Source organism: Didymella exigua (genome assembly GCF_010094145.1).
Source record: "Didymella exigua CBS 183.55 unplaced genomic scaffold M421scaffold_53, whole genome shotgun sequence".
Classification (NCBI taxonomy): Eukaryota; Fungi; Ascomycota; class Dothideomycetes; order Pleosporales; family Didymellaceae; genus Didymella; species Didymella exigua.
The window spans coordinates 1-61,522 of record NW_022984827.1 but is presented as its reverse complement, the minus strand read 5'-3'; the positions used below and the strand labels follow the sequence as shown (position 1 = coordinate 61,522).

The following is a 61,522-nucleotide window of genomic DNA, read 5'->3' as shown; positions in this document are numbered from 1 at the left end:
CCGAAGTCCTTCGCGATATAGGGGACGTCGCGAATGGCGTCGCCGTGAGGAAGCAAGTCCCACCCGCGTGCGCCGTAGCGGTTGTAGTTGAGCCATGAGCCGAAGACGAGGTAGGCTGCGATACTAAGGAAAAGACTGGTAGTCGTTAGCACCTGCTCTCATTAGTCGTCGATATAGAGACTTACATGATGAAGAACCACCCGAAGAAGCCCCAGTGCGCGCTCGCAGGCTTCTCCGCGGGTGTGTCCGCGCACGCATACTTGGTGCGCCACTCCAACCTCAGTGTCCTTGCCATCTTGTCCTTCTCAAGGTTCTCGACCTTGTACCCGCAGAAGCGCAGACTAGCGTCGCTGTCCTCACACTGGTCTTTGCTACCCTCTTCTCTCCTGCTCATACGCTTCTCCTCTTTCTTATCGTCGTCCTTCTTATCATCGTCCTTCTTATCATCGTCCTTCTTGCCATCCTTATCATCATCTTTGCCGCTGCCTGATTTGCCGCCATCTGTCTCATCACCTTCGAGTCCTGTACGATCCTTGTCGCACACGAATTCGATGATTGCACGCTGATCGAGGCCGTTCTTCTTATCATCAAAAGGCAGTCGTCCTCCGTGCAGGATGGTTCTCAAACCTTCACGTCCTGAATCTGAGTTCGACTTCGAGTTTCGCAGCAGTTCGTACTTGGCATCGATGTTGCGCCCGTTGTATGAGGTGTATGTTCCAGCAATATCGATTGGTGTGATAGTCGAGTTTCCTTCCTGGGAGAGATCGATGTTCTCCCGCATGCCACAGACTCGTGCGCCGTTATGGCACTCTGACTTCAGAGCTTTGCAGAGGTCCATTGTGAAGTTGTATTTGAATTCCATGTCGTGCTCCACATCTTCTTCTTTCCAATGTACGACGTGTGGCCCGCCAAGCTTCTCGAAGTTGAAGTGGGTGCCTTGCGTCCCCATGTCTTTGCATTCGAAGGAGGCCCATGCTTGGAGAGGGAGTAATGAAGTGGCCGCGAGCAGCGAAAGGAGGGATGTGTGTGATCGTGAGTGTGCCATGTTTTTCGAAAGGCAAGGCCGAGGGATAGGTGAATACGGGGGAAGCTAGTGTTCGGCGGCTCTGGCGGAAGTCGAGGAGGTGTCTTTCGAGACGGAGAAGTGGAGAATCAGGGTGCGAAGATCTTGAGCAATACAACGAGAACGTAAGGCAGAAGAAGAGAACAAAAGAACGCACGACGTCGCAGTAGCACGGGAGCAGTGTTGTCGCGTGGGAGTGGTGATTGCGCAGCTGCATAAAGTTGGCCCGATGATGATCGTCATCAGCTGGCACGTGCGCGCTTATATAAGATCGGCCGCCTTCAACTGCATCCGTTGCTTCTGGCATGACATATCTCAGGAGCGCCTTTTCACCGAGTTTCTTGATTCCTATCTTCTACTATGTGCATTTTGGATTGGTCAAAATCTCTCGTGCTATTCGGAGAGCTGTACAGCCTATTTGTGCATAAATTCGCTCAACCTCAAACTGCCACCGCCAACCGTGTCTCAAAGATCAGGCATAAAGACTTCAGCATGCGCATGCGCTCTGTTGGAACGACGCTAAGTATTCATGGAGGACTTGGCTGGTAAGACGGCAGTAGCTGCAGCGATGCCGTCTACCGTCAGACCGGAGACATGCGCGGAGCCAAGGCCATAGAGCTATTCAGGGTCCGTCACTTAAAGTTATACAGTCAGAGCATCTCGAAGTCCTAGCAACTATCAGCTTCCCCTTCAGCACACCAGAATGCCGAAATCATGCCGTCTCGTCTCGATTAACGTCCAGAGTCCAGACTATCTCATGCACGGCGAGTCATGCATCGCATCACTAAGAATAGCCCCAACTATCTGGTGTGGAGATGTGGAGAGCCACTACCTACCGACACCATGTCCTCACATTCAAATTTAATATGATCATGTACGTCGACTAGCAAGGTAGAAGATTGGCATGTGTGTAAATCAATGTACAGCGGACTGATTGAACCGCCGATGAGGCAAGTAAAACAACTACGGAGTCACTCTTTTGTGAGATTCAGAGCGAAGTACAATTTGATGAGCAATGTTCTATGTTCAATGAGCGAGTGGCGTGTGCCGAAAGCAAGAACAATAATGGAAACGCTACTAATGGTGAAAAGCGAAAGTCGAGCCGAAAACACAAATATGCAAATGCAGCAAGCGACCAGTAAATGTGATCAGAAACCAAGAACAAATCAACAAAGCTCTAGAGCGAGTGCGTGCGTACAAACATTGCGCCATCTAAATGCAGCTCACACCACCAACAACTAGTCGAAACCGCCAGAGTGTACCGCGAAACGCCAGCAATACCGTGGAGGCAAGGACAATGTCACCTATTTGCCGTTACCAGAGCCTGATCCACGGGGATTGGCAGGCATCGGGTACGGGAACGGCGCATATGGGAGCTGCGTGTATCCGGATCCAGAGTTGGAACCAGCGGTGGAGGTGCTGCTGGATGTAGACGAGGACGAAGACATGGCTGTTGGATTGAGATTTTGCTGAGAAGGGGTAAGATATGTGATGGTGATTGCGGGAGCTGGAGCTGGAGAGATTGTCGCAGCTCCGTGTGCTGAGCGGTCCTGGGGCTCGATTGAAGATTCTCGCGTGGGGGAGGCGGTTGTTGGTTGTGTCGAAGGGGCTGGTGTGCTTCGAATGCTGGTTGATCTTGTTCCGTTCGCTGGAGAAGGTGTTCTCAAAGGTTGCTTGCGCAAAGTTGTATAATGTTGGGTGCTACTCGAAGGTGTAAGGGAGCCTTGTGATGTTGTTGTGGGAGTTGTTGATGCTGTTGTGCCTTTTTTTTCCTTCATTGAGCGTATCTTTATATCTTAATCGTTGAATTCTTAGCCCCCGGTTTTGAATTGAGGGGGGCCGCCTTCCTGCGACCGAGAATGTCGGGATAGATATCCAGTGGTCGACTACGTTGCCATAAGCAATGAGCTATTGTGACTGCAATACTGGCGTCTTGGTATGATGAAATGAAGGCCCAAGCTTGATCCCTCTCAGTGCAATGGATAAACCGAAGTCTTTTGTCGGGCGGTCTAATGCACGTGAGTACTGGGAGTGTGGAGTGACCGGGGTTGAGTGGAGTGAATTGCAGCCTCTTTAAGCAGTTGTGGTGTTCGGAAGACGTTCTAGTCGACAGAATCGGTCAGTAAAGCGGCGGTCTGTAAGCAGTGCGATAGCGATGCTGGCGTCAGATTCTTAATTGAGCCGCATGCGAGATGGCAACGTGGTGGTGACAGATCAGCAGAATGGGGCCAGAAGATGTTCAGCCTGGATTTGAGTGCAGTTTGAGAATGTCTGCAATTGACTTGGATCGTTTGCACGATGTGCGTTACTTATCTATCGACATGATGGAGTGACGCTTCTTGGTCTGGGACGTCGCCTTAGGTCCATGTGCATCGTGAAGTTGATAATTTGTCTGCATTCAGGTCAGCATTGACAACCACGGAACAGGCAGCAGAATGTGGGCGAAGCTTCCACATCTCTTGGTGTAGGATCCCGCCCATCGTAATTCAAGGTACACATCTCCACGCTGCTCTCAAAAAGGGCAAGTGCTAATGTCACATGTGCAAGTTGCATTCACGCGAAGCTTCCGACTGGCTGCTGTGTGAAATGGATGCAAATTACGCGTCAAAAGAGCCGCAATCCGAGTATGGACAAATGAGATGTCTGAATGTACATAATCTTAGCTGATCATAAACGAGGTGTGGTCCAAAGTGGAGGTTACTCAGCACTCGCTTAAGCGGACCCTGGCTCACGCAGGTAAATTCCACTCGTGCGAACGTATTACGATTGAGTCTGTCAAATGTCAGGAATGTCAAATCAATGAGATGCTGATGGCAAAGTAGCATTGCAAAGTGTTTGATAATTGCTGACAGAGGAGGAAGGGGTTAGTGGTTTTGCTGTTTGTCAGCGCGCAAAAGCCATTGCGGAAAGTTGGTGATGGATGACATAGCTTCAGCTGAAGGTGGTGGGCCAGCTCAGGAACAACAAGATGCTGCTGCGCAGCGGAAATGATCCGGCCTGGCGTCAAGTGCATCCAACGCACCACCCTCGATCCGTATCGCAGATTATAAATACGCAGGGCGACAACTTTGAGACTTTCTCTGCGGAGATGACGGAGGTCGCATCAAAGAGACCAACGTCCCCAAATTAGCTGCATTGGGTCGAAGCTGCTGCTAATTTACTCATCACGCCTCAACTTGTTCATTCCGCTTAGTTCATGCTTACACACCTCTCTGCAGGCATCCACCTCCCATGATCTGTTTTTGGATGGCAGACCACCTCTCATGATTCGCTTTTGAATGGCAGACGCGCTTACGAAAGTACGAAAGTATGCCAAATGACCAAACGCGGTTGCGGATCCAAGCACTACGCGCCCTGGAAGGAACAGCGTGCATTTTCAAGACACGGAGTCAGCAAGTAGCGCGTATCTTCGATGAAGCAGAGGAGATAGAAAAGGTGTAAGAGGACATGCCAGAGCAATGTGCTACGCAGTATGACATCTACCCACCGCGCCGCTGTCCTCCCAACACCTGGCCAACCATTGGCAATCAAAGACGTCGAAACGCCTCGACCAGGGCCCAACGAAGCTCTCATCCGGAACCATGCCATCGCCATCCAGCCCCTTGATGCCAAAATTCTCATCTCTAACTACGGTCCAGCGGCCTCCCTGAGCTTCCCAGCAACCCTCGGCAGCAGCGGCGCAGGTGTGATTGAGGAGGTGGGCTCAAGCGTGACCAACGTTCAAGTCGGTGACCGAGTTGTCTTCGACACAAAGGCCTACGTCGATCCCAAGGTCAACAAGCAGCAAGGCACATGGCAGCAGCTCGTCATCAGCTCAGCGGACACTATCGCAAAGGTATATTAACCAGGACCTACATTTTGCGAAAACGCTCACCTGCACATGTTCGTAAAAGGTTCCCTTCGAGCACACATTGACGAACCTCAGATTGACGATACCCCCTTCGAGCAAGCAGTCCTGACCTCCTTTCCGCTACAAACCGCAGTCGCAGCACTGCAAGTCTTCCTCGGCATGTCCCGCCCCTCGCCCCGTACGGCTCCCAATCAACCAGCCAGCGACGAAAAGGTTCTGATCTGGGGCGCAGGCGGCGCAGTAGGCCAACATGCCGTCCAATACGCCGCATCGGTACGTCTTCCCCACATCCTCACCTTCGCCCCGACCGCTCTGGAGATGGGATCAAGAATCTGCGCCTCGGCGGATCAAACCACCTCTTCGGTCTGCAGCCAGTATCTCAAGGCTCAAGCTTGTCATAACGCATGCTGCACGCACTCAGCCGTCTCATTAGGAAACACAACATCTGACCTCTTCAAGCTCGGCTACACCGTCACAGCCACAGCCTCGCCCCGCTCGCTCCCCTCTCTCACATCTCTCGGCGCCTCCATTGTCCTGGACTACCGCTCGCCCACCATCCTGGCCGAGATCCGTGCCCACGGACCCTTCGCCTACCTCTTCACCGCATCAGGAGACGCCTCGTCCCAGCGCGCTCTCATTGGCCTGCTTTCACCCACCGGCGGCCGATTCGCGTCGGTCCTACCATTGAGTGAAGAGGTGGAACTACCAGCGAATGTGGAGATAGTATATAAGTCTTTCTCGCAAGCCACACACAAACCCGAGTATGCCGAATGGCGGAATTGGTGGTACGGAATCTATTTACCCTCCGTGCTCTCGGCCAGGTTAGAATCACTCGTAGCATACCCGAAGATAGGAAACGGGCTATCAGCGCTGCAGAGAGCGAGCCAGGAGGTTTCCGATGGGAAAGTGAGGGGCAAAGTGATCGTTAATCCACAGGAATGAGAAACTCTTCATTAGGTGTATCAATACCTATTTGCTCAGCCACCGCTTCAGCCTCCCCAAAGCAACGCTCTCCCCTCTCCTACCTGCATGGTTCGTCATTGGAGGCGACGTGAAGCTGTTGACTGGACTTGCCATTCTAGGACAAGATATAAGATTTTCGAGCGGTGATGCGAACTCAATATGTTCGATGCCGTAGTTCAAGAGGCTGACTGGCTGCAATGGTTTCATTGGTCTTGGAGCATGCAGTTGGTGGAGGTCGTCCATCGAGCTGGAGCGAAATCGTCGGTGTTTCGAAGAAGGCGCATGGTGATTATCATCTTCCTCGTCGGCGCTGTACCCCGCCCCATCGAAGAATCGAGCCTTCTTGCCAAAAGTGAGTCTTTTCTTTTCTTTCTCTTTCTCCGTCTCCCTTCTTTTTTTCTTCCCAAGCATGGGCAATATTGGCTTCGTTGAGTATGACCTAAGATTCAGCGCATTCGTCGCTGTGTCTCTCTCAACAGCATTCCGGCTCCGCGAGCTTGGATCATCCGGGAGTCTCAAGTCTCGTGCCAGTCTTCTGATGTTCTTCACAGGATTCATCTCAGCTGCCTTCACCTCAAGTCGTTCTTTGGCTTGGCTCCTCATTTGCTCACTGACGACCGGTGGTGGAGTGAAGGCAGGAGGTACGGGTAATTCAGCCTCGAGGTCGATCCATGGTATGATCTCCTTGAGCTCACTGTGGCTAGACTTGATGCTACTGGCGAGTGAGCTAGAACCGGGGCTCATCAAACGGACGTGCGTCTCGCGTGAGGTTTCGGATGGGTCCGGCGAGCTGGGTCTGGTATTATCTCTCAGAGCAGGTATAGCTAGGTTGCCAGACTTCTTTGGCGCGAAGAAGGTACCCAGAAGGTCTGGAACGGTGATCGGAGATGCAACATCGTAAGAAAACGGTATGTCCGTCTTGACCTTGGGTACATCGAACGCAGGCTCCTGGCACGTTGTCTGACGGGAGATGCCCGGTACTGTCCGCAGTAAAGACTGTGGCGTGGTCGCCGGGGTAGCTGCGAATTGAGGCGACGGTATAGGAGGAGCAACCTTCAGGATCGGGTGTAGGATTGGTATTGGTCCAGAACCCTTGCGCCTCTGCTCACGGTACAAGTTTCGTAATCGCTTGTACTCGGTGTAATCATCCACTTCCATGTTGGTTGGTCGACAACTCACTTGTTCAATAAGTATTGGGTCCCTCCTCCGCAAAGTGACTTCGTAAAGAATATCACCTTCTTTCCATTCTCCACCCAAAGTGTCCTGCAGCCTGGCCTGACGAATGCACCAGCCTCTGACAGAGTACCTGGAGTCGTCAGCACGTATGCCAGGTAAGCAGTGTCGCATAGCTTACAGTCCCTCATACCGAATTCCCGCCTTTGGGCCCCAGATGCTGTTGATGCTATGGCTTCGAAGCACTCGTATAGGGTCGCGCGATGCAGGAGTCGCCGCGGTCAGTCGAAACTTGCCTTTGTCGCTAATGGGACCTCGGTACGTGAACTCGTCCTCGGATCTCGCATCGACCTCGCCCGTGTCCTTCAGCACGAGAGCGTATGCTCCGTTCTTGTCATAGGTGATGCCGCCGTTTACTGATTCAAGCCCAACTATGCCTGCATGGTGTGCAAAGAGAGGGTGAATCCACCAGCTGTGTGTTGTCAGCGCGGCTCGGAATTTCATCAATCGATACCCACTCTCCAGACTTGAAACCAAGATCACCAGATCTGTGGGATACACTGGGACGGATCTTTCCAGGACAGTACTCAGACCATCTCTTGATGAGCGCCTAGATCACTGTCAGTGCAGAGCGAGGACAGTAGGTGCAGAGATGCTACCTCACGAGTGTACTCAGATACGCTCGCAATGCCTTCCAGCCGTCCGCCTCGACCATACAGGAAAGGAGGAAGGTCTTCGAAACGCCCAAATTTGCTTGTCCAGATAGTTATGATCTTGTCGCAGTCGTCGCATAGCCGCCTAGGCCACCGCGTAGCGATGCCTGCGATATCTTTTACTGCCCTGTGGATACCTGTCGCGCGCAGGTCCAGAGCTGTGATGGTCGTCGAGTGGCGCAGGGCGACAAAAAGCTCGTGCAGAGTAAGAACGTCGTCTGGTCGAAGGATGTCAGGGCCTTCGCGAGCAACAAGAATGTCAAGGTCGTCGCGAATCCAGTGCGCAAACTCTTTGAGCTTTTGGCGGGAAATGTCCATGACTGGTGGTGTCACAGGCGGCAGAGGAGCTGCTAGGCGTGCGAGCGGCATGTTGGCGAAAATTATGTTGAGGTGAAAAGGTACACAGGGCGGAGAGCAACGATGTTGTGGTGGAGTGTGCCATGAGGAAGGCGGAACTAAAAGAAGGCGGTAAGGCTGTGTGGCAACAGTCACGCCCGCTGACCTCGGATGTGATTGTGTTGGATGCAACTTCCTGGATGTTCCTCCTCAGTTCTTGTGCTTGACTGTTGGCATGCACATGTCCGCTCAATCAAAGCTTGGAAGGGTAAGTACCAGTGTCACTTGAGTAAGCACAATGACTCGACTCTCAAATTGTGACTGAGCTGGTGAGATCAAAGTTGACGTTTCGATTGCCTTTGATTGTTCTGTGGCTATTGCTGCTGCACATGGTTTCTGATGCCGAATACTGTCCGGCTCGTTCGGCCATTTGACCACGCAAAGCCGGCCAATGTCTGGTATGATAGTCGTGGGTATCATGCAGAGCCTGTTCTGCTATCTCCTTCCTCGTCCTGCTATTTTTGACGGCTTGCTGCTGGCAGAGTACCACTTCCTTGGCCGAGTGCTACACGCCTACTGTGTTTTCAGCGTATGGGTTTCGATCGAGCTCATTCTTCTTCTTGAATGAACGGATTGGCGATCTCTTCGCTGCCATCGACGGGCGAGATGACGACCAGGAGTGTGCCGCGGGCAACAATGAGGCCGAGCTTGCGGTACCGTACGTTGCCTTCGTCGTCTTTGACACTGTTAGCCTGATTCTACGTTCATGCTCAATGACTGCCTACCTGTCATAGCCTCCTTGACCTCATCCAGCACAAGGTTCATCAGTTGGTCGTAGCCCTTGAGTGTACCAATGACTGCACAACGGTCAGTGTTCATTTACTTCGATTCACGTCCCGTCTGCAACTGCTGCTGGTTCCCGCCCCAACTAACAAGACTCACCCTCGCGCCCGCCGCTGAACTTGACGGTGATCTGCTTGTCCATGTACTTGCTCAGGTCCAAGATGTTCTCCTTCTTGGGCCGCTCGGTCTGCTGCTGCCCCGCTGCGTTTCCGCCCTGTGCGCCTCCTCTTGCACCGCCTCTGCCTCCACGGTGGTCACCGCGTCCGCCCCCTCGTCCCCGAAATGCGCCGCGTTCAGACATGGTGTGTGAAATGGACAAGAAGCGCGTGTTTGGGATGACAACAACGCGTGGTGACGTGCAGCTCAATATCGCGGTCTGTGCTCCGCGAAGGTGAGTTTGAGCTAGCTGGGCTGTGGCTCAAGTCGTTCACGTGATCGGGTAAGTGTTGAGCCACGTCGTCGAAGGGGGTGGGGGTGGAATGTGAGCTTCCGCCAGTGCCGTCCGCCTGCGGGCTGTGAGGGGTGGAACCTCAAAGTTCTGCGCGCCTGACGTGACGCGTGGTCGTGCCGCTGCGGCATTTTTTTCGAGAGTTCTGCGAGGGTTCTGGGCCTGGTGCGCTGCTGCTTTCTGCCTGGCGTCGTCCGCCATGCCGCCCTCGCTGACGCTGTCGTTGGCCCGTGAGATGAGAGGAGCACGCCGCCCGTCACGCAGACGCCGGCCGCCGGTGCCTCTGACCCTTCTCCCTGCGACGCTGCCGGCGATTCGCGCGGCCAGCAGCCACACGACACGACCACTGCTTGTTTGCTCCGTGGAGGCATGCGACAGGACAGGGCATATCTCTCGCGGCTTCATCAAGCAATGACAGCACCCTGTTATGCACACCTGCACAGCTGTACACTACCTACCGTATCAATGCCCTGCGCCTCGGAGCGTCGGCCTCTTCGGGCCCTCTGATATGAAGTGCCGGCGCTGATCAAAGCCCAGACCCAGTTGCTCACGCCGCGCCGCCCATTGGCTGCGGAGGCGTCTTACTCCCGCTCCTCACGGTCGACTGCTGCCGAGCGTCTACACAGGTCCACTCCGTGCTCTCCCTCTCCACTTGCACAGCTCTGCCCCGTTCCTGCCTCTGCCTGCCCGCGCGATGCTCTCCTCCCTGTAAGCACGCACGCAATGGGCCTGTAGAGCAAGACGTCTGCCGTCACCACCGTCACCGCCGTTACTGACTGCTGTGCTGTGAGCCCATCTCGCGTTCCGCCCTCGCGTTCCCGCCTGCCCTCTTCTCCGCGCGCGCTCCGCTCTGTTCTGCTGCGTCTCCGCTGCCCTCTGCGCGCAGCATGGCCGGCCTCGACTCGCACGCACTGGCCGACCTCAACATGACGCACCCTCACCACGTGCTGCCTTCGGCGACAGACCTGAAGCGCAAGCGAAGCAGCTCGCACGAGAACATGCACCCAGCCGCGCCTCACCCAAAAGCTGCCAAGACCCACAACCACCTCCAAATCAACTACCTCGTGCGCCACCTGGATGCGGACCTGCCGCTGATAACCAATGACGACACGCTGCCAAACATCCTGTCGCTGCTGAGCGACTACCAGGGAGTCCTCGATCGCCATGAGTCCATGGCCTGCAATCTGGGCGCAAGACCGCTGGGCCCCATCCTGATCAAGCGCTTCGAGAGACTGTTCGACGGGCCGCCACGCGTGCTCAAGAGCCACGGCAAGGATGGCACCACGGTCACGTGGCTCGACGTGGTCGAGTTCGCGCGCAACAAGCCGGAACAGTTCCAACTTGGGCAGATGAGCGAAGGCGTGCGCGTCTGTCAGTTCTACACGAAGCAGTGCCGAGTCCAGATCAGCGAGGAGGACTTTGTGCTCATCTCGTCCGGGATCCCTCAGAAGATGATCCCTCCGCAGCCCATTATTGAGGACGAGGAGAAGGAACTGGGGACGATTGAGATTCTGGAGAAGAACCTGGGCCAGATCTGCCAGCTGGCCGATCAGGGTGAGTCCAGGAGGACGCATTGCACGCTGAAGACACGCTAACGTTGCTAGTCGCTGCTCGCACACGACAGCTCAACCATAGGCTGAAAGGGCGCAGGCAGGCCATCCTCGACCGCAGGGTGACCGCGAGCCCGGCCCCGCCAATCCGCCCGTTGAGCCCCTCCAACGTAGCGCTGATGAAAGGCGGCTCCAGCCATGTAGCTCAGGCACCGACACCGCCACAGGCACAGGCACCGGCACCTCCACAGGCACCGGCACCGGTACCGGTACAGCCCTCGCATAAGTCGCCGGGCGGCTTTGTTGCCGTGAATGCTCGTCCTCATGAGTCAAACGGCCATGGACATGGCAACGGCAACGGCAGCAGCGCCTCTTCCACCACTCGTCACGACTTGTTGGCCAAATTCCACACCGTCAACGATCGAAGATCCTCTTCACATAACATCAGCACTGTGCCAGACGCAAGACGGCCCACCGTAGTACCTCACTCTCTGTCACACCCCTCCACGCCAACATCGAACACCCCGAGACCACTTCCACAACCTGCCGAGGCGCAACCGCCGCCACCGTCTTCCAAACATGCAAGACCGCCACAGCTCAACGAGGCCGAGCTTCAATCAATGATGAACTCGCCCGTCCCGATACCGAACACGCCATCTAACCTCCTACCAGCCGCGAGTCAGCGCGCCAGCCAGCCGGCAGAGAAGGATGATGGCGGTCCGTTCAAAACCGAGATGGTCCACAGGATGGAGAGTCTTGGAAAGGGAGAGCGTATTCTACCGCCTTGCGATAGGTGTCGCCGGCTGCACATGGACTGCTTAAAAAACCTCACAGCCTGCATGGGCTGCACCAAGAAGCACGCCAAATGCTCCTGGAAAGACGTACGGGAGGGCGAGTTGCAAGGCGCGTTTACGCATCCTCCGGGCTCAAACAGCAACATGCACACCGACACATCGGACCACGAGAGTCATGACCGAGCAAGCACAGCTAGTCCGCCGTCCATGCTGAGCCCTCGCCACGGGTACGCATCTAGCCACATAGCTAGCAGCAGCAACGGCCACTCAACGCCGCAGCCCCAGGTGACTGCGCATCCACCGCCACAGCAGCAGCAGCCTCACCAACCCCAGCAACAGCACCAGATGTCCCATCAGCACAGACCACACCCACAGCAAACACCACAGTACACACACCCTTACGAGTCGCGGATACCGTCAGGTAGAATCTCACCCCCTGAGCGAGACCGAGAGCGAGAACGGCATGTCGAGACACAACTGCAGGAAGCCGCAAAGTCTAGTCTGGCTCAACACGCGACCACCAAATCGCCTGAAGCGAAAGGACACGAGTACCAGACGGCGATCGCTCAGCAATAGGACGTAGATTCAGGTGTGCTTCGGACGAGTACCTCGTTCCTCGACGACGGCGAAAGAGCAGGGCTGGTCTAGGACCCGGCTGTTCCGCGCTCGATTTTTGCGGCGCACATGCATGAGGAAGAGGCGAAGAGTTGGCGGACTAGGGTCTGGTTGTTGGACGAAGAATAAGACTACAATGGATATGAAGAGTATGGCAAGGTTGCAGATGACAGCGTGCGCAGCGAGGTCGACTGGGAATTGATTTTTGGATATGGAGAAAAGTGAGCGTTCTAGCGGTCGTGCACCCGGACTGCAGCAGCTCGCGATGTGGTCTGATGATGCAGTTGGCGAGCGGGCTATTTTCTCTGTTGATAAGTTGTCAATGATACCATCTTGTTCCTTTGCACAGTCTTTCCTCTTACGGTGCTTGTGTTGGCCTAACATGTAGTCTTCTTCCAGGCAACAACGCGTGTTGAGTCACAACACATTGAATCCAAATTGCATTTTGCAGATGCTGTTCCACTGGAATCACCAACGGTAAACGACTCAACGATATGCCGCCACTGTGATGATTTTCCATGTGTTTGAAGGTGAACGTTGAATGTAAGAAACGTCCTGGGAGACCTCCACCAACACCAGAAACGATATGGGTTACAACAACGTCATATCTTCAGTCAACCGTGTGAACCCGTGAGCTTCAAGTCTTTTCCCAATTTATCAAATCACAACCTCGAAAGCCTCGAACCTGCGTCGTTGCAAAAGCGGCAGCCCCACACACTCCCGCGGCGAACCCTCCAACCACAAAAAAGTTCCCGCACCGACCTCACGCAAGCAATGTCGCTCTACTACGAGACGGCGACGATTCTTGAGAACCCCGACAAGGTCGGTGGGTCTTTCAAGGCGCGGATATTCAAGAAGAAAGACTTGAAGAGCAAGCCCGGTCAGATATACGCGCTGGTTGCTGAGGCTTCGAAGTGGAGCATAGTCCTGAAAGATGTCATTGAGACATGCGCAGTGCTGAAGGAGGAGAGGAAGGTACGTTTGCCACGCACAGCTTGGGAGCCTTTATTCTTCCTGCGCTCATCGCATCCCAATGGCCACCCTTAACATGTCCAATTGGCCCACATGCTGACCAGCACAGCTGACGCCCATCCTCGCGCTCCTCCTCACACACGATCTCCTGCTCTCTAAATCAGGCGTCGCAGCCCACAAAGACCACGTCCTGCGCCTTGCAATCGAACGCCACAAAGCGCGTCTGAGCGCCGAACTCACAAAGTCACGCATACGCCACAAGTTCCCCACGCTCGACGCCTTCCGTCTCGCCATCAACGCGGGCGATCTCGAGGCCGAGGATGACGAGGGAGAGAAGATACGGCATCCACGATGGGTGCGCGTGAACACTATCAAGTCGACGCTTTCGGCGCAACTGACCAGCACATTCGCGAGCTTCCACCAGGTCAACAGCATCGGCGACATACTGACCGCGAAGGGGAGCAAGAAGATTTATTTCCTCGATCCCAACATTCCCAACCTGCTCGCCCTTCCGCCGCGCATCGACTTCGCTAAAACCCCAGCGTACACGAAAGGCGAGATCATCTTCCAGGACAAGGCGTCCTGTTTCCCCGCGTACCTGCTCGACCTGCAAGAGACTGACGGCGATGTAATTGACGGCTGCGCGGCGCCGGGGAACAAGACGACGCACGCTGCTGCCATCGTTTCGTCTCAGAGCGCCGGTGGGGAGAGGAAGGTCATTGCGTTTGAGCGGGACAAAGGGCGCACGGAGATCTTGAAGAAGATGGTGAAGCTCGCAGGCGCAGATTGCGTAATGGTGAAGGGCGCCAGCGATTTCATTGCCGCGAAACCGAACTCACCAGACTACGAGAACGTGGGTGCGATTCTGCTGGATCCCTCGTGCTCAGGGACCGGCATTGTGGGCCGCGACGATGCGATCAAGCTCCACCTCCCCTCCGCTACCGCAGAGACGGTGAAACAGAGCGGGAGCGGCAAGAACAAGAAGCGCAAGCGCAACGAATCTTCCAAACCCACACCGGACGAGGAGAAGCAGCAAGTCACACTCGACCTCGACGACACGGCCCCCGAAGAAATACCTCTCGATGCCGCAGACAAACTCCAGGACCGCCTCACAGCACTAAGCACCTTTCAACTGCACATCCTCACCCACGCCATGCGCTTCCCCTCCGCCCGCAAGATAACGTACTCGACGTGCTCCATCCACTTCGAAGAGAACGAGGGCGTAGTTTTCCAGGCGCTTGCGACTTCTGTCGCCAAGGAAAGGGGGTGGAGAGTCTTGAGACGGGAAGAGCAGGTTGACGGACTGAGGAAGTGGGATCGGAGAGGGCAGTGGGAAGAGGGGAAGTTGAATGGCTCCATCGTTGAGGAAAGAAGCAAGCAGGATGCCCTCGATGGATGTATACGCTGTGACAAAGGCACGGAGCAGGGCACCATGGGGTTCTTCGTTGCTGCTTTCGTGCGGGAGGGTGAGGATGGCGAGGCCGAGGAAGATAATATGGATGCAGAGGAGGTGAGGAAGCCAGCTGCGCCGACGGTTGAGCAGGATGGCGATGACGAGGAGGAGTGGGATGGGTTCAGTGACGATGAGGGTGCTGCGGAACTCAAGGCGAAGGCCGAGGAGGTGGCGATGGAGAAAGAGAAGGAAGCAGCAGCGAACAAGAGGCAGAACAAAAAGAGGAAGACGGCAAAGCAATAGAAGCGTGAGAGGCACAGCGATGCATGATCTCTTCAGATTCAAACCTACTTCCTACGCACTTGCACATTTCAGGCTGAGGCAAGGCAGGAACGCTTACCTTCAATCCGCCAGTGGTGCTCTATCAACACACCAACCCACCGTCGTGCAACATTTCGCACTCGACCACCCACCCGCCGAACACCACAGCTCTAAAAAATGACACAACTCCGTCATTCCGCATATCGAAGACGCGCCACGAGACCGTTCCACGGAACCCACAGTCGTCGAGCCTTGGTCTCATAGCGGCTGAGATGCAGTACGCTTAAGCTTTGATGAGCGAACTAACCAAGTGGCACATATTTGGCATACACTCGCGCACCCCTCTTCAGTAATAGCATACCGGGGACCTCAGGACAGAGTCAGCACCGTGTCTGGTCATATCGAAGCATCTAGCAGGTACTTACACTGATCGGCTTGTTTTCGGAACTCCGATTTAAGCAAATGTTGCACAAATATACCTGAGCGACTTCTACAGCTGGCCCTGGGCGGAACGCCTGTGGACAGTTCGGGATTGTCTCGTGCGAAAAGTTAGTTTCTGGAGCGGACATGGCCTGTCAAGGCAGGGTTGTTCTGAAGACTCCATCTGGGCCACATGATCTATGCTATGATGTTGGGTTTGGTGAGTGCATCCTTTAGATCAAAGATCCGCTTCGACTACCGGTACAGGTCGACGAGTATCGATCAACGCCGCTCTAGCGTCACTACTGTCCGACACGCGTACTAAGCTACCCATATGGCAGACGCGCCCCGCAACTTGACGTCCCGAGCTACATTCCGCATCTCAGGCTTTGGGCCATGGTATCGAAGAGGCGCAGTCCCTTTCACGCTCCCAGATGCGAACCCGAGTTGTCTTCGTAAACACAGTCTAGTCTCCGTGGCCCACACGTGTCCAGAACAGAAGCACCTCCACCCTTGTACCCGTAACACACCGAGTGCAAACCGTGTATCGCTAAAGCACCGGACTGATCTCTGGCCTTCAACCGAATCACGCAGCAACCCCACACCGTCTTGCACTCCGCTCTCAAGTGCCATCCAACCAGACCGCGTTACGTTCTTAGCTGCAGATGCTGTGCGACTCACACACCCTCGCTGTAATCAACGCAGAATGGAAGTTACTGTATGGGGTAGTTTGGGAAGTCCTCTTTAACCCCCTTGGGCGAGTCGCTCTTAGAGCTGCAGATGCTGTGCAACCTCAATTATCCTCGCTGTACCATAGAATTGCACTGTAGTGAGCTAGTAGGGGCGACCCCAGCTTGCCGAGGTGCGCTTGTGAACATGGACTCACTCACGATTTCAACTGTCTCAACTGCATCAACAACAGCCACTATGTATCCAAATCCTCACCCCACCGGCAGTTGCAACTCACGACTTTCCAGGGGCGGCATCATCGAGGTGGCAGGCGAGTCATAATAGTTTCAATAATGCGATTACTTTTTAGGCAGTGTTGAGTAGGCAATTAGTAGATCTCTGATAAATAAGTTGCTAGCAATCTGGCTGCGGGACGTTCTGATATTGCGAAAATAGTGGGGCTCGGCAGCCCATCTGCGCCCTGACATTGGTTCGGATATTCGATACAGAATGAGAGTTACTGTATGTGGTAGGTTGACAAGGCCTCTCTAAGCCCCTTGGGCGGAGCTGCAGATACTGTGCAACATTGACCGCAGCCGTGATCAACAGAGAATAGAAGTTACTGCATGTGGCAATTTGAAAAGGTAGTCTTTTAGATGTTGTGCGACCTTGATCACGGTCCTCGCTGCCATCAACACGGAATGGAAGTTACTGCATGTGACGGTTTGAAAGGTCCTTACGACACCCTTGGGCGAACTGGGTGGGTGTTGTATGAAACAGTCTTGCGGTTGGTCGAACGAGCGCATCCAACACTTTGGAATGACCCGAGCAGCACCCACGTTACACACCCACTCTCTCACACCGGGAGTGAGTGTACTAGCACCCTTAGAAACGTCCCCGTAGGAAAGGGCTGCGGATTAACACTGCGTTCAACGCCTCTGCGAACCTGCCTCATGCAGCAGGTTCACACCCCACTCCGTGTCACCCTCGTGAACGCTACATTGGTGTCGCACAGCATTACGCGGTGTCCAGCCCGCATGCAACACCTCCGCAAACCTACAGCGACTAGCGTGTCCCGGCATGCTGTGTGACCACCCCAGATAATACCACTGTAATCCCACATCTTCAGCACCCGCCTGTAAAGCAGTAACAAATCCGCCTTGCATCCGCGCGCCCCCGCACTCCGTAGCTCTCACTTTCCTACATACTACCGTGCCGTCGCGTCGTCTCCACCCTCGTCGCAATCGCAGCTGCGGGTCGATGATTGACTCGCTGCCCCGCAGCCATGATTGGTTCGGCGCCGGGCCATTGCAATCCAGCGGCCGCAGCAGTCTTGCAGCGGGTTGAATCGGTCCTTCAGCGCCCGTCGTTCAACAATCTGCATCACGAACATGGTACGGCTGCGAGGGCCAGAGTGAGGCGACGCCGTTGAGGCTGATCGCGGCGTGGAGCATGCGAGTGGGCCCACACAGACGCGCGACGTAGCGAGGAGGAATGCTGGCCTTGCTAAAGGACGCTCGGATCCGTTGCTCCGAGCTGCGTGGGGTGGGCTATCTTGCCGGGCCGTGAGTGGTGGGGGAACAATACGCGGTGGTTGGAGTCGCGGTAATGGGACGACGACGTAATGAGCATCCCTTCCGCAAGAGGGAAGCCGGTCCGGTCGCTGTTGCGGGATGTCGAGGGCCAGGCTGCAGGACGGGCGCAAGTGGGCTGTGTCTGTAAGCAGGTTTGAAGGGTCTTGGACAACGTCAAAGATTGTGGATGGATTGCATGCTGCCGTGAGGGTGCTGTAGATGATCAAGGCCGGTGGGAATGCGCGTGATGACGATATAATATCATTGCGCGCTCTGTGGCTGCGCCTGCTAAATGTAATAGCTATGCCTCTCAAGGTTCTATTCTTGTGCCTCCCTTCTGGTAATCCAATGAGCCTATGCAAAGGTCTATGATTGCAGCCTCCCAATGTGCAAAACAGGATACGGCACGAGGCCTGTGAACTCCAAAATGAACAGATTGTACAACGCCTGGAAATGCAATGCGCGGACCAAACGCGCAAAATGGATGCAGTAATATGAACAAGCGAAGAAAAAGTGATGCGTGTGGTGCTTTGACTTAGTCCTTGCGGGCGAGAATCTTCATGATCTCGTCGCTGGGACAGGAGACAATGGGTTTGCGCTTCGGTGGCTCGACGGGCGGTGCAGCTGCAAGGGCAGGGACATCATCCTCCTCCTCATCAGGGGCATATGTCGAGCCGCGGCGGCCAGTCTGCGGGGTGTTCTCGTTGGAGACGAACACAGATTCGCGTCTCTGGAACATGGACGTGTCTTGCTCAAACTGGAGCGGGCCGATGTCTTTTGGTGGGAAGTACGAGGGTCCGCCCTTGGTGGGCGAGGAGACGAAGCTCCATCCTGGGAACATTCCAGGGCTCTCGGAATCCTGGTGAACAAAGATGGATCCGCCACGAGGACGCAGGTTGTCAAAGGGGCTCGCCTCGTCACCGTCGTCGTCAAGTGTCCCGTTTCCGCTCGGGTCGGACTGCTCGATGACTTGGAGTTTGTTGGCGTCGAGATGCGATTTTTGCAGCGCTAGTTCGAGGTCCTCGGGGGTGAATGGCTGCGAGTTCTGACGGGTGCGGTCCGAGGCCGTGCCTGGACGTGTGCTGCTGGGTCGCACCGAGTGGATTGAGCTCGAGCGCCGGGGGCCGGGGGCCGACTCTTTCCGCTCTTTCGTGTCGCGAGGGTCTTGTGTGGGATTGCGGGAGAGGCCGACTGTGGCAGGTTAGTCGAGCTGGCGACGAGACCACTTCAGATGCACGCACCATTAAGGACATCGCCCTCGTCGTCACTGGCCTCGCGGATGTTCGCAGGCCGCTCGCTGTCGGAGATGCTTGCGCCAATGCCGCTGTCGACCCACGTCTCGTCTTCGTCGTAGTCGCTGTGGAAGCTCGACCGGCGGCTGCGGTGCACGCTGCGGCTGCGGCTGCGCCTGCTGCGGAAGCTGCCCTTGCGGCTTGGTAGACGGCTGCCCATGGGCGAGTACAGGCTCTGGTGGCTGCGGCGGCGCCACGCCTTCTTCCAGGTAAAGGCCTCGAGCGTCTTCTTGTGCTCTGGGTCGACAGGGCGGCGGTACTTCAGCGGTGGCATCTTCTCGCCGGGCTTGTAGAAGTCGCTGTCGGGCTCTGTGGCCTCGTCCTTTTTGCCGCGCTTCATCTTGCCCGCAATGCCGCCCTCGCCCTCCTGGCCGGTGAGGACGCGGCGCAGGCGGCTTCGCAGTGCTCCCGGCATGGTGGGTGGCTGCGTCGAGGAATTGCGTCGGGCGAGCGGTGGAGCGAGGGGTCGAGTGGGCGGAGTGGTGGGCGGGAGTGGTGGAGTTACGGCAGGAGCGCGGTGTTGGAGGGAAGGTGCAGCCAGGCACGGTCAGAATGTCGGCGGAGAGGGATGGGCGCAGTGAGGCTGTTATGGGGAGCGGGTACCCGGCGCCCTAATCATGGACCTGACCACCAATAACTACGGTAGACTCGGGAGAGGGTGGGTCGGCGTCGTCGGCTGGAGACCTTACCCTGCAGGCGCGCTGGGCGTGATGTTGCAGTTTCCGAAACAGCACTGGGGCACTGGCGACGACAGGCGTCCGCGCTGGGGGCTTTAACGGCCGACGCTGCGCAGTGAGACGCTGCAGCACGTCCAGCCAGGACTAGAAGAAAACGCGGAGACGCCAAAGCTTGACCGTCGGGGTGCGACCGCTAGCCCAGCCTCGACGCGGAGGAACTGGCAGAGGAGCGCGGCTGATAGGCGACGGGCTCGCTGCAGCGCCGAGCAAGCATGCAGCGAGCATGACGGCCGCGCTCGCTCAACACACGCGCCATCGGCACGGAGAACTCTTCTAGAAGCCCGCGCGCTGCACCAGAAGCCGGGCGTGAGAAGTGCACACTGCAGAGCCACACAGCGAGCTGGCGACTGATCAGCGAATGGCCGAGGTGCTGCGCTTCCTTGACTGGTGGCCAGCTCAACCACGCAACTGCGCTTGGAACACCCCACAGTGGCTGGCGCGGCGACGGCGAGAAATTCGCGCAAAGAGGCCAGCAGCGCCCGCTGATTCGCTAGAGAGGGCGCGTTGGCATAATCGTGGCCGGAGCGAGCAAGCGGAGATGCCCAGCCGATGAAGAGCGCGCCTGGGCAGCACGCCTCTCGCACTGCACACCAAGCCTTTCACTCACATTAAAACGCCGCCAGCTGTTGCTCACCTAATGCAAACGCCTGTCAAAACGCAAGACCCTGCAAGTCCCACATCTGCAGCGAAAGCCCGTCTGCAGCCCGCTTCTAGCGCGTTTTGGCTCCTGTCAGGTGCGTCTCTAGGTAGACGGTAGCGGGGTACCGCCATCTTCCTCATCCTTGTCGGTGATCAATGACATATGTGGTCAATGACATATGTGGTCATTGACATATGAGTTTCGAGCTGCAAAAGGGTGTCACGGCAGGCCATCCCACATTTATGACAGCCTGATGGCTCGCTGTGTCTGCAGCTCGCAAGCTGGACGTTTTCAGCTCTGCTTCGAAAATGCAGACATCTCCGGTCCAGGCCTGATCACGACGGGACGCCACGATGAATAGATCGACGCACATCTTGCGCGGCTGTTTGTGGCTCACCACTGCCCACCCACTTCAAAAGGTAAATTTGGGACAGTTTACGGCCTGGACGCGCTGGAATTGGTGTGGTCTTGGCTGCTTCTGGATGCGGCACGCAGCTGTTGTGTCCTCATTGGACTCGCAGCCTAGCCTGCTGCGGCCCATAGATCTGTCATGAGGTCATTGGCGCCCCTCTGTAGCTGCAGCTACGTGATGATGTTGTTTGCAATGAAAGAGCTGTGCCTTGGAAGCTGCTGCTATATCCTATCCTCGTGATACACTCTGAAAGGATAGAAGCCAGCCTCCTTCCCCAATCCCTGGAGCGATCACAGAAACAAACACAAACTCGCAATGGAGAAGATCAAGAGCATTCTGTAGGTTCTGCACCTCATTGACGAGGTCAATAGCTGACAGCACTCGCAGCCACCCCCACGGCCATGACAAGGACCGTGAGACCGCTGGCGATGTCACCCACGACAGCAAGGGCACCGCTGGCACAGCTGCACAATCGGGTGCAGGCGCCACAGGAGCTTCAGCTGGTGCTGGGTAAGTGTTACGCATCTCATAGACCAGGCCATACTGACAGACGACTAGGGCTACACCTATCTACGACCAGATGACTGGTGAGACCCCCAAGTTCTCCAACACACCCAATGTCGGTGCTGGCACTGGCACGACCACATCGACTGGTCTTGGCGAGGACAGGCAGGCTCGTGTGAGTGGTGGCAGGTCTAGCGACAGCTCCCAACTCGCAGACAGGTCTCATGCAGGAAGCAACACGCGGCCACAAGTGAGCAGTGGCGCCTACGATGGCGCGAGTGAGGCAAGCATCAAGTCTGGTGTAATTGGCTTCACACCAGGCCAGGATGGTCAAGGACACGCCGCATTGCCCAGCAACACTTCTGTTGAAGACAAGCTCCAACGCAGCCATATTGTTGGTGCAGGCACTATAGGTGCGAACACCAGCTCGGGGCTGAGGAACGAGGGAACCACCAAGGAGCAGCCCAGTGTGATTCCTGGTAGGTAGTCCAGCTTATGCTACGTGTAATCAAAATAATGCACAACGTTGACCTTGTACAGTCTCATCAGGCACTGATCGCTTCTTCCCTCTTTCTGGAGGCGTCACTGCAGGACATCACGACCCCAGCCACGGCACACATGGCATGAACAGCGGGACAGAGAAGCGTGAGCTTTCAGGAAGTGATCATCATGGTCGCGAAGGTCTCGCTGCCGCTGCAGGAACAGCTGCTGTTGCACAAAGTCACCACAGCTCCCAGGCGAGCGGCCTCATTCCAGGCGAACGGATTGCATCGCCCACGGGACACACCCACTTGACATCGAGCGTCCCAGAGCACAACATTCACCCCGATGCTCTGCACGCGGCAGGTGCACGTCCAGTAAACGATTCTAATGAGCCTGGACATGGACCGCCTTATGAGACACATCATGTCAATACTGGCACCCTTCTTGACTACGAGAAGGCCTTCGGCAGTGACCCCCACACTCAGCACACTGGGCTGCTTGACTACCGTCCTCACGCACACAGGACAGGAACAAGCCCCCATATTCCTGGCGAGTTCCCTAGTGCCACTCCCGAGAGTGAGCGCGCTGGACCCATTCTCGGAGGTGCAGACACAACATCTGGAACCACGACCACAGGTCCCTCGACTTCGCACGATCTCCGCCACACAGGAACTCTGAACGACCCCGCATCGAGATCTACCGAGTCGTCTGGCCATCATGTCGGACGCGATGCCGCGATCGCTGGTGGTGTTGGCGCTGCTGGCCTGGCTGCTGCTGCTGCTCACCACAAGAATGAGACACCTTCGACTGGTATCGGCAATCTATACGACGAGAAGAACCCCTACAGCTCCAAGACCCTTGATCCTCGTGTCACTGGCGGCGAGTCTCGCCGCAACGAGCAGCTGCTCGACCCTGCATCAACTTCATCTGCGTCCAGATCGCAGCCGCTTTCAGGCTCATCTGCACCCGTTGTTAGTTCTGAGAAAGAAGAGAGGCAGCATCACTATGGCCGTGACGCCGCAATCGGTGGAGGTGTTCTCGGTGCAGGTGCTCTCGCAAGCAATGCCCTTTCTGGCGACAGACACCACGACTCTACTTTGAGCGATTCCTCTTCTCTGCCCACGACCCAGCACACAACTGGCAACACTAACCCAAGTACCGTTGGGACCACATCGGCCACTCACCACCTGCCGTCCTCTAACACAACTACATCAACTACAACGAGCACCTCGACCTCCCACCAGCGTATAGACGCTCATGGTGAGCTCCAGCCTCAGCACCACTACGGACGTGACGCTGGTCTCGCGGGTGCCGGTGTTGGAGCTGCCACAGCAGCTGGTCTCGCACACTCTGGCTCTCGTGATAAGCTTACTGGTCAGCGTACTGTTGGTTCTACAGCCGAGGACCCAGCCTCGAAGACCATTGGACCTCACACGAGCAACATTGCGAACATTCTCGACCCTCGCGTGAAGCCTGATCCATCAAAGCAAAAGGATCACACCACCACTGGTCCTCATCAGTCTGACACTCTGAACCGGGCTGATCCTAGGGTTGATGACAAGGCTGGCCAGCACCACTACGGCCGAGATGCTGCAGTCGCTGGAGGTGTCGGAGCCGCAGGCTACGAAGCTTACGAAGCTGCTAAGACGTACGGCGACCACCGCAGCACTCAGCCCGCAGCTTCGATGCAGGAGCAGCGATACGACCCGACTGCCGCCGATGCGCGTGCACCCAACCCAGTTCCCGCTACTTCTGAGTACAACTACCATAACCCTGACGTTGCCGCTCTCGCAAGTGCGACCGGTGCTAGCGCTCCAGGATATTACGGCACAGCTGCAGCTCAGACTCAGCAACCCTACACTACGGCACAGTTGGCGCAGTCCGCCAATTCTCAGCCACCTCAAGCCTACAAGGCGCCTGAGATCGACAGTAACGACCTTGGCCCAAGGGACAATAGTTCTCGCAACGCTGCCCTTGGTGCAGGAGCTGGCTTAGCTGGAGTTTCCGCCATAGGATATGGTCTGTCACACCAGGGTGACAAGAACCATCCCACTACGACTCCCGGAGCATCCATTCAGCCTGAATCATCTTCGCTTCCTCAGCCCACCGGCTCGCTCGCTCAAAGCCAGCAGTACCCTTACAACGCTGAACCCAGCCAGTCTCACACTGGCCGCGATGCTGCCCTCGTTGGCGGAGCTGGCGCTGCGGCTGGTGCAGGAGCCGGTTACGCCTACGGTCAGCGTATGCAGCCTCAATTTGACCCCAAGGAGCAGGAGAGGCTGGACAAAGAAACTGCCAAGCACCAACATGAGCTTGAGAAGAAGCATGACAAGGAGGTTCACAAGCTTGAGAAGGAGCACGAGAAAGACCTCAAGAAGCAGGAGAAGGAAGCTGCTGAGCATGAAAAGAAGGACGAGAAGAAGAGCGGCGGTCTTCTGGGTTTCCTTCACCGTGACAAGTCGAAGAAGGAGAAGTCGCTCAGCCCAGAGTCTTCACCCCGAAGTTCTCAAGATCGCCACTACGGCCGTGACGCTGCTGTTGCGGGTGGTGTAGGCGCTGGCGCTGCTGTTCTTGCCGAGAATGAGCGCGAGGACAGGTTTGGCCATGGCAGTGGCTACAAGGGCAGGAATCTCTTGCACAAGGACCCACCTGCTGATCACCCCGCTGCGCAGCCTCTTCATGCCAACAGTCGCGTTGGTGTTGACGGACCGATCGATACTACTGGCCGTACAGACGAACATCACTATGGTCGCGATGCTGCCATCGGTGGCGGCGCTCTCGGTACAGGAGCGCTCGGTGCTCATGAATTGTCGAAGGATCGCACTGGGCCCGGCAACCTCTCAAGCCCTACCAGCGGTACTCTTGGCGCTCGCGAGACCGCTGTTCATGGCCAGCACTCTGGCCTGACCGGTCACCAGACAAGGACCCTTCCTGACTGCACAAGGGACGAGCGCCACTACGGCCGTGATGCTACTACTGGCGGCGGTGCTCTCGGCGTCGGTGGTCTCGCTGCTCATGAGCTGCACGATACGCGTATTGAGCCCCCTTCCACCACCGTTGGCCACCAAGGCACCCGCCTGGCTAGCTCTCAGCAGGCCACTATCCCCAGCAACACCGCCACTGGATCTATACTCGCCCACCGTGACCAGACTGCTCCCCAAGACACCTTCGTTCGCGGTAAGCGGGAGCACATTGGTATCGACGGCCCAATCGGCGATCCCAACATGATCTCCGGTGACCGGTAAGTTTCCCCTCAAGCTCTCATTCTAGGCACATATTAACGTCTCACAGTCAAACGAAGAAGGGCATCTACGGTGCTCACCCCGTCGAGGACCTTACCAAGGACTGCACCGTCATCGAGCCTCGCACCGGCCTTCCCATGAATGTCGGTCGCTACGGTGATGGCGCGGGTGGTACTGATGGTGGACCCATCGGCCACCACCGCCACGAGACTATCCCCGGACAGATCCAGCCAGGCACTGCGGACACCGAGCATGCGACGACGAACTGGGAGGATGTTGCCAAGAAGAACACTATCTATTGAGTCATGTCTAACCTCCGGGAGAGCAGGATTGTACGGTGGCAATGGAAATCGTGGGGTAATTTGGTGCCTTCGCTCGTACTCGCTGCAATGAGTAGTAATGCGTGAATGGATCTTTTACATCTGCCCCCCTTTCTCCTGTTCCTTGAAATGTGATAGATTGATACTTCGCTATTAGGGTGCTGACATACTGACGCCCCACCATACTATCGAAGATGCACGTTCGGCAACTCCGTCTTGCAAATTCACGCCCAACCCCTCCACCGACGCCATGTGTTCGCCCAGACATTATCGCTCGATCGCCAGTACTAACCCAGACATTCAAGTATCAGGCTCCGCGTAGTCGCTAAACATACGTCGATCTTGCAGGACTTCGAACACCAGACAAACACTTGTTGTGTACCCATCGACCTGAAGCTCCCGCGAGCGCAACAGACACAGACTCTGAAACATTGGATCTGTACTCGTTTCCTGTCCGCGGGACATTCAGACGGCCTCCGACACTGGCATAAATCGCAGTATATTTGATTTTCGGATTCGTCACGTTACGGCCCGCAGGATGCTGGAGCTCTAGTTCTCGTACTGATACCATCAGTTGACGTGTGAGTCTGTTGAAGTGTACGAAGTCCACGTGGACGAAAGCAGACGCCGCAAATACGCTGGAATGAGTCGAATCTGCCTGTACACAGAATTACACTGCGACGTCTATGAAGGAACTACTCTGATACTCTGAGGTGTATGAAGACAGAATTTGACTCATATTGATGATGTTAGCCTGAGCGCCTGAACCCTTCAGGGATTGAGATGGGTCACGACTTTTGAGTAACGCCCAGTAATTGCTCGAGGTGGAAGCCAGTCGAGGATGGAGCTACGCTCGCAATGGAAGTGGGAAGGGGTCTGTCGGGACGCGTGCTTGCACCGCATGTACTCCTAGAGTGACAGTGAAGGGACACGATTGCGACATTGATGCCTACGAATTAGCCTGGTTAGAGCGTATGTGAGCGACTCGAAGCCTCCATTACGCCATTCTGGTATGGGTGGCTGAAAATCAATTGACACGTGAGCAATGCCTTCACTCTAAGCGAGTGCAATCTGCGATCGCGCTGCTCTGGTCGCGTGATGTTTCCAGATTAGCACCGCACGGGCATCGTACCGCAATCTTTATAAATGGTCCATGCCCCTCACTCTCACCTACAGCACTTCTTGACAGCGACTCATCCTCCCAACTTGCCACCTCCACCGTTTGTCACTTTACCACCTTCGCTATTCTGCCACCTTGCATTACCGGTCTACTTAGTCAAGAACTCGCTACAAAATCCTCTGTACCAACCCTCTGCCCCTTGCCCATACCTTACCATGTCTCAAATTGAGTACGTCTCACGAGCAGCTGGTCGCAGGAAGCATGCCTGCCTTGAGAAGTGGATGTCTTAAGCACGACTATTGTGGCAACAATCTTGCTTGCGACTCATACTCCTTAACCATTGGGTGCGTACATCTACCAGTCAGATCGAGCTTGCTCCATCTGCGCTGTTTGTGATCGATCGGTCAGTTTCACTGGCTGTGTCGACGAGATTCTGTATAGTTTGGGCAACGCCGCATACAGGCGCTTTACTCTTCGGTTACTGAGACCAGTCATGGTGAGATGCCTCTGATCCAGGTAACGAAGAAGGTCGACTAGATCATGCGCGCCAGGTGGTGCTTGAAAAAGGGTTGGCTCCACGAAAAGCGGCCTTAGGGAGACTCGGCCCGACCATGGGCGTTTTCCTCGACACCACACCATTTGGTCTCACTTGTTCCATCTCCTTCGTAGCTTCAAGCAAGTCCTGATGTTACGATTATACTGCAGCTTTTGCAGAAGAAGGCGATCTTGGTCGCCAGTGTCATCGACCTATTTTGTCAATGATGCACAATCATCCTTTTTCGTCATGCACTGCGCCCTAACTCGAGGGCAGACCTGAAGAAGAAGTGCTGATCTTACTTGGTTATATTTGCGACCCCACGGCGTCCTGTGGGCAGGGAGAATTTGTGAAGACCAGCTCGGCGATGACGGCATATGCCATCTTCTCGAAAGCATAAAGATCGCAGTCCGTGTGCCTCAGGTTAGCATGCTAGAAGTACGAGGATAAAACTTCTGGAGGCATGTTGTGACGGAAAAGTTATCATCAGTGTTTGTTTGCTTCATCAAAGTGCAAGGTCCTGACTGCATAGACAGATTATTCTTCATCTTCATCCCCATCCTCAATACTTGCGTCGCTATCGAAGATAAGCTCGGGCGGCCACTCCACAGCCACGTCATGCACCAAACTCTTGACGAATTTCGCCATATCCTTGCCCGAGTACTCCCTCTCTATCTCAGGCGTCTCTTCTCCACAAGTCTCGGTTTTGAACCGTACTGTGTGATTGTTCTGCGTAAGAGCACCGACCTTCAGGTAAGTCAGGCCGAGTCCAGATATCGAACTGAGGCGGTTGAAGAACTGCGACCAGATGTTCGGCTTGGTGTCGTAAGGACCTGACGGGCTCGCGATGACGGTTGTGCGCCACAGGCTGAGGCGTTCAAGCTTGAGAGCGAACCTGGTGAGCACAGCGAGTAGGATGTCTCGATCGACGTCCAACCGCCCGAGCTCCAATGTCGTAAGATGAGGCAGACTGACTGGTGACGGCTCTTCCAGATTCACCCTTGTAGGTTGTGGAGGTCCCGCTGGAGAGGTCGGTGTTGTGGCGAGCCACTCCATGAACTTCATATTGTCGGGAACGTGAGACTTTTGGAAGTTGAGGCGCAGATGCGTGAGGTTGGGTGTACAGCTCAAGAAATGACGCAGAGACCGTCCGGCTGCTGTCGTAATACGCAAACCTCTAGAGTAGGTGTGATGCGTATGTGTTGACAGATCAGAGAGGTTGAGTGTCAGGAAGAGAGCTTTAAGGTTGTACAGCACAGGCTGAATCGCCGGGAACGTAAAGTTGGCGAGGTGGAAGGCACCATCTGGGAGGCCTGCAGGTTGCTGGTGTAGAAGAATTTCGATCCTTGAAGGGGTTCGTCCAGCTACACCCATGGAGTACAGCAGATTGGAGAAGACGTGCGACACAAAGCGTGATTGCGAGCCTGTACCACGGTAGGATTCGCGCAGTGGCACGCCAGTTTTCTGACGTACGGTCGTAGCACCCCATGAAGCCCAGTAAGTCCCATCGCGCTCGCGTCTGGCGCAGAAGTCACGGACATCGACGGTCTCCAGGTTGCTCAATCCTTTGAAGGCTTCGGTCAACATCTCGCGGTCGACGCCGTTGCTGATCAGCGCCTGTTGATCGGCGTAACCTTGCATATAGCTGCAGATGCTCAGCCGAGAACTCATTATAGTGCAATAAATCCATTAAAACGAACCTGATGCATGCATCGCCGTCTCTGAAGCGGATGGGGATGTCATCGTAGACATTGGTGGCAATGATCAGATGTTTCAGCTTCTTGGAAAGACTGACGTGCCGAGAGATATCGAGCAGTACTTGGAGAGACGGCTGTGTGAGCATGAACTGCTTCTTCACGAAGAACTCTTCCGAAAACCATTCGTATAGCGACTTCTCTGTTTGCTTGCAGGTGAGACGCAAGGCGGCCAGATCAGAGGTCGAGACAAAGGAGGATATGTAGACCAACAATTCAAGTGGCAGAGACAGCAACTTTGTCATGCTGATGGATGAGGTGATTCAGACGAAAGAAGTGGTCAAGACAGATGATATGTGCGCGATCAGAAGGCGTGACCGCGCGCGTTAGCGCCGTTCCTGCCTGATTGGCGTGCCGCAGTATCCTATTTGGGGCGTTGTTGCCTTGCCTAGTCTCAGCTCGACCAGGCCCCCAATCGCGTCGCGCTCTGACCTCACATCCAACATCACTTCCATAAGAGTCGCAGGGCTGGGGATCTTCAATTTCTATGTAGCATCATCTCATTCGTCTCAATTGTTCACACGCGCCACCATCACCATGCCTCCCCGCAGGGCTGCTTCCAAGCAAAAGGCCCAAGCTTCTCCGCTTGATGGCTGTTCGGTCGCTACTTCTGGTCGCTTCTCTGGAACAAGCCAGGGTGCTCTACAAAAGCGTGTCACTGATCTAGGTGGCAGTGTGGCTTCAAAGATCACAGCAGACACCAACATCCTCATTACAACCGACAAGGACTTTGAAGCCAAGTCAGCCAAGATCGCCGCCGCCATTGACAACGATGTTCCCATTGTCACCATTGACTGGCTGGATGAGACAGAGTCATCGAATGCTAGGGCGGATGAGAAGCAGTATTTGCTCAACACACTGGCTGCCTCCACGGTAGCCTCTGCTCCGATAACCAACGGCAAGAAACGTGCTGCCTCCGGTTCAGCGAACGGAACACCTGTACTGAGCCAGGGTGCCTCGCAAAAGAAGCGAAAGACCCTCGAAGATAAGGCTAAGGTCGACAACGTCAAAGTAGGTGACGGACAGAACGTGCAATCGAAGAAGATCCACGTCGAAGTCGACGAGCACTGCCAAGCCCCTCACTATGAGGTGTACATCGATGATGATGGGCTCATCTGGGATGCCTCCCTCAATCAGACCAACGCGTCGGCCAACAATAACAAGTTCTACAAGGTGCAGGTGAGTGCAACTTGAATCTGGACAGTGGGATTTTCCCGCTGATATCGAAGCAGCTGTTGCAAAGTCCGAACGGTGCGCACTTCCAGACCTGGACTCGTTGGGGTCGCGTCGGCGAGAGAGGTCAAATGAAGATGCTCGGTAACGGATCGCTCGCTGATGCGTTCAAGAACTTCGAGACGAAGTTCAAGGACAAGTCCGGTCTCAAATGGGAAGATCGAGGCGCTGATCCGAAGAACGGAAAATGTGAGCGGCTTGCTTTGTCGGTTTGCACAATGTACTGACTGTTTCCAGACGCATACGTGGAGAAGAATTACAACCCTGACTCAGACGACGAGGATGACGATGAAGTGGAGATCCACAAAGCGGGTGGCTCATGCACGAAGAGCGACCAGCCGCCTGTCGACTCGAAGCTGACCAAGCCGGTTCAAAATCTCGTCGAGCTCATCTTCAACCTGAACTATCAGGAGGAAGCGCTGAGCGCCATGAATTATGACAACAAGAAGATGCCGCTGGGCAAGCTCAGTAAGGGCACCATCGGTCGCGGCTTCCAAGCGCTGAAAGAACTGGCGGCTCTCATCGACAACCCGACTACATCCGCGGAGATCGAACAAGTGTCCAACCGTTACTATTCTGTCATCCCCCACGTCTTTGGGCGTGACCGGCCAACGATTATTAACAACAATAAGCTCCTTAAGGAGGAGATTGAGTTGCTCGAGAGCTTGTCCGACATGAAGGAAGCCAGCGACATGCTCAAGGCCAGTCGGAAGGACGACAGCAATCTCAACGAGCTTGATCGTCAATTCCAGACTCTTGGTATGGACGAGATGGAGCCGCTCAGTGTAAAGGGGTCGGAGTTCGCTGAGCTGTCTGACTACCTCCTGAAGACCAAGGGCGCGACGCACAATGTCAACTATGCCGTGCAGGATATCTTCCGTATCCAGCGCAAGGGCGAATTTGAACGCTTCCAGAACAGCCCGTTCGCGAAGGTCTCGGGCAATCGCCGCCTCCTCTGGCACGGCTCTCGGGTCACCAACTTCGCTGGCATCCTAGGCCAAGGTCTTCGCATCGCTCCTCCTGAAGCTCCCGCTACTGGTTACATGTTTGGCAAGGGAATATATCTTGCCGACATGTCTAGCAAGTCTGCAAATTACTGCAACCACTTTCAGTCAGGTGGCACGGCCTTGTTGTTGCTATGCGAAGCGGAATTAGGCAACCCGGTGCATGAGCTGATAGACGCCTCTTTCTCTGCAGGCGAGGACGCCAAAGCCAAAGGCATGTGTTCCACCTGGGGTAAGGGAAAGGTTGGCCCAAGCCAGTGGAAGGATGCTGGATGTGTCCACCCATCTTTGGCGGGGACCCTGATGGTACGTGAAGCCAGTTGTCTTTGAGAACAGAATGCTGATTATCTGCTAGCCTGATGTCAGTGTTATCCCTGGCGGCACCAACGTCAAAGGTGCTTACCTGCAGTACAATGAGTACATCGCCTACGACGTTACTCAGGTGCGCCTTCGCTACCTGCTTCGCGTCCGCATGTAGCAATGGGACCAGACGTAATGGCGAGACCTTCAACTTTCGCAATCGCTCGTGACGACTGCTTTTCGTCGATTCTTGTGCCTGAAAGTTCCCGGGATCCTCCACCAAGCTTTTTCGCGGTGTTCTCTTTCGGCGCATACTGGCTTCTTCGGTGGGAAAAGCTCAATCATCTGGTAAATTTACAGCGTGGATTCTCCATATTCTTCTCCAATGTCGGCGTCGAGCTATTTGTAGAAGGATTGTGTACGGATAGCATTGATACCCTGCTGTAATGAAACAATAATCTCGATGATGGATATTCAGAACAGGCCTAGCTCGAAGCCCATGTCCCTGGAGACACTGTCCAAGGTTTTGCAACCGTCACTTGCCCAGAGCGTCTCCAGTACACTCACGACACCTTCGTAGTACGGATAGCTACTCAGCGAATGGCCTGCGAGTGAATTAACACATTCTCTGATAAATGTGCGGTCGCTTTCGATGAGAGCTGATGTCTGTGAACCAGCGGCGGCTAATGGAAGAAGTAGGCTCTCCGTCGATGCGAATGTGCTGGGGTCCAGTCTCACCCGCAGGCCCTGCAACAGATCTAGTACCTGCCGTACCGCGGGGACGATCGCATTCCGATCCGGTTGAGCAGGCAAGCCTTGGTCCAGGCGAAGATCTCGGATTCTGATCAGCCCTGCAAGTTGTGTCGCCTCCCAAATCTTGCACATCACAGGTTCACCTGGCTCACCTGGCCACTGCGACAATCGATCCTCAATATCATCATCCATCATTGAAGCGAACAAGTCGAGTAAACTGCATGGCAAACCGCTCACCTCCTCGACGCCAGTTTGACCCATACAGTGGTCATGCCACATGTGCAAGTGCCCGTTCTGCCGACCTAGGCTGTGAGTAGGCAGGTCCAGCACGCCTATCAATCCAGCCAACTCTCGTGAAGTCTCCGTGGAAGAGTGAAGAACGAATCTTTGATGGAAAATACTGGCGATACCGTTCAAGTGTATGCTAAAAGGCATTGCTCGGTTCATCTGATGGTCATCAGCAAACCAGCCCATACGATGTATGACAATATTTCAACCTACGCTTATTGAGCACAGCAAGATTCCCGCGTACGGTGTCATCTCTTCTTGAAAACACACTGGATCAGATAAGGCTTGTCGGAACCCTTTGATGCTCCGGCCATAGTACCGATCCACGTGCATGGAGTGCTTGGGATCACATGTGATCTGGTAGGTGAGGCTGTTCAGCAGCATTAACCGTGATTGCGCACAGTAGGTCAAGCTTTCTTTGAATCTTCCAGGATCCGGCTTGCTCTCGGTGGCAGGCTTCGCAAACAGGGTGAGAGCGCCCCAATCTGCGACTATGCTTATGTCAACACATGTGATACAGTTCACGACGTACGGTTAAGCTTACAGTCATACAAAACGTCTCTTTCAAACTTCGACAGTGAAGCGAACGTGTCGTAGCCAAGGTACTGCAACAAGATTTGGTCTTTCTCGTCCTCGCAGTCTCCCAACGACACGTTCGGCCACGACACCGGAGTACCGTCGGCCTCAAGCTTTACCTCCGGACTTTTCGACTTCGGCTTCCTAAGATTTGCATGGCGGATTGTCACACAAGGCTGTCCCCTGATCGCCCATTTCAGCCTTAACCCATAGCCCTCGCACTGCAGATTCAGACCCTGACAGGCCATGCACGAGGGGCGGGTCTCATCGCATTTCTTGCGGCGGCCGCGGCAGGTCCAGCATCCCGTCCTGGTGCGGGTTACGCCAGATTTGGGCGTCGGAGACTTGGCTTGTGGGGGCGACATGATGTTGGACGACGCGTGGCTGGTAAATGTGTCGGCAGGAACGGGTTGGCGATCTTCCTTCGCGCTAGGGGCGGCGATCTGCTGAAGCGTAGATCTGTCGGATCAAAGACATGTTTATGCATGAGTTAAGCAGATTACTTTTGGTATTTGTGAGTGGCTGCCCCTGAGTCTCTAGTGGCTCCCAGAGTAATTATGTGATTGCCTTGTGCACAGACAGAACTCCGCTCTGCCGAGCCGGAACTCGTCAACAGCTTCTTCAGCGTCTCCTCTTCTCTTCGACACCTCCGTAAAGTCTAGACGCATTGCGACACTGCTCGACGCTCAGCACCATACGGACGCTCTGCGTCGAATTATGCAGCATATCGAACTGTAGTCCGAGTTGGTGGGCGCATCGGCGTACTTCGTACGCGCTCTCCTGAAGATCTCGGCGCCAATTCTTCTCCAAGCGTTGCCAATGCTGTCGCTCAACTTGGCGGTACACACTACGCACCCGTTCCAGCTTTCCAAAACCTACAGCATACGCTTCCTTGATACTCACGACCGCTAGTTGATGGCGTTAACGCATCCCAAGCCCTCCGGGCCGGGCGGACGTCAGATGCGCGCTGTAACGGACAGGACAAGCAAACGCGCTGCGCCTCCTTTGAACGAGCACCGACCACAATTACTTCGTATTGTAAGGAGACGGCCTTCCATCGATGTAGATACGGTTGCCAAGGTCGCTCTCAATCTCACAATGACTTGAGCGAGCGCGCAACGCTGGCCCAGAGTCCCGCTGGTTGATGCTTTCCAAGAGTCGCACAGTCGCCCAGCGATTGCTGCGGCTCAGCGCCGTTACTTGGCTCGTGGTCAAGGGGTTTCATAACATCACGATTTGCGCATTCGTGCCCTATCTACTCTTGCTCTCCCCACCAGTCGCTGCCACTGCTCCCCGCTTTGCCTTCGTTTCCACCACGTCGCTCGCTCAATCCGCTGCCTGAGGCACGTTTGCTACGCATGCTAATTATCAGCCTTTGTATTCTCTTCCTGTAATATTTGGGCGATCCGCAATGAAGCCTTCAACATTGCTTTACACGACGTTTAGCCTTCTGTCGCCACTCGTCACTTCTGCTATTGAGCTTAATCCTGATGATCCAGGTACATGCATCGTGAACAAAGGCGAACCAGACTGACAACAGCAGAGTCGATCAAGAGCGCAGCTAAAATCATCGCAGCTGGCACAAGAGATTGGTACACAGGAGATCGAGTCGGCGACACGCCTGGTAACTTGCCAGACCCGTACTACTGGTGGCTATGTGGCGCTATGTTCGGCTCTTTCATCGATTACTGGTACTATACCGGCGACGATACATACAACAAGATCACGACACAGGCCATGGTTCACCAGATCGGCCAGCCACAGGCATTCATGCCACCAAATCAGACGAGCACGCTCGGAAACGACGATCAAGCGTTTTGGGGGATGTCAGCCATGTCAGCAGCAGAAAACAAGCTACCAGACGTAGAAGGGGAGATGTCGTGGTTGTCGCTGGCGATTGCAGTCTTCAACACACAGGTTCCACGTTGGAACTCGAGAACATGTGGTGGTGGACTCAACTGGCAGATTTTCACATTCAACAACGGCTACGATTATAAAAACACGATCTCAAACGGCGCGTTCTTCAACATTGCAGCAAGGCTGGCAAAATATACCGGCAACGAAACATATGCTGAGTGGGCTGTTCAGGCGTATGAGTGGCAACTGAGTGTCGGACTCATCAGCCAGGACTACCACTTCTACGATGGCACATCTGAGCGCAAGAACTGCACCGACATAAACCACATCCAATGGACCTACAACGCAGGCATTCACTTGTCGGGTGCCGCCGCTATGTGGAACATGTCAGAATCGGCAGGTGACACCGTGAGCCACAGAACTTCTCTTTCGATTGATCGCAAAGCTGACAGCATAACAGGCTAAAGCAGCACTCTGGCGCGGCCGCATCGAAGGCATACTTAAATCCACCTCAGTCTTCTTCTCCGCGGACGGTGCTCCAAACGTCATGATCGAAGTAGCTTGCGAGCGCAACGGACTCTGCGACCACGACCAGCGCTCCTTCAAAGCCTACCTCGCGCGCTGGATGGGCTACACAGTGCTCACCGCGCCCTGGACGCGCGATTCAATTTTGCCGCGGCTGCGCGCCTCGGCGGTTGCAGCAGCAAAGCAGTGCGGGCCTGGCAAGAACGGATGCGGACTGAGGTGGTGGCAAGGCGGCGTGAACGACGGCCAGGTCGGCGTGGGAGAGCAGATGAGCGCTCTCGAGACCATCCAGAATTTGCTTGTTGATCAGGTTGCGGGACCGGTGGGCGAGCAGACGGGTGGAGTCAGCAAGAACGACCCATCTGCGGGCAGTGATGGGGGCAACTTAGTTATTGTGCATGATCCCATCACTACGGCGGATAGGGCTGGTGCTGGTATTTTGACTGTGCTCGTGCTGGCTTTCTTATTTGGAGGCGGAGCGTGGTTGGTCACTGGCGATTAAGTGTAGTCTAACCAGGCCTTCTTTTCTTTCTCCAATGCGAATCATGTTCTCCATGGCTTCCGCGCTGAGATCAGTAAACTCCACTGCTCTCATAGGTATCCGTCTCGTGAAGCCGGCCGCGGCCCCCGAGCGAGGAACCGCGCTGAGCCTCAACTGTCGCGCATCTCGACCCTCCCGAGCACCACGACTCCCTTTCCACCTCGTGAACCTTGCTCCGAGATTCAGCCTGATGTTTGCCTCGAGAAGAAATTTCACAAGAATGATGCGTCCTCCACGCTGATCCTAGCATATACGATCCGCCCCACTGGTCATCACTATCCCGCTTAACCATATCGAGCAGGCCAGAGCGCTACCCAGTCATGTATCGGCAGCGAGATACAAGCTCAGACTTAGCGCATCGTGTTGTCCAACAGCGGCCGGTGGATACGTGGTAAGCTTTGCACAAGCTTTTGAGATTGTTGTGTCCCTTACCCTACATGTGCTGCGATTGTGAGTGGAGGTCTGGTGTAGGGATGATACTTGCAAGGGGTGAGAATGGGTAGATTCGAGATGATATGGCGGAAAGCCTTGGGAGCTCCACAGAGGTGGCGCAGCTTGCCCACCTTGCCTGTGTCTACATACACTGGACTAGTAGTTATGTGTCTGGCAGAGAAACTTCAAACCATGGAGCTGATATCTTACACTCACCTACTATCTCTCTTCTTCCTTTTGATGGGAATTGTGACTACTTCTCCAACATCTACTGGAACTCTTGGAACTCAGGATCGCCGGCGGGGAGATACCCCGTCTTCGCGCATCTTCTGCGCTACCTGGAGCGGGACGAAGGCTTGCGAGAAGTTTGAAGCAACTATTGTTCGCCACAGCTCAACAGTCCATTCATTGCGGAATTCGTTCTCCCGCACCGTCATAGGCTCCGGCCAACTCATTTCAAAGGATTATCGACAGATACACAGAATTATGGAAGTGGAAAACGACGCAAAGGCGACAAATTCGGAGAAGCCGTTCTTAGCACCGGATGTTCAAGTAATATTGTGGTTCGTATTACTGTGCTGTTTGACTGAGGGGATGGTGTTGTTGTTCAGATGGTGAGTTCACTTTTGTGATTGGTAAGGTCGCGGTGACTGATGTAGGTGGCGGGAGTCAAGACAAGATCAGAGAGAAATCGAGACGAGCTGCGAGCAGCAACTGTAGTGGGCGAGATTAGGTGCCATCAACGAGAGCGATGAGGATGACGAGACGAACATCCCTGTGCTGTGAGCTAAGCAGCGGCATAATCTCAAAATGAAGGTGTTTCTTGGCCATTTTGAGCATCCATATCCCACAAATTCGTTGGTATTGCTTCGACGGAATGCTGACTACATAGTTGGGCCGCCTTAACTATCTTCGACATTGGCTTCGCTATGGTGGTTCTTTCATTCCCATCTCACAAGGTCCCACCGTCTCGTACCTGTTGGACACGATTGGCAATATTACACCTTGTTAGTCCTCAGCGATATCCGCAGCCTTATGAAGTTTTGCAACAAGCTTAGCCGTACACTCAAGATGTTGCTCATCACTGACCGTGACGAGGCTGGAGTATGATTTTCGCTCGATGTACACCTCCAGGGATAGAAACTAGCCTGTATTCAAGAATCGAAACTACGAGACAAAGATTCGTGGTGGAAACAGATTGCGAGGGAGTTTCGCGTATTTACTTTTATCCATGGATCCGCTGCCGCTGACGTGGCTCTTACAAGACTAAGAGTTGTTGCGACAGACGTAGCTGCTGTTTGTATCGATGGAAAACTGCGCTGAGTTGCTTGCTAGCTAGGAGGCGATCATATATACATGCCCTGAGACTTGCTACTCTAAGGTAGTCAGCAGAGGTGACGACCAAGGCCTATAGGACCGACTTGCATCGCAACAGAAGTGTCTATTTATTTTTGTTGCGGTGTAATTCGGTCCTATAGGCCTTGGTCGTCACCTCTGCTGACTACCTTAGAGTAGCAAGTCTCAGGGCATGTATATATGATCGCCTCCTAGCTAGCAAGCAACTCAGCGCAGTTTTCCATCGATACAAACAGCAGCTACGTCTGCCGCAACAACTTCTTCTTCGAGCTTGTCCTTCGAAGGAACTGACAAATAATGACATAAAAGGAGTATAAGAACAACGACATCTGAGAGGAACATGAGTGTAACAAGATTCGATGACGCCGAGCTCAAACAAAGTGAATAAATGTCTGTGCGCCTAATTAAATTCCATCAGAGCTAGGCTGCGAAGTGAAGGATCAGGATGTAGAAGGAACTGGCCAGTCGTCAACCAGTGCGAGATCATCGAGCGAGACTCTTCATTAGTCCACTCCAGCACGACACTGTGATTATCGAATACACAACGACGTCCTTTCGTCAAGGCTGGACTTGACGAGGTGCAGAGCATGACGAGAAAGGTGGTTTCATGTCATGGATCTTCCCATGACACTGACGAGCGAAGCCACCTTCTCCCACACTTCGCAGTATGATGACCGAAGCACTAATCTCGTGTCCAGCTGTTGACGGACTCAACATGTGCAGTTCAGATCCAAGGCTTCAGCAAGACATTCCCTAAACTCCACTGACGACAACAGCGAGCCAATCGAGCCGCGCCAAAGGCTGCAGACAAGATTATTCGAATGCGTGCACGTCGTATCCTTTGATCTCCGCAAACCAAGACGATGAGTGGAAGAGTAGAAAGTGTGGGCATAGCCTGGGCATCGCATTCGAAAGGTGTGAATCTCACAGCTCAAGGCTGCAGCAAGGCGTGCTCTGTAGATCCTCTGGCAAATTGTGCTCTCTTACCCTACCTTCTTCTCGACTTAAAGACGCTGAGTGGAAAATCTGGCAGTATGCATATGTGGATTGGCTACACACATGATACTTGGACTTCTCATGACAGGCTCGTGATGAGGAAGGGCGTTGTGAAGTCTAGGAGGAGAAACAAGGATTGAATTGAAACAAGTAGGTGGGGAACTGTGGGCAATGTAAAGCGAAGAAGAGAATTCAGCGGGAGACACGACAATATGAATGATGGGAGACGGGACCGTGCAGCACTAGAGAAGAGCTGAGGCTCAGCCGTGAATATTGTGATGGTGAAAGGCTCCTACAGGAGCCACCGGAGCTACTTACTTAGTGTCATCGCGATCGAGCATAACAAGCCTATCATGTTCTGATGACGCTGGTGACTATAGTCTTTGCACCGTCTCTTCACAAGCTCGCAGTGCGCGCGGGTGGAGGAGTCGAAGGAGAAGAAGCTGTAAGAGCAGAATTTGGGGAGTCGCAGATCAACAATGCTGTTGTCAAACAAAGGTCGTCCAACTGCACTTGAACTGGCAGTTTTGGAACTTCGGGTTAGGATTTCTGTTTCACGTGTGCACGTTGCGGTGGTGGGATGCATATGGTATAACCGGTGGCATCGTGGAGCTGCGAATGTCCTCTCTCGGTGTCAAGCAGTTGTCACAGGGAAGGAGCTGTTTCTGGAGTACCGCATGAGCTGTTCGAGAATATCAATAAGGTCGTCCGCAACATTTCCTCTCGAACCCAGCACGATGTTATCGTCGCGGCTTGCAGATCACGCTTTGGGACACACTTGGTGGCGCTCAATCGTTAAAGCAGATCACGAATGGTCATTGCCGATTCCAACATCAGATCAGCTCCAGTCGTATCAACGAGAATGTCGACGTGATCTGGTAAGTTCCATTCCTTGTGGTGATCCTCCGCGGTCTTGCGTTTGCCTTGTTGTACTTCGTACGTTCACCGGTTTTCGCCGACCAATCAGATCACTTCAGGCCGACCACCAGGTTCCTTTCTCTCTTCTTGGCCTACAGGCCCGAAAGTCGACAGCCTTCGCCGCATGGAGAGACTCATGTCGTGCACATAGATGACAGCCATCAACCGCTGTGTGGACGGTGAGCCCTGGAGTGTTACGGTTGCGCGGTCACGCGCGCGGGGTCGTCGAGACAGCCTGGTCGAGCGGCTGCGTCTGGAGAGCTGTACGAGCATCGAATCTCTCATCGCTCACATCGCCGGATTCGGCGGAATCGGGCCCAACAGCGAAAGTGATAACGTGGACACAGACATAGTTCTGTGGCACAGATAGCCATTGTCTCAGTGCCGTGTGGTCACTGCTCTCTGATCCGTCTGATTCTTGACCGGTCCTTGGCGCTAGCGCGCCTCAGCTCACCGGTTGCCTTGCGCTCCATAACAACATCTTGCGCGCCGTTCAAAATTCCTCTCGCTAATTTGCAAGCCCGTCATTCTTTTGCGCTGGCGTGAGGATGGATGCTTCCGACAGCATGGACTGCGCTGCGAGATCGGGCATGGAGGCGAAAGAATATTGGGTGCATTTGGACGCTGAAGGCTCACTCGAGAAATATCCAGGTGAGTACGAGCAAGGCTACAGCGCGCACTCACTGACGAGTTGGTGACAGCGAGGCAGCATGCTCGTCGTGTGCAGGAAAAGCTGGGAATCGACGAGGGCTTGATTTATCTCGCTGGACAGCCTGCGAAGAACAACGAGGACAGCGACATGCCAGCGCTATTCCGGCAGCGACGTTACTTCTATTATCTTACTGGGTGTGTAGCAGCTTTGTGTCAAAAGTGCTGTTACTGATGAGAGGAAGATGCAACGAGCCATCATGCCACATGACCTACGACATCCAACATGACACCCTGTCACTTTTCATACCGAGAATCGACCCAAAGCGCGTCATCTGGAACGGACGAGGCTCTACTCTTGCCGAAGCTGTTGAAAGGTATGACGTTGATGAGGTCTACTATGTCGACGAACTTGGCGATGCCATCAAGGACTGGAGCGACTACCATGGAGGGCACGGCAGCGACGTCTACGTTCTGCACAATGACCAATTTCCGCGAACACCTGGACTTCATGCAATCATCGACTCCAAATCTTTGCAGCCCGCAATGAACGCCGCGCGCATGATCAAGGATGAACACGAGATCGCCTTGATACGCAAAGCCAATGACATCAGCTCAGAAGCTCACAGGAAGGTGCTTGCCAACATCTTGAAATACAAGAATGAGGCGCAAGTTGAGGGCTTATTTATGAATGTATGTATCTCACACCAGGCCAAGCATCAGGCATACGACCCCATTGTCGCGTCTGGTCCGAATGCAGGGACACTGCACTACGACGCGAACAACGAGAACTTTGAAGACCGACAACTCATGTGTCTGGATGCTGGCTGCGAATATGAGCTGTACGCCAGCGACATTACGCGCACATTCCCACTTGCCGAGTCGTGGCCGAGCGAAGAGGCTGAGAACATCTACAAGTTGGTGGAACGGATGCAAGAGAGCTGCATCGAGCGTCTTGCACCCGGGGTGCGATATCTTGATCTTCACATTTTGGCGCATCAGATCGCGATTGATGGATTGCTTAAGCTTGGCCTTCTTCATAACGGAACCAGAGAGGAGATCTACGCTGCAGGCACCAGTCGCGCATTCTTCCCGCATGGTTTGGGTCATCATGTTGGGCTGGAAGTGCACGATGTTGGACAAGCCGAGCTAATGAGCGTCAGTAGGGGCAAGGCTGTCCTCGAACAGGTGAGAGCAACTGCATCAACGTATGCGCATTGCGGCGACGAAGTTGACACAGCGTAGGTGCCTTCGCTATTTCCAGAGAACTTCCACGCGCCAGTCTACGATGCTACTCTTTGCCATGCACCTACAGACACTCAGAGCAGTCAGCTCCAGGAGGGCATGGTAGTCACTGTGGAGCCAGGGATGTGGGTGCTCTTTCCATGATCGAATTGACGCAAGTGTACTGACAGGACCAGTTACTTCTCCAGTTACGCACTCCAACACTTCTATCTTCCATCACCGGTACACTCGCGCTTCATCAATCAGGAGGTTTTGCATCGCTATATGCCTGTGGGCGGTGTTCGAATCGAAGATGACATTCTCATTACCTTAGGAGGCTACGAGAACCTGACCGATGCACCGAAGGGTGACGCTATGTTCGACATCATTCGAGGACGTAGACCTAGTTTTAGCACCGCCCAACGACATGATCAAACTCTGGCGACCCGCTTGGAGGAGCCATCGCTGTTCCGTGCTCCCGGATGTCCGCTCCAGGCCACGCCTCAAGGGCTACACTCAATCAAGCGTACGGCGACCATGCCGAATCAGACTAGCGATAGCCAACGTGCTGAAGCTGATCACCGAAATCACGCATTACATGTCAAACGCTCCATGACTACAGACGAGCGTGTTCAGCACTGGCGTCAATCTCAACCGCAAAATTCACTCTGTCGATTGACAACCAGTCAAGAGAAGCTGAAGACCATGTGCGGATCGTTCACTAGAGAGTTGAAACACATTTTCATTGGTGAAAATGGTTGCAACGCATTTCAGTCACGAGGACTCTCGCAATGCACCGACTGCGCTATACTAGTCCAGACATTGGGAAGACTTCGACAGAACTTGGCCTTGTCTAAGCAAGGCTCACCAACGGATACTCACACTCCACAGGACACCTTCAATAATCCTGCCCACCCTGTTATAGCACCGCATGCGATAGATGCGGGCCTGAGTCTACGAGAGAATGCGACAGAACCGACCCAGAACTCTGAGGTCATATGTGCAGGCGCGCCACCGCGAAACCGACATCCTTGTCCGATGCAGACGGTACAAGACGTCAGGCTAACTGAGCAAGAGAGAACTGGAGGATTCCTTCCTCAGATGTCATCGCTGCAGGATACACAACCACAGCACCCTGCGCTACTGTTTCCACGACACCAGAAAGCCCCAGACTGCGAAGAACCCGAGTCCTACTATCGAATTCATGAGATTTGTAAAGAACCACTGCTGCAGCGACTGCAAGTCAAGCGTAGAACACCGAACCCATGGGATTCTGCTCTCAAGTCACATGATTCTGTGCCTATCAGGGCGCACATAGTGAAGCAAAAACAGGAACGCCGTCCGGCGAGCAATCACACCGATGACCGTGACTGGATGGCATAATGTGCCAATACATCTCTCACCATCGAGCACCGGCTGGGGATCCAGGTCACTTCTACGTGTCCAAATTTAACCATTACGCTCTGCATACAATTATACGTTATAATGAACACCAAAGCCACTGAATAAGCATACTCATCGTGTCCCGAGAAACGCATATATCCTCCCAGATTTTTCTAATCTACTTCTCAAGACAACATCCTCGAGCTTTTATGATGATGTGACTCGCTATGCATACACCAATCCCATCACTTAAGTTCACACCTGCACCGCCCCTTCTTAATAAGGAACATGCTCCGTATAACCGTCCCCTCACAACCTCCTCACAGCCTTGAACAAACATCCACGTCCCATGGCTAGAACTTCGATACAGAAAGTAGCGGCGCGCATGAGCCTGCGACACGCACTCGTCTTTTGCAAACGGTGCATTGCTGCCAGATGGGATTTGGTCATCGCCGTAGAGTCGTGCTGGTGGCAGCACGCGGAGGCTGGGGAAGTGGATTGACTTCTTGCGGCTGAGGGGCGGTGATGAGGGACTGACTGCTTGGAGCCTGTGGGCGAGGTGACCGGGGCGATGGGTGTTTGTTCGGTGCTCGAGAGTTCTGGCGAGGGATCTGAAGGCGCGAGATGAGGTATTGCGGTCGAGGTGTGTTTTGGACTTTGCGCATAGATATGTTCAACGTAATCCGTGTGGTCAGGTAGAACGGCATTTTGTGTGGCTTGAGACTTCGAGCCCTCCGCAGGAAGTGTTATGTGTGAGACTGGCGCGACTTCTGGCTGGAGTGCCTGGAGATCGTTGCGGTCGCTAATATGTTGGCACGACTTGGTTGATGACGGGAGAAGAGACGATTTATTGATGGCTGTGGCTGTTAACATTCGTGTGTTGACAGCTGAAAGCTTTCTACTTTTCTTCATGTTCTTCGGGAGCTTCTTCAGCGGCATGCTCTTCGTGCCAAACGCATGCGACTTCCTCATTTTGCTTCGCATAATTCAGTGACGACTGGTAGGCTGAGCCGATACTGTCGTGGTGAGCTGAAGGGACGTTGTGCATACGTTCACAAAGAACGCTGCGCAGAAGGACAAGCCAAGAACCTGCATAGTGAAAGACATTATGCCCATGCGCACAGTGCTGAAGGCAAATTTGTCGTCTCCGTTTGGACCGGTAGTAAGAGGTCTAAGGGATTGTCAATGCGTTTGTCCCACGGTAGCAAACACTTGGTAAGACGCAAGTGACATGAACATACGTGGTGAAGGTGCTATCACCTGACCGTAGACGCCCGTCTCGTTCGTCGATGTACCAGGAAAATCATTGCATTTGTTAGTGGGATAATAATGTAGTTTTTGCATCCAGGGACCTTTGCTGAATAATCTCCCATAAAAAATTACTTTCCTTTCCTGCAGCGTACCCTTGACGCCGCAAGCTCTGCTGTCGCGACCGCATTGCCAGCCCGATCCTCTGATATTCTAGGTATCCTGCTCCACGACTTGCATCATTGCAGGGAACCACAGTTTTGCTGAAACCCCGGACTCGTGCGGAACGGCTGGTCTCTGGAATTAGCCGCGCATGGCCGACTTGAGCCGACCGAGCCGGTGCCACTTATTAACCCATCTCCACACTGGGCGCGATGATGACGCAGCCATCACTGCTACGTCTTCCTTCCGCTGGCGAAGATTGTGTGATATACTTATACGATGGAGGCCAATGGCAGCGGCAGCGCATTGTCGAACTCATCTCAGAAGAGGCCTGCGCAGGACGCGCCTGAAACTTCGCGTTCGAAACGCGCGAAGTACACTTCAGCAGCATGGTATGCTTAATGGAAATCACCCCATTTCATTTTCTTACAGACATCAGCAACGAGTGCAAACGTTGTAAAGTTAAATGCATCCAAGTTGACGACAGTGCGGATTGTCAACGGTGCTCCACTATGAATGTTAATTGCATCGTCGTGCCCACAGCTACACAGACTGCCAAAGAAAAGGACAAGAACAAAGAGAAAAGTCACATCGATGAGTAAGCAAAAAACCCTCCAAGATGTCCTGAATCTAACTCAGCTCCAGCTCTATTCACAAGCAATTGACTGAAGATGTATCCTTCCTACGACAGCAGCTCACCACATTGATGGGCGCTGTGGCGGCTCTCGCTGAGCGACGAGATAGTCAACCCACCATCATTGCTGGATGCACCCCAGCTTCACAGCAGACAGCTAGTCCAGCTCACTCGAGTACCACGTCTCAGCGCACAGGACCACCGCGACAACCTCAGTTTGCAGGGCCAACACGCGCTGCGTTCAGTCTTAAAATCGTCGAATCATCACTGAATCGTATGGGTATACCATCTGATGTGCGATATCCGGCTGGCCACACGTCATCAGTATCATCACGAGAAGCAACGCCGGAGCCAACTACTGCATTGGCGCAGACCTTGCTCCGCTCCGGAGTGGAGGGCCTACAGGGTATTTCAAATGACGACATAAATAGGCTACTAGGCATTTACCAAGAAGAGGTAGCATGCGTGCATCCAATCATAGAGACCAGAGATCTGATTGCAAATGCCCCGGCTATCATGGATCTCGTCCGCAATCCTCACCAGCCGACTGGTCCGCAGAAAGTGGGAAAGAAGGACGTACACATCTTGAGACTTGCTGTGGCAACAGCTATCACCCATGAGATTCATGGAAAGAATGATCTTTCAGACCGCTTGCTATTCGAGGTCGAACAGGATGTTGGCCGAATTTCCAGTGAGACAGAAGTCGAGCTTAAGGACATACAGATTATGGGGATGCTGGTATGAATTTTGTCACGTATATCCCAAAAATCCACTAATCCAACATAGAGTTTGTACTTTTGTCACACTGAAGAAGAGTTATTCGCGTGGCGAGCGATTGGTAGAGCCTGCCGTCAGGCTCTCGAGATGGGTTTACATCGCAAACAGAGCCTCCAAGACAACTTCAAGGACTCTGAAGACCGAAGGCTTGCGGTGCAAGTCTTTTGGGTAGTCTACGAACTGGACAGACGTTGGAGCTTCGGCACTAGCTTATCGTTTGCCCTGAACGATCGGGATATCGACACTCAACTACCGGAACCAGGGAAGGCATACCCGTACTTGAAAGCCATGGTCGCCTATGCGAGACTGTGCTCCAGAGTCTGGGAGTCTCTGCCACCGTATGGCTCTCCCTTGCAAACGATTCCAAAGGAGACAGAAGATTACCTCGATTTTATCACCTCGAATTGGCTGCTGTCAATACCGCAGGAGCTACAGTTCCGGCACCCTCGCCTGGGCCTGGCGCCAAAGTCGCAGCCAAGGCTTCTACATCGGTTAAGAACTTTACTCTACCTTCGTGGGAATCATATGCGCACGCTCATTCATCGACATCATGTGCTTACCCCAGATAACATCAAGGCAGATTTGCAATCTGCGCGGTTGGTCGTTGACATTGCCAAGGATAGTATTCAGGTTTTGGTACACCTGAACGAAACGAGCGACATCTACACTCGTCAACAGAGCGTATACCACTACTACCTGCTGAGTGCGCTTGCAGTACTGTTACTTGCTGTCTGCCATGCGCCAAGTACGTTCGCAGAAGCTAGCAGAGACGCATTCATCTCAGCGGTGGAACTAGTTAAGGGCTTCTCACGCCATGGCACAGCTAGCCGTAGGCTTTGGAAAAGCATCAAAGGTCTTTTGCCTGTTGTCAAATCATTGGGAATGCACGGCGAAACTGGGATCCAAGGCAGCAACACACCTTTCAAGGAGGCGGTCGAACCGTCAACCGCGAACAATGTGCAGCAGTCCCTGCAGCTCGGATCAAACGCGACCGAGCTGCCGAACTTGTGGAACGGCGGTGACTTCAGTTTCGACACAGACCTTGGGTCAATGCCTGACGTGTTCAATATTGGCAATGAGCTCATCGATCTGTATGACGCATTTGGCACGGCAGCAACAACGCAGCCCGTGCAACCGGATCCTTCGGCAGACAATTTTGGTGAACAAGGTCTGAGCATATGGGAGATCGGAGAGATATCACGACACTTTCAAGGCTTGCTTTGAGTGGACAACATTGATATTCCAAAATCACATTGGCTCGAGCCAGCGCTTCCCGACTGAAAGCCACGACGGTCTCCTTGCTTCCCATTGCGTGCTACATATGGACGTTCAAGTCGCAGGCACAAGCATCGCACAGACCCAGCCTCGCTCGAATTGGCTCACTCGCACCTCAGGATCCACTTCACCGAGACGTCACGGTGGGGAGCTCATCCAGGCACTCTCGAAACCAGAACCGAAGAAGCGACCTCAAGCCGTCCTAGGAAGACTGATCTAAGCTTGCAAGCCATCACTCTGTTTGGGTACCAGTGTCTGAGAGGCGGTTGAGAATTGTCGCCAACAAAGCAGTCCGCGAATACGCTAAACCGAAGTGCCAGAAGCTGGTGTTGTTGAGGTGATCAGGCTGGAGTCCGAGCCGAACCCTAGGATGCCAGCCTCGATCGGGCCCGGCACCAAACAACCAATGAAGTCCTGAACTGGAACTCGATGCAAAACGAGAGTAGATGGTGTTAAAGGCGCCGGTGGTGCAGAAATCACAAAGTTGCAGTGTTTTGGCCTACCATTGCAATATCGGCACGCCTTATGTTCAGGACACGATTAATGGGAGGCATTGTGGTTCTCATGGCACATTTCTACAGAGTGCGCCGAGCTCTTGCTGCAATCTTGAACAGAGGGAGGCCCTGGAAGCGCCTATCTCCTGTTGCCTCTTGCCAATTGCCACCGAAGATATACCTCGCCCTGCAGTTGCAACATCGACCATGATCTGGATCTGGCAAAAACTCTCAGGCAGAACGAACCGAGCTACTGTTGCCTCGAGGGTAGGCCCGACGGTCAGATTGCCATCGTTTCCGAGAACTGCAAACCTAGCAACATAGTATGCGCACTCATCGTACGAATTAAAGAACGTAGGCAGATTCATTACTCCCTCGTCGGTGTATGCAAGACTCGGATCACTACTAGTCAACTGCTTCTTAGTCTTGAGGGCCTGAACGGACTAAAGGTCATTGAATTCAGCTGGTGGATTGGCGGATAGTGACGTTGTGCAGACTAGCAACCGTGTGAATGTATATAGGGTGAGTCATCACGATGGTATTTGACTCAAACGCTCTTTCAATTCATACAGACAACCTCATAACTATCGACCATTCAAATTGACCGTTCATTATCACCGTCTACTAAACTCTATTTTTCCACAATTCCAGCCGGAACAGCCTCTCTATCCGCCAGTTCTGATATAGGACTACTGTCGGATTGTCGGACATCTTGTGATACACGCAATTATGCGGTCGTTGATGCCCATGCTAGTCACGTGCACGGAAATAGTTCCGTTTCGAAAGGCTCGCGGTGGATAGTGATTTGGAGTGGAAGCACTCAGGATGGAGGTGGAAGACCTGAGCAGATACATAGCTGGACATCCGACAAGGAACCATAATCATCGGATCTCATGCATCTACAAGATTGTCCTGGAATCAGCAAGACAGGCTTTGTCTAAGCCAATCTGTAACTCAGCCGCTGCTTTGTTGACCGTCTCGGCTGAATCTACAGTCCTCTTTCACATACATGACTTAGCCGCACTTATGCGATGGGTGCTAAGAAAGGAATACTCCCTTCGCAGTCGTCGCCAGACGTGATACATCGTTTCCTGAAAGATCTTTTGCATTGGTTCCGAGGGGACTATCATCCGACCACGCTATCAAAACTTGCAAAAATCAGGGCCTGAGGAGGGGTTGTGGTCATTCGCGATGACGGTGTGTGGAAGAGTCAGTTCGTCCCGGTTCCATACATGCTGGATCTGGGAATTGACCACGCGCTGAAACAAGAGTGGATGGAGAAAATGCTCATTGAGAGGGACGGTGGTGTGTGTAACTAGGAGTTGTCGACAGGGCTTTGAAACGGGCTGCTATACCATGTGCGCAACTGAAGATGGGGCATTTCGTGTGCAAGAAAAATACAGATACAATTAGATCACGATATTCTACATTAAAGGATACACACATGTGAAAAGCAATACTCCATCAACGATCTCTCTTGGCTGGCCAGTCAGCAATAGCCCATATCCCCCTGACTATGGTCTCCTCGCCTTCGTGGCCCCTCAGACTGAGTCGCGCTTGCTCATGCTGATACCTCCACAGCTCCTGGAACACACACACCAAGATGTCCTTGAACTCATTTGAAGGCCTCCCCGTGTAGCAAGCTTTGCCAATCTTCGTGCAGCACTTCTCGACCACTAGGTTCATGATCTCGTGCCGCCTTGCAGGAAGTGGTCGTTGTGGCCCGGATCTGTGCGCAATGCTCTGCGAGACAAGTACAGTGTAGAGGTGCAGTAGCGGGAAATGCCGCTCCGAGTCTAGCTTTGAGGCGTCAATAATGCAATCCCAGCTAACGTTCGCTCCAGTGAGGCCGAGACATGCGTTTGCCCTCCAAAGCAATCGTGATGTTCGTGACAAGTCGGTGAGGTACAGTGGTAGCGTGGCTGCTGCACTGGACATCAAACGAGCGAGACGGACGAACGGTATTGCGAGACCTTCTGTTCTGTTTGGCCGGCCCAAGGAGTCCCAAGAAGCAGCGATGAGGTTGTGGGCATCAGTGAGGGCATCATGCGATCCACTCCAGGCTTGCGCTCCAGCTTCGATGAGCGCCGGCAAGATGGCTTTGTCCAACAGCGCAGTGATGGTGAACTTGCCATCAGGCTTTCGCTTCCACAGATCCCGGATACCGATCCAAAGCTTCTCCATGAATGCGTGGAGTCGAACAAGCGGCAGCTCACACAGTCTCTCCCATATCGATGGAGCATCAAAAGCCGGCTGTGTGTTCCTTCTAGAGACTAAGACATGTCTACAGACTGGGCAACTTGCGTTGTTGCCACGGCCATCCTCGATCCATCGTCTTATACATCCATGGCCGAAAATGTGCTTACAGTCCAGAACGACGGGCTGGTGCGTTGCGCTGAAAGGTTCGCTACATATTACGCACTCATCTACCGGACGTAGTTGAGTCTTGACGAAGTTCTCCATGCGCATAGGTACAGGCGGGTGTTGCAACGAAGCGTGTGCGGCAAGACCTTGGCAAGACCTTCGCGTCGAATGCATAGCTGCGGCTTGTGAAAGACAGTTGGTGAATGTTTGCGGGTTGATTGATTGACAAAGAGATGCGAGAGACATGTGCGTTCACTCACATGTGTTGGAAGTGTGTTGTTGAGTATGACTGCTGCTTCCATGAGCGAATACTCTATGGCTTTCACACTCGTCGACGGTGTGCTCTGCGTTGTACATCGTGGCACGTTCTGCACATTTGTACGTTGACCGTGCACTAAAAGCAACGCGACTCCGTTGGTATAATTGCCTTGCTAAGCTGTCCGCGAACGCTTTAAGGAGTTTGAGACCAATCCAATTACAACACGCGTCGATGAGCTCACGGGCAGGTAGCCGCGATATCCTCCAATGCAGTGACTCAAATCACGTGTTACGATCCAAACGATACTGAGATTCGACACAACTGTGCCTCTCAGCCTTGTTTTGTCATCTTTAAGTTGCATTCGTGAATTTCGATATTGTTCGTCACAGACTCACAGTGGCAGCCCCGCGAGCGTACGGAGCAGGTTCATTGGTGCGAGTATGTCATCAGGGCTCCACTGCAATATCTTAGCTACAGAATTTCTGGATTCTACAGTCATGGCTTTCGAAAGCTCGTTCACGATGTTTGTGTAAGGCTGTGGATGAAACAGTAGGAGCGTCAATGTGCTAGCAGTTCTGCGCTAGTGGCTTATGTAATCGCGGCTGTGCCGAGTACCGATATGTTGTAAGGCGCACCTAAACTTCCACCGACCTTCACCAACCACGATCACACCGCATCGCACTTATGGTGCTTATATAGCAGCAACGTAGACACTGTCCCCTTGTAGCAGAGTGGGCCTGAGGCTAACAGCTCTTGACGGACAAGCATTCAGCAGTGGTGAATCAGCTTCGATCGATCACTTCATTTTGATCATCTATCCTGTGTCACACGGGCAACCTCCAGTATCACTCCACCTTTGGACATTTCACCTAATATCCTCACTCTGCACGATGGTACCGAAGACATCGGCCAACTCAGCAAGTGCAACTCTGGTCAACTCATCGCCCTTCACACCTGGGATGTCGCGGTCGCCAATGGCGTCTTCAACCAAAATGACTTCATAGCCCTTCTGCATGGCCTCGCGAGCTGTAGTAGAGACGCAGACGTGGGCCATGTAGCCTGTCAAAGCCACCTTTTTCACACCCCACGACTGGAGGGTGTCGTGTAGAGGTGTCTGTTCGAAAGAACCGGGGAACTGCTTCCATATTGTCTCCTCACCATCCTGAAAGACTGTCAGCTTTAACTCCAGAAAAGAGAAGAATCACAGAAGAACGGACCTTCGCAGCAACATTGCTGAATTCGTTTGCCAGCTCAGTGCCGGGCGTGAAGATCGGTGCACCCTCAGGTGTCTGGTGCATGACATGCACAATTTTGCCACCTGCAGCCCGGTACTTCTCAAGCAGGCTGGCAATAGCCTTCCCGCTTGACTCCGCGTTGGTTACCTTCAGTTGTCCCTTTGCATACTCATTCTGAGCGTCGATGATGATTAGAGCAGAGTCGGAGGTCGAGGCTGTACCAGGACGGATACCGAGGAGATCACGGAAAGAGGCGACCATCGTGGTTGGGATCCTGACTGTCGGGTTCTGAACTCAGGGGCTTAATATTGTGTTTCGAGGCTGCTCAGAAGCTCAAGGTGTTGCGATACTGATGAGCCTTGTTTGAAATGTAGGAGTAGCCACCGAAATGTACCCCGCAGACTATGACGTGCCTTCCTGGCTAATGGGGTCTAGACTGAGAGGTTGCAACAGCAGCGAGCAGAGTCTCAAAGAAAGCCAGCTGGGTTGAGCATCTCCTAATGTCCTGGTGACAGCGCATCTTGAATCCAAGAGGCGAAGAATCAGAATGCTCGATGCTTAAGGAAATGAGATTCCACAGGACCCTGCAAGTCGCTTCCATGGCGGCAGAACCGCGCTAGACCGTATTTGGCCATGGGATTTCCTCTCCACCCTACGTATGATAACTTATCTATCATTCGCTCTTCTCGATCATGTTCGTCGCAGGTTCGCTGCCTAAAACGACACCGGAGCTTCGATACATAGTATCGCCGATCGGAACTCACAACAAGATCCATAGATCGTGTCTTCAACACGAATACCGTGGAGATTATCGCGGCGGACGCTTACGGAGCAAGAGAGAGAGAAACGGCAGCACACAGCCATAGATCAAAATAATGGTCCATACATAATGTCCACCACTCAACAACAGTCAGGACGCCTTCGTTCTGTAGATCAAGCTTGCAAAATCGCTCGCCGCACAGTCCCTTGAGCTCAGGACGATTCGATCAAGGGGAGATATTCGACAAAGCCATACCAAGAGACAGCGATCGGATTTATACTGCTGCGTGAAGGGAGAAAACGGATTTTTTTGGGAAGGCTGGCAGTCGAATGTATGCTTCACAACCCCAAGAGTGGAGCCAGATCACTCGCCGTTGATCTTCACTCATCATAGCTCAGCTGGCCCGATCGAAAGCAGCTGCGTTTTCCTATCATGTATGATACTCCGCACAACTTTGGTACCCTGGCTACGGACACACTTGGTGCAATGGTGAGGACAAGCCGGCCAATCAGAAACCGCATGCGGTAGGCGCAAGCGAGTTGTTAGGTTTATTGGGTATCATACGTCAGCTCCCGCGGGAGCCCAATCCCGCGGCAACCAACAGCAGCATGTTGCTGCGCACAGCTTTGCAATTATTGACGAAGCCGCAATGCGAAGACGCGAGAGCGTAGCCGCGGGATCGATAAGATAGGTATGAGAAGGGTGTTGCCGCAGCGTTTGACCAGTGAGAATGCGACGACACAGCAACCGAAGGCTGAGTGGACAAACATAGACATGATAGCTGGTCGTTGCATCTAGTCATCGTGTTGATGTGTGCAGGGACTTGCGATACAGATGCGGAGAAGCCATGGCGTTCCGGAGAGATGGAGGCGACGTCAGCGAAACGCTCCAGCTTAAGAACCCTCCACAGGCCATCCCTATAAAGCCCATAAGTCGTTCCCGAGCACGTAAATTAATCCTACCGTCAACAGCTGTTAGAAAGCTAAGAATCAAACGTCAGGCACACGTACAAAGACCCTCGACAGCCCAACTATTTACAATTGTCCATCACAACCGATTTCGCACAATGCCTTCTGCTGCACGATCACTCGAGACAATGATGCTTCAAGCACACCGCGCCAAAGGCGTTCGATATCCTACATCTTCCCAGAAAGACTGCCTCAAGACATGGTACTCGTATGCGCTGCGTCGAGGCGAAGTCGAAAAGGCCAGCCCCACAATACTGCGTGAGCACGGAAGGCAACTGCGAGCGATGAGAGAAACCGCACCTGGTGGCAGGACGTACTTGTGATTATTGTAAGCTAAGCTTGTTCTTCTTGAAAAGAGAGTGTACTGAATCGTGTTTAGATTTCAGTTGTAGTGAAGCAACGGGGGGCCATGCAGGCGTTGAATAGCGGCGGTTTTGATTGACCGCAAATGGCTTATGGTAGCATAGTATAAAGCTACCTGGGCCGACAGACTGTATTATATGATACCCAGAGCGCATCGCGCCCAAACTGAATGAGACATATATCATCACGCGATGGTGTCTGGTGATGTGCTCAAGCAGGTTACCACTGGAGCACGCCAAACTCAAAGCCAGCGCAGCAGAATGCATGACTTCAGGTCCCCTAGATGACATCTTTGATCCACCTCAAATAACCAACACTCGCGCCTAGCATATTCTACCTGAATAAAGACGCTTCAACCTCGCGACCTTTGATCTTGTGAAAATGCGACACACCTGTGGATTCCTTGACACAAGATTGAGTGCATGTGAAGAACCTAGGTTTGGCCAGAAACAGCTCTCTGATTGGGCTCTGAAACAGAATTTGTGCCATCATGGATGCAGTAAAGACGAGGAGACTCTCGCTCGTATCTGACACGTCAGTCCATAATGTTCCTGACAATGTTTCAGATCATTCCTATGCATGCGGAATAAAATGTATTACAAACGACGAATGTCTTGAAGACACGTCATGTGGTGGACTGGCATCGGATCAGAAAATCAGATGCTTTGTCTGCTTCTGTGTCTATATGCCTGCCACGCTCTCAACTCTACGCAGAATGTCGTTATCGCGTCAGATTGGAAATTTAACCAAGAACTATTTGTACGATCAACCAGCTTAGATGGCGTCCCTGGAAAGAATAAAGATAGGTCAAAGAGCACCTAAATTCCGCTGTCAAGCATTGGTCAGTGGCTCCATTCAAGGTCCGTATTATGAACACGGTGTCGATGCAGTACACCTTCATCACAAGTCAATCCATTTCTAAGACTGCTCTAGAAGTCTCTCTCGATACTTATATCTGTCCGACCAACTCGCAAGCCGGGCCCAATGTCACGTCCTCGTGGCTCGTCATACTATTCATCCCAGCAGCATTTTCTAATTTATGTCCGACAGAAGTTTTGGCGTTTCAAGAAAGCTATGAGCAATTCCGGAAACGAAACTGCAGTATCATGTTTACATCTGTCGACACACGAAACTCTCTCTGGTACTGGCAAAGTATCCCACGTAAGCATGGAGGATTAGGACATGTCGACATTCCGCTCTTGAGCGACACCAGCAACAAGATTGCGAAGGACTATGGTGTTGTTGTTGAAGAGTTGGGTATTGACATCCGTGGTATGTTCTTGATTGACGGGGAGGGAATTGTGCAACAGGTTAGTGTGGATACCATCACCCTGTTCTGTTGTGGGCGCTCGTCACTGCACGAAAGTCGCTCATATCAATGAAACCTCGCAGGTCACGTTGGACAATTGTCAAATCGATCGAAGCGTGGTCGAGACTTTGCGCGTTCTTGACGCACATCAGTCGCTCATCAAAGTCGGCGTCCCTTACCCCATCGACGAGGCAGCCAACGCACGGGCAAAAAGCAGTCAAATAGGCTGTCTGAAAGAGCTCATGATGGAAAATACCTCAGCACACTCTGTCTCAAGGCATGATACTACTCACAGACCCACGGAGAGTGAGATCAGATTGAAGCGTGGTTATGCAACAAGCTGGAGCTTGCCAAGGCAAAATTCTGCTGTTATCCTACACTCAGCTGCAAGCGTAAGAGCAGGTAGAAGCGGCTATAGAAAGCTGCGAATTTCATTTGCAGCAGTGCGGAGAGGAAGTAAAGAATTAGCAAGACTTTTCGTCTCAAAGCCGGACCCCAAAAGCAGGAGACTGCTAAGACCTGAGAGTTGATTACGTGGAGGTAGCTAGTCATCTTATTTCGCAGAATGACCTTATGTCGCACGGTTGGGTGTGGTGCTGCAGGTATGGGATATTAAGAAATGTGTGTGTGATGGATGTTGTATTGTTCTGGCATCATAGCGCAGCTTATATGTAGGCCCTCGCACGGCACGATTTGTAATAGAGTTCAGGTTCACGACAGCGCTTGGCCTGCGACACACCCCCTCAGAGCTCATTCAGTCTCAGATGAGGTCTGATTGTGTTCAGAGTTTGCCTCTTTGTGTCGATGCGCTGGATCAAGCTGCGATGAGATATCAACCAGGCCTAAATGACGTACGAACTGAGAGTGCTTTTCTGCTGAGAGTGGTTTGGTGAAGCCGTCCGAAGGCATTTCAGTCGTTGGAACCCATTGAACTGTGACTTTGCCGTCTCTGTAGACCTGCCTTAGCCATAAGCTATGGATGTCAACGTGCTTCAGCTTTGATGACGCTTGTGGTCTGCCTTTTTGGATCAGGCCTGTCGTTTGCTGGTTGTCACAGAGTATGCGAGGTTGGTGCTCGGGATCGAACTGTATCTGCTTGAACAGCCGGTACAGACCTATTGTCTCTTTCGCTGTGTGTGACAGCGAGAGCAGCTCAGCTTCAGTCGTTGACGTGGTTACAGTCTTCTGCTTAGACGACTGCCACATGATCGGCCCGTTGAACAGCTTCATGAGGTAGCCTTGCGTGGATCTTCGAGTCTCTGGATCATCCGCGAACGATGCGTCGCTTGACAGCTGAAGTACCTCTTCATCGCGTGTCTCTACTTCAGTGGTAGTTTCCACTGAGCCCAAGAACTCGATGGCATAGTACTTCGTGGCCTGGAGATATGCGAGAACTCGGTTCGCGTAACGCAAGTGCTCCGGTGAAGGGTTCAACGTGAACTGACTTAACTGGCTGGCTGCAAAAGACACATCGGGTCGCGATACCACTGCTGCATACAGGATCGAGCCTACCTTTTCTTGCATCTCTGTGATCTGATGAAGCGTTGCTTGCCCCTCGTATTGTTGAGGACGATAAGACGAGAGGAGAGGCGTTGTAGCCCTTCTTCCAGTGTCGTCAATGCCGAACTTGGTACAGATCTTCTCAATATACCCGTGTTGGCTGATCCAGAGCTTCTTGTCTCTGGTTTTTCGGAGGATGCTGATGTTGAGGAAGGAGATTGCTTCGCTCAAATCCTTAATCCCATACCTGTTGTTCAATCTTAGCTTGAATTCTTGAATGAAATGAATACATTCTGGCTGTGCGATGACGAGCATGTCGTCTACGTAGAGAAACAGGATGAGTCCTGTTTGCTTGTTGATGAGTATGCATGGCTCATCTGGGCAATGATCAAATCCCAGACCCTTGAGAAATGATACGAGCTCGTTGAACCATAGTTTTGGTGACTTGCGCAATCCATACAGCGCTTTTCGCAGTTTCCAGACTTTGCCTGACTGGTGATACCCTGGCGGACAGGCGGTGTATACCTCTTCGTCCATGTCTGCATTGGTGAAGGCGTTCTTGAAGTCAATTTGGTGACAGAGAAGCCCGAATGCGCAGACCAGAGCCATTAGGATGCGAAAGCTGCGATATGCGCCTGTTGCTGCATATATGTCGTCCGATATGTGGTGTTGAAGATCACCTCTGACGCAGATCCGTGCTTTGTGACGGACGAGGTAGCCGGCGTCGTCAACTTTGTACGTGAACACCCACTTCAGCGGCAGCACTTGCTTGCCTTCTGGGTAGTCCACAAGCTCGAAGGTCTTCTTCTCTTCGAGTGATGTAAGTTCAGCGTCTGCAGCACGCCGGAACTCTTTGCCCTCAGGATGTCGCTTCAGCTGATGCCAGAAGTCAGGTGGCGGTAGTAGGTCTCTCCGGTGCATGCGTATAGACTGTGCTGCTGCAAATGCGTGGGCTACTTGCTGACCGAGTTTAGCCCGCTCAAGTCGTAGAGCATGAGCTTGGCGTCGTGCTTTCTTCTCGTTATGTCGCTGTGTAGCTTGAGTTTGGGTGGTACCGACGGCGTCTTGACCTCTTTGTGATAGTCGAATGCTCCGTCCGGTACTGGTGCGTAGGTTTTGAAGAACAGATGCGTCAGTAGCGACGTCCCTTCTGTGTCCAGGTGTTTCTTGTGTAGCGCTTGTTTGACGTGGAACTGATTCAACAGACACTGGAGTTGGATACGGCCATCGCATAGGTGTGCTTCTAGTCTTGGGCTGTAGGGTCATATCCTGTAGAGATGCTTCGTCTCTCCTTGAACCTGCAGGCGGCGCTTCGTGCCCCTGTGGATCGACTGGCTCTTCTGCCTGTTCTGCGGTATCGCCGCCGATGAGAAGCATGTCGTTGTCTGACTCCTCTACATCGACGTCATTTAATGTGGTAGAAAGTGCTTGCTCACGTTGCGGAAGATCCATAGACTGTTGTGAGTCGTACATGACGTTTTCGTCCATGCGTACGTCCCGTGATGTGATCACACGGTTGGACTGTGGTATCCAGACCTTGTGAATATTGGTTGCTTCAGTTCCAACGAGCCATCCAGTGAGCGCTTTCTCTCGTAGTTTCGCTCTAGCTGGACGGTCTCTCCAGTTCTTGATAAGAACGTAAGCTCGCGATCCAATGATTTTCAAGTTCGAAAGGTCAGGCTGGCGACCGTGCACCATCTCGAACGGTGTTTTCCAGTCTTTGCGCTGCACTGGAATGCGATTCAGAAGGCGTGTGGCGTGTGCAACTATGTGTGGCCAGAGCTTGTGTGGTAATCTACTCTGTATGCGAAGTTTTCGCGCAGTAGTCATGATCACCCCCCCAGAACGTTCGGCAAGACCGTTCTGATCTGGGGTGTCTGGGGGAGACGGTGTAAAGGTGATGCCCTTTGCGGCTATTGTCTCCTTCCACTTGGTACCTAAGCCCTTCTCGCCATCTGATCGGATGTATCGTGTGGTAAATCCCCAGTTAGTGTTGGTGATAGCTAGGAATTCCTTGGTCACAGACACAAGCTCATCTTGGGTCTTGTTTGGGAGATTGAAAGATATGTGGTACGCAGAGTAGTCACAGTAAAAGTGAACCACCCATGAGTCAGCGTTGAATGCTTCTTCCATGTCGATGAGGTCCATATGAACCTTTTCAAAAGGGTAGTTCCCTTTCCACAATGGAATCCTTGATACTTGTTTGTGTGCTTGTGCAAGTTCGCATGTCTCGCAGAGCTCTGCGTTCCGCTCGAAGTTTGACGTACTTAGCGTTACACCTTTTGTTGTTTTGGACACATGCTCAAGAGCTTCTTTACGGATGTGTCCCAACCGTGCATGCCACACGTCCATTGTTGCTGAGGCATTCTTTACATCTCGGGACGTCTTCTTTGTAGCAAAGGCATGCCCTGTGTTTTTGATGGTTGTGTTCTCGTTGGAAAGTTGCTGTGCACTGTGTGGCTTAACGACTTGGAAAGCGCCTTGCTTTGTGACTTCAAAGGCCCTTGAGCCGTCTGAGAACTCCACCCAGCATGTTCGTGTGTTGAAAAACATGCCCTGTTTCTCAAGCACATGTGTGCTTAGAAGGTTCCAGTGAAAGCCAGGTACATATGCCACATTTTCCAGTTGAACGAGACCCTGACCTGTAGGTGTTGTGACATTAATGCCGACATTTCCAACACCTTCGATGTGCGTATTAGTATTGCCAAAGCTGATGATTTCATCTTGTATTGGCTTGTATTGATTGAAGCGCGATCTGTCGTTGCAGACGTGTGTATCTGCGCAGTTGTCAAGACGAAAACAACTGTCGTGCTCTTGACTTCGCGTAGTGCTTAGTGCGTATCTGGAAGTAGCGAAAGAAGCCCTGGGTCTAGTCTGGCGATTACTTGTTATCGTGACAGAGCTGGCTTGGCTTCCCGCTTTCTCGGGTTGTTCATCTGCATTGTTGCCAGGCCAGAAGTCAGGCAGTGCGATCTTGCTGCGAGAAAAGCTTCTTTCGATCTTTTCGCGCTGGCGATGACTTCCTGTGATTGCTGTGATCACTTTTGATTGAATGTGAACTTGTGGTCTCCATCTCGCTGGAGCTTTTGCGGGGTTAAGGTACCAACAGTCGGCGAACTTGTGTGCTTGTCCGCAAACACAGTCTCGAAGGCAGCTCGGCTGGGTTGCAGAGACTGAACTCGATCCAATCGCCTCTCGCTTCCGCCGTGGCTGCCCATCCTCCTCGTCTGACGTCTTCGGATCACGACCGTGCTTTCTGCCCTGAAGCGTAGCGTGAGCTGCGCGACCCCTGGCGATCTTCTCGCTCGGAGGTGCCATGCTGCGGTACTGCTTGATACAGAAGCTTATCGTGATCCTGTTGTCAGAGAGTGTTGGCTTCAGCCTACGAAAGGATCTGAGGGTCCTGTCAATCGTGTTCCGTGCTCTCTGCACCGCTGGAGCATCGGCTTCGTCGACCGCATCGTCAGAGTCAGCATCACTCGAATCGCCTACCGTGATGAGGCCGTGGCTCGCATGTTCTGGACTGATCGTGTTCAGTGCCGTGATTAGTGCATCGGAGATGCTTCTCAGCGCCGTTTCAGTTTGGTTGATCACCGACGCTTGGCTCTCGGTTTGTGCATCCTTCGACTTCATGTAGTTGTAGAATGGCGGATTGATATCTCGACATGCTTCAACGAAAGCTTCACATATTTGCGGTTCGCTGAGGTTCTCGATCGTGTACCTTTTGGCACTGTTTACGAGAGCAGGCCATCGGCCAAGCCACCTATCCAGGCTTGTGTTACCTGGTCCTTTTCTGAGCCTTTCAAACTCAGTTCGGATGTCTTGCCTTTGGTCTTTCGCGTTCGGCTGAATGCTGTCTGAGAGCGCGGCAAGCTTGCTTCGCACGTCGTGCTTGCCAAGGTAGTGTTGCTTGAACTCTTGACAGACGGTGTAGTCGATGCGATCAGATACCTTGTCGTACTTCTTCTTCTCAGAGTCGAAGATGCTCTGCAAGCTTTGGAACTTCTGGATAGTGTCCTTACTTGCTGAGTCTGATGGTTTCGTTGAGGTGAAGACGAGGTTCTCGATGCCCAGTGGATCGCAGTACTTCCACACCTCGTTGCGCTTGGCAAGATCTTCAATGGAATTGTACCAGTCGATCCAATCGTTGCGAGCGTTGAGCATTGGCAGATTGTGATATCTCAACGATGACATCGTGAACGTCTGGTAGTGGTTCTCGATATTGCTGTTCTTGTTGTTCGTCAAGGTGGTTGTGGTTGTACAACTGTCAGTTCTCTGACAAGTGCGGGGTTGCGGGGTTGCGGACGCGACCCCTCAATTTCTGCTGGGACTGCAACAACTTGTCGTGACCAGCAGCGTACTTGCGACGAGCAGTCAATGGAATTAATAGTATTTATATGGACTGGTAATGCTGCAGAAGGAAGGTTGACCGGGCTCATAACTGTCGCACGGTTGGGTGTGGTGCTGCAGGTATGGGATATTAAGAAATGTGTGTGTGATGGATGTTGTATTGTTCTGGCATCATAGCGCAGCTTATATGTAGGCCCTCGCACGGCACGATTTGTAATAGAGTTCAGGTTCACGACAGCGCTTGGCCTGCGACAGAAACTATAGCGTTGATTCAGGGTGCAGAGCGCATCAAGGACAAGTATTGGGAGAAGGAGGATAACAGATGCACAAAGGCAACAGAGTGCCTGTGCTGCAATTGCAGACCAAAAAAAATGAAATGTTGCGGTGCAAGTCGGTCCGACAGGCCTCGATCGTCACCTTTGTTGACTACCTTGGGCTAGCTTAGCACGTCTCAGGGCATGTATATACGGTCGCCTCCTAGCTAGCAAGCAACTCGGCGCAGTTTTCCATCGATATACAGCGGCTACGTTTGCCGCAACATGAAAGATTAGCGTAAGAGGATTGCAGCATGTATGAAGGCACTTAATTTGGGACGCAAAGAAGGTAACATAAGGTCAGCGGCCAAACCCGAGTACAAATAACCAGTTGCATGTGCGGTTATCATCATTATTGTGTTGCTATGTCTGTACGAGTGGACCGCCTGATCTCCTGGGAAGAGCTCTCTGCTTGTTGTTTATGGACAGTCCGTGCGCAGTCAACGAGCCAGTTCAGTCAACGAGCCACCCCACCAATATGGGACGATCAAAAAGATGAGGTTATTGAGCCACACACAATAGCTATTTTTGTGAGATTTTTTGAGGTATTGCTATAAAGAAGCTTCTAGATTATTTGCACTGCTTTAATCTTGCTGGCGTCTTGAGTTGGCAGATGTTTCTGCTAAATTTGGGTGGGGGAGACGCCTCAGGCGGACCAGCGTTAACCTGACTTAATGCAGCCGCACCACAACAATGCTTTGCTAGATTTTCTGCTGCTTTGTGTGAGGCTTTTCGCTTAC

At 53.3% G+C, this 61,522-nt stretch overlaps 22 protein-coding genes across 22 annotated transcripts in view; 11 read left to right on the top strand and 11 right to left on the bottom strand.

Moving 5' to 3' along the window:
- M421DRAFT_426018 (uncharacterized protein) overlaps positions 1-1,279 on the bottom strand; it is a 1,532-nt gene extending 253 nt beyond the window's left edge. Inside the window, exons 1-2 of the mRNA XM_033594269.1 lie at positions 186-1,279; positions 1-135 (exon numbers count right to left, since the gene is read on the bottom strand). The exon at positions 1-135 is cut by the window's left edge and continues 253 nt beyond it. Coding sequence (XP_033443458.1) covers positions 1-135; positions 186-1,045 — 995 coding nt within the window. The 5' untranslated portion in view covers positions 1,046-1,279. The remainder of the gene's footprint in view (positions 136-185) is intronic.
- A 1,088-nt stretch (positions 1,280-2,367) lies between these two features.
- Positions 2,368-2,841, bottom strand: M421DRAFT_9849 (uncharacterized protein; the record flags this gene model as incomplete). Its single annotated transcript, XM_033598626.1, has 1 exon — positions 2,368-2,841. The coding sequence occupies one exon, from the start codon at positions 2,839-2,841 to the stop codon at positions 2,368-2,370; it is 474 nt and encodes a 157-aa protein (XP_033443457.1).
- A 1,311-nt stretch (positions 2,842-4,152) lies between these two features.
- M421DRAFT_426014 (oxidoreductase domain-containing protein) lies at positions 4,153-6,205 on the top strand. Its single transcript, XM_033594268.1, has 3 exons — positions 4,153-4,898; positions 4,989-5,186; positions 5,373-6,205. Exons 1-3 carry the CDS (start codon positions 4,536-4,538, stop codon positions 5,853-5,855), a joined length of 1,044 nt encoding a protein of 347 aa, XP_033443456.1. The 5' UTR covers positions 4,153-4,535; the 3' UTR covers positions 5,856-6,205.
- Positions 6,206-6,887: 682 nt separating this feature from the next.
- M421DRAFT_75904 (uncharacterized protein) lies at positions 6,888-8,131 on the bottom strand (the record flags this gene model as incomplete). The annotated part of the gene is made up of 4 exons (XM_033597178.1): positions 6,888-7,182; positions 7,231-7,521; positions 7,568-7,659; positions 7,709-8,131. Coding segments are annotated over 4 exons (1,101 nt in total), but the record flags the coding sequence as incomplete, so codon positions are not given.
- A 357-nt stretch (positions 8,132-8,488) lies between these two features.
- M421DRAFT_426013 (U6 snRNA-associated Sm-like protein LSm7) lies at positions 8,489-9,272 on the bottom strand. The gene is made up of 3 exons (XM_033594267.1): positions 9,041-9,272; positions 8,884-8,955; positions 8,489-8,834 (listed from the first exon to the last, which is right to left on the bottom strand). Exons 1-3 carry the CDS (start codon positions 9,240-9,242, stop codon positions 8,707-8,709), a joined length of 402 nt encoding a protein of 133 aa, XP_033443454.1. The 5' UTR covers positions 9,243-9,272; the 3' UTR covers positions 8,489-8,706.
- A 1,043-nt stretch (positions 9,273-10,315) lies between these two features.
- Positions 10,316-12,309, top strand: M421DRAFT_104558 (uncharacterized protein; the record flags this gene model as incomplete). Its single annotated transcript, XM_033587037.1, has 2 exons — positions 10,316-10,943; positions 10,994-12,309. 2 exons carry the CDS (start codon positions 10,316-10,318, stop codon positions 12,307-12,309), a joined length of 1,944 nt encoding a protein of 647 aa, XP_033443453.1.
- Positions 12,310-12,847: 538 nt separating this feature from the next.
- On the top strand, positions 12,848-15,441 carry M421DRAFT_426010 (S-adenosyl-L-methionine-dependent methyltransferase). The gene is made up of 2 exons (XM_033594266.1): positions 12,848-13,323; positions 13,430-15,441. Exons 1-2 carry the CDS (start codon positions 13,123-13,125, stop codon positions 15,014-15,016), a joined length of 1,788 nt encoding a protein of 595 aa, XP_033443452.1. The 5' UTR covers positions 12,848-13,122; the 3' UTR covers positions 15,017-15,441.
- Positions 15,442-17,934: 2,493 nt separating this feature from the next.
- M421DRAFT_328943 (uncharacterized protein) lies at positions 17,935-19,582 on the bottom strand. The gene is made up of 2 exons (XM_033589365.1): positions 18,939-19,582; positions 17,935-18,888 (listed from the first exon to the last, which is right to left on the bottom strand). The coding sequence occupies exons 1-2, from the start codon at positions 19,402-19,404 to the stop codon at positions 18,233-18,235; spliced, it is 1,122 nt and encodes a 373-aa protein (XP_033443451.1). The 5' UTR covers positions 19,405-19,582; the 3' UTR covers positions 17,935-18,232.
- Positions 19,583-21,093: 1,511 nt separating this feature from the next.
- Positions 21,094-25,309, top strand: M421DRAFT_9842 (uncharacterized protein; the record flags this gene model as incomplete). Its single annotated transcript, XM_033598611.1, has 5 exons — positions 21,094-21,116; positions 21,166-21,288; positions 21,337-21,761; positions 21,823-25,006; positions 25,057-25,309. The coding sequence occupies 5 exons, from the start codon at positions 21,094-21,096 to the stop codon at positions 25,307-25,309; spliced, it is 4,008 nt and encodes a 1,335-aa protein (XP_033443450.1).
- Positions 25,310-27,283: 1,974 nt separating this feature from the next.
- On the bottom strand, positions 27,284-28,999 carry M421DRAFT_426004 (uncharacterized protein). The gene is made up of 2 exons (XM_033594265.1): positions 28,683-28,999; positions 27,284-28,627 (listed from the first exon to the last, which is right to left on the bottom strand). The coding sequence occupies exons 1-2, from the start codon at positions 28,979-28,981 to the stop codon at positions 27,520-27,522; spliced, it is 1,407 nt and encodes a 468-aa protein (XP_033443449.1). The 5' UTR covers positions 28,982-28,999; the 3' UTR covers positions 27,284-27,519.
- Positions 29,000-29,173: 174 nt separating this feature from the next.
- On the top strand, positions 29,174-31,826 carry M421DRAFT_426003 (poly polymerase 2 ADP-ribosyltransferase 2). Its single transcript, XM_033594264.1, has 4 exons — positions 29,174-29,915; positions 29,969-30,158; positions 30,207-31,279; positions 31,329-31,826. The coding sequence occupies exons 1-4, from the start codon at positions 29,274-29,276 to the stop codon at positions 31,449-31,451; spliced, it is 2,028 nt and encodes a 675-aa protein (XP_033443448.1). The 5' UTR covers positions 29,174-29,273; the 3' UTR covers positions 31,452-31,826.
- Positions 31,552-33,503, bottom strand: M421DRAFT_328858 (uncharacterized protein). The gene is made up of 3 exons (XM_033589363.1): positions 32,859-33,503; positions 32,528-32,805; positions 31,552-32,473 (listed from the first exon to the last, which is right to left on the bottom strand). The coding sequence occupies exons 1-3, from the start codon at positions 33,253-33,255 to the stop codon at positions 31,748-31,750; spliced, it is 1,401 nt and encodes a 466-aa protein (XP_033443447.1). The 5' UTR covers positions 33,256-33,503; the 3' UTR covers positions 31,552-31,747.
- A 495-nt stretch (positions 33,504-33,998) lies between these two features.
- Positions 33,999-35,826, top strand: M421DRAFT_426001 (glycoside hydrolase family 76 protein). Its single transcript, XM_033594263.1, has 3 exons — positions 33,999-34,389; positions 34,434-35,155; positions 35,208-35,826. Exons 1-3 carry the CDS (start codon positions 34,302-34,304, stop codon positions 35,772-35,774), a joined length of 1,377 nt encoding a protein of 458 aa, XP_033443446.1. The 5' UTR covers positions 33,999-34,301; the 3' UTR covers positions 35,775-35,826.
- Positions 35,827-36,443: 617 nt separating this feature from the next.
- M421DRAFT_328840 (uncharacterized protein) lies at positions 36,444-37,131 on the top strand. The gene has a single exon (XM_033589362.1). It carries the CDS (start codon positions 36,486-36,488, stop codon positions 36,861-36,863), a length of 378 nt encoding a protein of 125 aa, XP_033443445.1. The 5' UTR covers positions 36,444-36,485; the 3' UTR covers positions 36,864-37,131.
- A 2,507-nt stretch (positions 37,132-39,638) lies between these two features.
- Positions 39,639-43,139, top strand: M421DRAFT_425999 (uncharacterized protein). Its single transcript, XM_033594262.1, has 5 exons — positions 39,639-40,166; positions 40,217-40,361; positions 40,409-41,351; positions 41,409-41,533; positions 41,585-43,139. The coding sequence occupies exons 1-5, from the start codon at positions 40,064-40,066 to the stop codon at positions 42,768-42,770; spliced, it is 2,502 nt and encodes an 833-aa protein (XP_033443444.1). The 5' UTR covers positions 39,639-40,063; the 3' UTR covers positions 42,771-43,139.
- Positions 42,925-44,040, bottom strand: M421DRAFT_328792 (uncharacterized protein). Its single transcript, XM_033589361.1, has 2 exons — positions 44,012-44,040; positions 42,925-43,941 (listed from the first exon to the last, which is right to left on the bottom strand). The coding sequence occupies exon 2, from the start codon at positions 43,752-43,754 to the stop codon at positions 43,080-43,082; it is 675 nt and encodes a 224-aa protein (XP_033443443.1). The 5' UTR covers positions 43,755-43,941; positions 44,012-44,040; the 3' UTR covers positions 42,925-43,079.
- Positions 44,041-44,399: 359 nt separating this feature from the next.
- Positions 44,400-47,064, top strand: M421DRAFT_328785 (uncharacterized protein). Its single transcript, XM_033589360.1, has 3 exons — positions 44,400-44,778; positions 44,826-45,552; positions 45,601-47,064. The coding sequence occupies exons 1-3, from the start codon at positions 44,570-44,572 to the stop codon at positions 46,813-46,815; spliced, it is 2,151 nt and encodes a 716-aa protein (XP_033443442.1). The 5' UTR covers positions 44,400-44,569; the 3' UTR covers positions 46,816-47,064.
- Positions 47,065-48,824: 1,760 nt separating this feature from the next.
- On the bottom strand, positions 48,825-49,823 carry M421DRAFT_75846 (uncharacterized protein; the record flags this gene model as incomplete). The annotated part of the gene is made up of 1 exon (XM_033597171.1): positions 48,825-49,823. One exon carries the CDS (start codon positions 49,821-49,823, stop codon positions 48,825-48,827), a length of 999 nt encoding a protein of 332 aa, XP_033443441.1.
- Positions 49,824-50,848: 1,025 nt separating this feature from the next.
- M421DRAFT_75845 (Isochorismatase hydrolase) lies at positions 50,849-51,479 on the bottom strand (the record flags this gene model as incomplete). Its single annotated transcript, XM_033597170.1, has 2 exons — positions 50,849-51,145; positions 51,201-51,479. 2 exons carry the CDS (start codon positions 51,477-51,479, stop codon positions 50,849-50,851), a joined length of 576 nt encoding a protein of 191 aa, XP_033443440.1.
- A 2,608-nt stretch (positions 51,480-54,087) lies between these two features.
- Positions 54,088-54,827, top strand: M421DRAFT_39138 (peroxiredoxin TSA1; the record flags this gene model as incomplete). The annotated part of the gene is made up of 3 exons (XM_033590003.1): positions 54,088-54,169; positions 54,243-54,619; positions 54,702-54,827. Coding segments are annotated over 3 exons (585 nt in total), but the record flags the coding sequence as incomplete, so codon positions are not given.
- A 4,532-nt stretch (positions 54,828-59,359) lies between these two features.
- M421DRAFT_104547 (uncharacterized protein) lies at positions 59,360-60,282 on the bottom strand (the record flags this gene model as incomplete). Its single annotated transcript, XM_033587036.1, has 3 exons — positions 59,360-59,473; positions 59,611-59,991; positions 60,070-60,282. The coding sequence occupies 3 exons, from the start codon at positions 60,280-60,282 to the stop codon at positions 59,360-59,362; spliced, it is 708 nt and encodes a 235-aa protein (XP_033443438.1).
- A 176-nt stretch (positions 60,283-60,458) lies between these two features.
- M421DRAFT_328730 (uncharacterized protein) lies at positions 60,459-61,013 on the top strand. The gene has a single exon (XM_033589359.1). The coding sequence runs from the start codon at positions 60,621-60,623 to the stop codon at positions 60,906-60,908; it is 288 nt and encodes a 95-aa protein (XP_033443437.1). The 5' UTR covers positions 60,459-60,620; the 3' UTR covers positions 60,909-61,013.
- Positions 61,014-61,522: the final 509 nt, after the last annotated feature.

Coding starts and splice junctions, on each gene's coding strand:
- M421DRAFT_426014 (XM_033594268.1), top strand. CDS start 4,536: ATGACATCTACCCACCGCGCCGCTGTCCTCCCAACACCTGGCCAACCA. Junction 4,899..4,988: donor CAGCGGACACTATCGCAAAG/GTATATTAACCA, acceptor GACGAACCTCAG/ATTGACGATACCCCCTTCGA. Junction 5,187..5,372: donor CCGTCCAATACGCCGCATCG/GTACGTCTTCCC, acceptor GACCTCTTCAAG/CTCGGCTACACCGTCACAGC.
- M421DRAFT_426013 (XM_033594267.1), bottom strand. CDS start 9,242: ATGTCTGAACGCGGCGCATTTCGGGGACGAGGGGGCGGACGCGGTGAC. Junction 8,956..9,040: donor GTTCAGCGGCGGGCGCGAGG/GTGAGTCTTGTT, acceptor ACCGTTGTGCAG/TCATTGGTACACTCAAGGGC. Junction 8,835..8,883: donor GGTCAAGGAGGCTATGACAG/GTAGGCAGTCAT, acceptor ACAGTGTCAAAG/ACGACGAAGGCAACGTACGG.
- M421DRAFT_426010 (XM_033594266.1), top strand. CDS start 13,123: ATGTCGCTCTACTACGAGACGGCGACGATTCTTGAGAACCCCGACAAG. Junction 13,324..13,429: donor TGCTGAAGGAGGAGAGGAAG/GTACGTTTGCCA, acceptor TGACCAGCACAG/CTGACGCCCATCCTCGCGCT.
- M421DRAFT_328943 (XM_033589365.1), bottom strand. CDS start 19,404: ATGCCGGGAGCACTGCGAAGCCGCCTGCGCCGCGTCCTCACCGGCCAG. Junction 18,889..18,938: donor CGAGGGCGATGTCCTTAATG/GTGCGTGCATCT, acceptor AACCTGCCACAG/TCGGCCTCTCCCGCAATCCC.
- M421DRAFT_426004 (XM_033594265.1), bottom strand. CDS start 28,981: ATGACAAAGTTGCTGTCTCTGCCACTTGAATTGTTGGTCTACATATCC. Junction 28,628..28,682: donor GACGGCGATGCATGCATCAG/GTTCGTTTTAAT, acceptor GAGCATCTGCAG/CTATATGCAAGGTTACGCCG.
- M421DRAFT_426003 (XM_033594264.1), top strand. CDS start 29,274: ATGCCTCCCCGCAGGGCTGCTTCCAAGCAAAAGGCCCAAGCTTCTCCG. Junction 30,159..30,206: donor TGATCCGAAGAACGGAAAAT/GTGAGCGGCTTG, acceptor GACTGTTTCCAG/ACGCATACGTGGAGAAGAAT. Junction 31,280..31,328: donor CTTTGGCGGGGACCCTGATG/GTACGTGAAGCC, acceptor ATTATCTGCTAG/CCTGATGTCAGTGTTATCCC.
- M421DRAFT_328858 (XM_033589363.1), bottom strand. CDS start 33,255: ATGTCGCCCCCACAAGCCAAGTCTCCGACGCCCAAATCTGGCGTAACC. Junction 32,806..32,858: donor AAGAGACGTTTTGTATGACT/GTAAGCTTAACC, acceptor ACATAAGCATAG/TCGCAGATTGGGGCGCTCTC. Junction 32,474..32,527: donor TCTTGCTGTGCTCAATAAGC/GTAGGTTGAAAT, acceptor GATGACCATCAG/ATGAACCGAGCAATGCCTTT.
- M421DRAFT_426001 (XM_033594263.1), top strand. CDS start 34,302: ATGAAGCCTTCAACATTGCTTTACACGACGTTTAGCCTTCTGTCGCCA. Junction 34,390..34,433: donor GCTTAATCCTGATGATCCAG/GTACATGCATCG, acceptor TGACAACAGCAG/AGTCGATCAAGAGCGCAGCT. Junction 35,156..35,207: donor CAGAATCGGCAGGTGACACC/GTGAGCCACAGA, acceptor ACAGCATAACAG/GCTAAAGCAGCACTCTGGCG.
- M421DRAFT_328840 (XM_033589362.1), top strand. CDS start 36,486: ATGGGAATTGTGACTACTTCTCCAACATCTACTGGAACTCTTGGAACT.
- M421DRAFT_425999 (XM_033594262.1), top strand. CDS start 40,064: ATGGATGCTTCCGACAGCATGGACTGCGCTGCGAGATCGGGCATGGAG. Junction 40,362..40,408: donor TACTTCTATTATCTTACTGG/GTGTGTAGCAGC, acceptor GATGAGAGGAAG/ATGCAACGAGCCATCATGCC. Junction 41,534..41,584: donor GTCACTGTGGAGCCAGGGAT/GTGGGTGCTCTT, acceptor TGACAGGACCAG/TTACTTCTCCAGTTACGCAC.
- M421DRAFT_328792 (XM_033589361.1), bottom strand. CDS start 43,754: ATGCGAAGCAAAATGAGGAAGTCGCATGCGTTTGGCACGAAGAGCATG.
- M421DRAFT_328785 (XM_033589360.1), top strand. CDS start 44,570: ATGGTATGCTTAATGGAAATCACCCCATTTCATTTTCTTACAGACATC. Junction 44,779..44,825: donor GAGAAAAGTCACATCGATGA/GTAAGCAAAAAA, acceptor ACTCAGCTCCAG/CTCTATTCACAAGCAATTGA. Junction 45,553..45,600: donor TACAGATTATGGGGATGCTG/GTATGAATTTTG, acceptor AATCCAACATAG/AGTTTGTACTTTTGTCACAC.
- M421DRAFT_328730 (XM_033589359.1), top strand. CDS start 60,621: ATGTTGTATTGTTCTGGCATCATAGCGCAGCTTATATGTAGGCCCTCG.